We start from the raw sequence: 62,556 nt of genomic DNA, 5'->3' as shown, positions 1-62,556 counted from the left end.
AATAACAGAAACAGACACGTAAAACCTCCACAAAAACAATACATCACCGAATGGTTCATAGCTACATTCAACATACGCACACTAAGTTCGGAAGAAAAGCTGCTAGAATTAGAAGAAGAAATTAGGAAAAGAAAGTGGACAGTGATAAGACTGGTAGAAGTACGACAAAAAGGAGAGCTATCCTGCTATACGCTGACTACACTGCCTTTCTCTCCTCAGGTGCACTTAGGGCCAACCGTAGGGAGCACTCTGTATTCAAAAAGGAACAAGCACAACTCGACATAATAACGTATGTCCCTAAAGTTTTCGTAAAATTTTAGATTTAAAAGTAATATTGGTAGGCAGCATTGGATCAAGTTTCCATTGGAAATCAAAGTTAGTAAACAACTTAAACGATATAAACAATGTCAGTTTTGACAAATACGGTTCATTAAGATGGCATACAAACTTAGTATTTGTCAAAGTATTTATCGTTTAGTTGGACCTGTACCAAAACGCGATATTGTAAGAATTTTTAGTGCTCAAAATATTTCTGTATCGACATTTAAAAGTGCGAAAATGGTATACAATGCCTTAATTTGCCCAAAAGTGGAGGACCAAGAGTTTTAACTTCTGCTCGGGAACAGAGATTAATTCAGAGTATGGAGAACCAATTAGAAAACTCTTTGCGAAATGTTGGCTGAAGATATAATGTCACACGAATGACTGTAAGTAGAACAACATCTAGAAATAATTTAAAACGACATAAAAGAAAAAAGCTCCTAAGTACACACTAGCCCATTTAAAAATATTCCAAAATGTTGCCGGCATGGACGTATAAACACAGATGGACTCAGTTATTTACATAAAAATGTGAAGCCAAAATTATTTGACTAGGTCACATTCTCAGCACCTTCAAATGTTGTCACGTTTTTTTATTAAAATATCTTATTCACGTATCGCTGAAAATATTACTATATTTATTTTATACTCTACAGGTGCTATCAAACCAAAATAATAATTTATTACTTATATTAATATATTAAATTGTAATTAAAACATCAAGCGTGCACATAGTGTGCATATCATTTAATAATAGCGTATAAAAGATATCAACCAGTTATTTTATATGTAGAAGCACTGAAAACTATTTATTAATGGCAACGGTGTTTACATTTCTCTGTCTTGTGGCTCTACGTCAAACTTCAAATTCTGTTCCATGTCACGTCCATGTTTGTTTACTTTTTACCCAAGATGAAGAAAAGTTGTTTTTCGATATTTTTGCTGTATTTTAAGTGATATTTGTAAATAGTGAAATAAACATATTATAATAATGGTGCTACAGTATTGCATTTGCAAAAAAACGAAATATTTACATCCCAATGTCTCTCATTTATTTTGTAAGTACTGTTTTTTTACATTATTTAAGATGAGGAACTCATCTGAGGATGTTTGTTTACATTTTAAAATATGTCTTTCATAGGCGTACCATTGGGTTTATTCATATTCATTAATGTATTGAACAATATATTAGTTCATGAAATTAGTATAGACATTTTTAAATTGTAAGTAGACATCATCTGATTAAAAAGATCTGTTTAGTAGCTTTTTAATTTAATATTTCTCATGAATTCAAATAAATTAGTGAAATGTAAATACAAATGTAAAATGTTACAAATAAATGTAAAACTCATTTATTTTTTTATGTAGTTTTCCAAATAATACTGATTAATGATAAAACTTACTCTAAACTTCAACAGAGAAAACAGTAGAAAAACCTTTCAAAAGCATCCTTTTTGGTTATTAAAACTTGTAAGGAAGCTGAAAAATATTTCAGATTTTTTAATAAAACTATAAATATCTACAACTGACGAGTTAAAAACCTTATGAATATTTTGATTAATAAAACCATACAAAATGTCCCAAAATCAATTTATGAGCATTTTGGTGACCATATGTATGATGAAGATGCAATCGATGGTCACTTTATGCAACTTTTAAAATTGGTTCTTGAGAAATATTTTAAAATTGGAATTCATCATGAAACGAGGACTACTTTAGATGCTAACACCGTGCGCATAAAAAGCGTTCTTACTAAGACTGTTTTATTTCGCAATCAATAAATTTACTTCTATACCAACGTCTTCTATTATGTCTATTTACCATTTTTATTTTAATATTTCTGTTCGCTAAATAGCTTTCCAATAATTTATACATTTTTATGCCTACTTTTTAATAAGTAGGTATATTTGCAAATAATTTTATGTCAAATGCCAGCAAGAGCATTGGAATGATCAATAAATATTTTTGTATCACAAACCCTTACTACGAGGAATCTATTCATATTGTATTAAAACAAATTTGTCACAATTTGAAAAAATATGTTTTAATACATTATCAATACATATAGGTATGTACTTAAATTTGACAAATGTATATTTTTTAATTGTTTTTTTTTTATCGTAGGATTATTTGATACCTATTAAAAAATTAACTTGAGCTCAACTATATTTTATTGTAATAATTTTAAAGCAAATAAAATTGTATTTTATTTTTTCTATAAAAATGTGTTTTTATACATTATTACTACTTCCAATTATTAACGTCTGAATAATTATCCCCGCGAGTAAAAATTCAAGCACGCTTATGCTCATTGAGGAAGTATCACAGTCTATCGATACCCGTTTTACTCCCCTTTACCCTCTTGTTCAGGAATATAGAAGCTTCAAAACAGTGTGTGTTTAAGGTATCTTATTGCTGTGTCCATCTATGTTTATACGTCCATGGTTGCCGGGCATTGAGACGTATTCATTTTCCTGGTAAAATTCTCAATATTGATGACGAAAAGTATCTTAGTTTATCCAATTCCGAAATGAAGGGCAACGACGGATTTTATACACGCAATGTACAAGATGCACCGGACGAAATTAGGTTTAAGACAAATGAAATTTGCCGATAACATTTTGGTATAGTGTGCCATCTCAGAAACTGGTGTTTCACAGCCGTTTGTTGGCGTGTTCGCGGTGAAGCTCTCAATGCTGACAATTACGTTCACAGGTATCTTACAAAGCTTGTTCAATTTATAAATACTCATAGCCCCAATGATGAAATCATATTTTGATTCTGCAAACTCTCAGCTCAAACTATAAATTTTGTTCCCAAGCGCGACAAACCTCCAAATGTGCCTCAGATGAGGCCTATAGAAGAGTTTTGGGCTATGTTGAGTCGAATGGTGTATAATAATGGCTGGAAAGCCCAAAATAAGGCGAAGAATTTTGCAAAAATTTCGTGAGATCGACAGTCCAGAGGCTTATTGCACATGCAATACCAAATTTACTTACCACTGAAGATCACATACCTTGTTCTGTAAAAATACATTATAAAATTAAATATGTAGACTTAATTACCTGTATTTAGTTAATAAAATAAACTTAATTTACAATTAGAAAATGCATATTTGTTTTTTCCAAAAACTTTAGGGATATGCGTTAGTTGAATGATGCAATAAATGGAGATTAACTCTAAAACCTACAAAACACAATTATTTATATTCAGAAATCTTAAATGTTCCCGCCCAGTACTGGAACAGAAAAACCACACACTGCACAACGGAGAAAAGCTTGATTTCAGACAGTCAGACAAAGACGTTCAGTTGGAACGCTGACCTACGAAACACCCTAAACATTGTAAAAACAGAGTCACACTTCTAACAGCACTAAGTGGCAAATTTGGAAACACCAGTCATGTTATTCTCCAGCAGACGTATAAAACATTCGTAAGACCAATTATTGAATACAAAGCGAAAATCTACACTCTATAAGCAAGAGACAGCTTAATGAAGTCATGGCCACCGAAAAAAAATTCCGAATCATCGGTAAAAACCGTGACTATTCATCAGCGTTAATCCATCAACTAGCAAACATAGACTTTATCTATTATAGAATACTCAACTTAAGCAAGAGATACGTTCTCTCATCGATTCCTGCCTATTAAGCTTCATCATCTGTAGGATTCAGCACTGGTAGTTGACTTCCCTATACCAGTCATGTTATTCTCCAGCAGACGTATAAAACATTCGTAAGACCAATTATTAAATACAAAGCGAAAATCTACACTCTATAAGCAAGAGACAGCTTAATCAAGTCATGGCCACCGAAAAAAAATTCCGAATCATCGGTAAAAACCGTGACTATTCATCAGCGTTAATCCATCAACTAGCAAACATAGACTTTATCTATTATAGAATACTCAACTTAAGCAAGAGATACGTTCTCTCATCGATTCCTGCCTATTAAGCTTCATCATCTGTAGGATTCAGCACTGGTAGTTGACTTCCCTATTTACAGATCATGATTGTGCTGGATACCTTCAAAGGGTTAGAAAAGTCTTCCTGTTGAAGGCAGGCATTGACAGTTTCGGCTAGCAGAGGGAATATGACTTTTGGAAGTTGTTTGAGGCATCTCCTCTGTATTCCGTTTGTGTCAAGAGCTGTGTGTTTGCCTATGCTATACAGACTTCTGCTATATTGTCCTGATCTTAATTTTTTATTCAAAACGTCATTAATAACTGTTTTTATGGCGTTTCACTTCACTCTTGAAGCTCCTCTAATTTTATGCTTAGCTACGAAGGTATCTAGTTTTAAACAGTTGAATTGTTAAGCTTCCTTATGCCTGTATTGGGTTATACTTTTCTCTTGAACATTTTTGTGATCACTATAAATATCACCTCCTGAATATCTTTTACGCTTTTATTACAGCTACGAAAACACCTATTTATAATAACATAATCAATCTATTTATAATAACATAATCAATCTGGACTCGATTCACATTTTAGTTAAACTTTTCAATAGCATTTATACATCAGGAAAAATACCACAAGAATGGCTTTTATCCACCTTTGTTACTATACCAAAAAAGATAAATGCCAAACAATGCAGTGATTACCGTACAATCAGTCTGATGAGCCATGTACTGAAAATATTTCTGAAAATTATACACTCTAGAGTACACAGAAAACTGGAAATGGACATCAATAATACCCAGTTTGGATTCCGAAATGGACTTGGAACAAGAGAGGCGTTGTTTGCACTGAACGTTATGTCTCAAAGATATCTTGACATAAATCAAGATGTATTCATGTGTTTCATAGATTACAACAAGGCCTTTGATAAAGTGCGGCATGATCACCTAATCAGACTCATGACAGAAAAGAATTTAGATAAACGAAATATCCGACTAATAGCAAATATGTACTACAATCAGAAAGCAGTAGTGAGAGTAGAGAATAATACCACTGAAGAAATTGAAATAAAGCGAGGTGTGAGACAAGGGTGTATACTGTCACCAACCCTGTTTAATCTCTATTCCGAAGACGTAATGAATAGAACACTCTCTGAGCAATCCGTAGGTATTAAAATAAATGGTGTTAGATTAAACAATCTGAGATTTGCCGACGACACCGTTCTGATCGCAGAAACACTTGAAGAGCTACAGACATTGGTGAATAGGATAGCAGACTGCAGCGAAGAATATGGACTATCTTTGAACATAAAGAAAACTAAATTTATGGTAATATCGAAATCAACACAAAATGTCCAAAATTAATATTTACACAATGAAATTATCGATCGAGTTAGCAAATATAAATATTTAGGCACTTTTATAAATGAAGACAACGATAGCTCAGCAGAAATCAAAATAAGAATAGAAAAAGCCAGATCCATATTCACTAAAATGAAGAGAGTGTTCTGCGGAAGAGATTTGAGACTTGAAATGAAACTTCGCCTGATGAGATGTTACGTACTTTCTGTGCTGTTCTACGGAATGGAGTCATGGACGTTAAAAAAGATTGATACCAAAAAATTATAGGCATTTGAACTGTGGATGTATCCTATCTGACCGAGAGAGTCACAAATCTCGAGGTCTTGAGAAGAATGAATAAAGAAAAGGAAGTCATATTTACGATCAAAAAACGAAAACTGCAATACTTGGGACACATTACAAGAGGCGAAAGATATGAACTGCTTCGAATAATTATGCAAGGGAAAATAGCAGGAAAAAGGTCCATAGGAAAGAGATGAAACTCCTGGCTAAAGAATCCACGGGAATGGTATAGCTGTAGCAGCAACGAAGTGTTTCGGTCAGCAGTTTCGAAAATACGTATAGCCCTGATGATCGCCAACCTTCGGAACGAAGATGGCACTTGAAGAAGAAGAATCAATCTGGTCGTTTACAATTTTGTCAATATTAGATATCTATGTAAATATACGCCTAGAAGGTAATGTAAAAAGGTACTCATTATAACAAAAAAGTTATTTACTTTTTAATTCTATACAACTCACTATCTGTGATCGGTCGCTCCATCTTGTTTATTTTTATTAGTATTACAATGCCCAAAATCATTTTCTAGCTGGCTTAATGAGAACCGAAAATATAACTTAAGTGACAGGTCAATTTTTTATTCCCGAAACATTTAATTTTCAATGTTTAACCACACTATGATTTTTTTCAAAGGATTGGTAATACTTTTTTATGAATAAAATTAGAATTGATTTAGGTTCGATTGTAAACAAACTGAAGTAAAATTATTTAAAAAATATACCTTTAATACCACTTTATATTTAATATACACACCTGTACAACTAGGAATGATCCTTTAATAGGAAAAATAGGCTTATGCAATACTCTTAGTTGAAACTGTAAAGATCCAAGATCGTCAGTGAACCGGAAGCTGTCCAATAGAGTCGTTAATACATTAACAATTTCTTCATCTACGTAAGATATAGCTCCTTGTCCAATTTGGTGTTTTCCGTTTAGAACAAAATTTACGATACCTGTACAAGTTAAATTCAAATTAATATTAAGCTGAGAACCTTAAAAAGTACAAATTAATTAATTATTGTATGAAAACGCCTATAAGAGGCTTTATTTAAAGTTGTCGCCAAATATAATGAATCAAGGGCCCGCATTTTTGATACTTCGAGTAAGCCCACCGGTAGATACAATTGAGGACCTTGCTGCAAGAAAGGGACAGCGGAAGTAACGTTTGGGAAAATAGAAAAAATGTTTTATAAAAAATTACCCATGTATTAATTACAATAAAGCAGGTTAGTTAAAAGATAATTACATTGGTACACCTGCCAACTTTTTCCTTTATTTATATAAACTTCTTTTTGCATATAAAATGCAAAAAAATTTGGAGCTGCCTCTTGCACCAAAATTAAAAAAAAATATTATCCATTGTAGTTATTATTGGAAAATAAAAAAAAAGTTACTGCAAAATCTGTTTATTATTATTAAAAATCAGAAAAAACAAACGTTTTTTCTTTTATATTTAAACAGAAAATCAGTCTATTCGTCTGCTTGGTCGTCGTCATCCGTGCCTAAAATATGTGGGAATCATGTTTATCATTACCAACGTCATCACATTTAAGGGATTGGTAAAACTCCATTTCGTTGGCTGGAACGTAGTTGGTAGCTAATGCATTACGTCTTGCCCTTTGCCTCTTGCCGTACTTGGCCTTTTTTACGGGTATTGATGACTTATACACCATCAAGTTAGTTTTAACTGAAAGATTATTTTTATTGTCCCTCAAAACGTAGTACGACTCAAAAATAGGAATACCAGTTGTAACAGATACATTAACTATCTGCTGTTGCTGTATCCAAAAATCCAGTGTTGAGAAATCTTAAACCTCTGTTTCTGAAAATTCATTATAACTTATTTAAAATGATTCTTAAAATGACTGCTAAAGTTAAAGATCATATCTTGATGAACCATAATGTGTATAAAATATTTGGATGTCTGTTGAATAAACTGACAGTATTGTGTAGGAGAGAAAATCTTTTTTTCGTAAAAACTTTTCTATAACATCAAAACAACGGTCACACGGTAGGAAACTGTGCCCTGGTTCAGGAAAACGATGTTGAATATTCTCCAAAGACGTTGTTCTAACAAGAAGATGCAGAAACTGTAGTATCGTTGAATTTTTATTTTGAGCTGCAGCATTATCGGAAAAGAGGTATAGTTGCCCGACATTTTTTGGAAGGGTATTTTTTATATAGTGATAAAGAAAAGAAACAACTTTATTCGGTGATTTTCTATCGGTTGTTTCATCGTAAATGTAAAAATGAGCTTTGCCAGTTTTACCCGAATGTATGCAAAAATTGTAAAACATAGTTGACGTTTGTAGAAGGCTTCGCCGGCCGGAATTTTCGGCAGAGGAAGATTCTGCTGAAAACCAAATGTTAAAATTTTTATGTCGTTATTTCGTTGGCTCAGTTTAGTCTTTTCGCACTCCAGAAGAACCACGTCCCTCTACTTCTGAACTACAAGGAAGTTTACTACTACTCCGACCGTTTGAGGATTCTGAAGAGTCTTATAGGCCTTCAGATGATTAAGATGTGATGAAAAATGCTCTTTCTGATAATAACAGTTCTGACGATTACTTTAGTTACAACAGTTTGGCAAGCGATGCAGGCGTACAAGAAACAGTTAATCCTGTCAAATGGGGACCATTTACAGACACCTCTAAATTTTCAGTTCTTCGGACAAACCGGTTTGAAAGTTAACAATTTAGATTTATCTCAACCTTACGCTATCTACAAACAGTTTATTACTAATCCAATCATTGACATCATAGTAGAGAAAACTAACAGATATGCATATCAGATTATTTAATCGAAGCCACTGCGACCACGGTATCTGTTGAAAACTTGGACAGATACTAACAAAGTAGAAATGAAAAAATTTCCAGCTATCTTGCTAATAATGGGGATTAATCAGCTATCAAAAATGCGCCTCTATTAGTCAAATGATGAAATATACGCTAATAAGCGAATAAAAGAAATTATGAATTGCAACAGATTCGACCAGTTATTGAAATGCTTGCATTTTTGTAATAATAACGATCCACGAGCTGGCCAAGACAGACTCTCGAAAATAAAAGATGTTGTAAATCGTATTTGTCAACAGTTTAAGGAGACACTTGTTCCCGACCAGAAAGTTGTGATTGATGATAGCATGATACCTTGGATAGGCAGGTTGGTGTTCCGTCAATACTTACCAGCAAAAACACACAAATACAGAGTTAAACTCTATAAAATATGTACGACTGAAGGTTATACGTACGATTTGCGTATCTATGCAGAAAAAAATGATGCACTATAGCAATGAACACGCAGGGGCATACATACGCAAACGATGTAGAAGTAACCATAGGCTAGGGAAATATGAAGGAAATGCGAGAAAAAGCAGAAAACGATGTTCTAATTGCTACAAAACGCTTAAAGATGAGAAAGGTAGGAAAGTGGCATCGGCAAAAGCAAGTAAGATACTTACATTTTGCGAAGACTGCAATGGACAGCCGGCATTATGTATTCCGTGCTTTAAGAAAATCCACGAATAGGCTAAGTAATCTGTATCAATAATATTAAAAAAAAATAATAATAATAAAAAATAATAAATCTATTTTTTATTTTTTGCGATTTGTTACCACAGTCACGGTAAGATGTAATATTAAAATGTGTTTTATTGCCTAAACATTATGTTATCTAATACCTTTATTTAAAAATAAATTATGTTTTGTAATGTAAATTTAAGGTTAGTCACTAGTATTTTTCCCTTTACTTATATCATTGTTTTTGGAGAGAAAAACAAGACGGCGTGTCTTAAGGTTTAAGTTAAGTTTTTAAATCATTTTGATACTTGAAATATACTTTTTTAGACTTCAAGTGTTTTTAGTGCTTACAAAATTCTTTTCCGAAAACCACGGTGAATCTAGACATATATATCATTCCTGCAGCCGTCACTGCAGTATTATGTTCCCCAGAATAAACTGTACAATTTTATGGTATAATTTCACTATTTGAGAGAGTGAGTCATCGTTTAAAGGCCCAGAAATGCGGAAAGCTGTTTGGAAATCCAGTGACGTACACTTACTTTTATTTTAACGTTAATTATATTTTATTTTTCAAATATTAGCGTTCGTAATAGGCCACAATATATTTATTTACAAGTTTTTACTGACGTTTCGATCTCTATATCCAAAGACCGCTTTCAGAGATATAAATGATAGTTATATTTATTTTATTTGTTTATTATTATATATTTTTATATTCTTATATTGTTTATTTTTTTTTTCTATCTTTAAAAAACGGAATAGAGATCGAAACGTCAATGTATTAAACATGTAAATAGATATATTGTGGCTTATGTCCAACCTTCTCCCTAAAAATACAGAATGCCACAAACAAGCAGCTATAGAAAAATAAATATATCTGTCATTTGTATGTTTGAAAACGGTCTCTTTATAGAGATCGAAACGTCCGTAAATTAAACATTTGAATAAATATATTGTGGCTTATTCCCAACATCATTTCTAAAAATACAGAACGACAAGCGAAAAGCCATAGAAAATAAATAGTACTATCATTTGTATAATTGAAAACGGTCTCTGGATATAGAGATCGAATCGTCAATAAATAAACATATGAATAAATATTTTGTGGCTCATTCCCTACATTCCCCTAAAAATACAGAATGCCACAAACAAAAAGCTATAAAAAAGAAGTAATTTTGCAGAAAGTTTACTGATGCCAACCGGCTGTCGCAGAAGTTACGCTAAAACGTCTTTTGACGTGACCCGTCCTTAAAGAGTTACACAATGAAATTTTTTTAAAACAAATTTTAAGACAGTTTCCACACCACCCCAGAGGTATGTCTTGTGGCGCGATACTTTTTTTAAATGGGTGTTCGCCAAGAGCCATATTGTCTTATTAAATAAAATGAACAAAACACTTAAACAGTATAAAACAAAACAAAAGAAAATCCTATAAAACAAAATAAAATTCTATAAAAACAAAATAAAAATAATGTTTGATGTGTTTAAACACAAACACTATACACACTTACTATGTTCTTCTCGTTTTTTTTTTGTTTTTGGTTTTTTTTTATGCTGATGTTCTTATTAAACTATTAGAAAATATTATTCGCTGTTTAAACCTGAAGATGCAGTGCTGCTATCGCTGTCATTATCTTCACCACCTGGTGTAATTATAATTGGCTCTAGTAAAACTTTTATATAAGTGTCAAGTTCCCACATACGATGTTCTTCTTTAATTATGTGGCCTATACATTTAGCCCATTTCTCTGGAGTTACATGGAGGATTGCTTGAATTAAAAGTTTCTTAATTTCGTTTAATTTGAACGATTTGTTATTGCGTGCTACTTCTCCTTTCACTTGCTCCCAGATAAGTTCAATGGGATTAAGTTCGCAATGATAAGGTGGTAGACGCAGAACTTTGACACCATAATCTTTTGCAGTTTCATCTACAGCATATTTAAGATATTCAATTTTCCTTAACCGTGCAATGTCAAGGAGCTAAATTTTGAGCATTGATTCTTCGTATGCAATCCCCTTTTCTGTAAGCCATTGTTGAATCCTCTCTTTCAATTTCTTTAATAATCACCTGTTTTTTTCGACTCAAAGAAACCCTGTATCACTTCCTATATGGGTGGCGATTAAACGCCGTCCCTTTTCTGATGGAGCTTTTAATCCTGTATATCAGCCTTCTATAAATGCTTCGCGTTTACTTTTGACATTTAAATCTTGCCAAACTTTTCCAACTGTATGACCTTTTCCAACCTTAGTTAATCCAGGTTTCATCTAAATAACATATTTTGCGAATTTGCTTATTTCTTCTAAATATTTTCTTCTCCGCACAATAATTTTATTTTTTCTAATAGCCATACTTTTTCTGTTGAGTTTTACATATCGAAAGTTCATTTCACGCATGGTCCTGGTTAAGACTCTACGAGATATCTTGGGTAAGGAGTCATCGTTTTCGAGCTCTTGAGAAATATTTTTCAGTGTTGGAATTTCACTCCGAAAATAAAATGAATGAATTTTTCGACGTATAATATTCCTTGTCTCGTCATCCAAAACAATGCTTTTCCTACCTCTAGTTTTACCTTTTTCTTGCTTTTTATTTTCCGATGTATTTTTAAGTACACGATAAATACAGCTAACGGATACTTTTGTTAAACTGCTACAAATGTCGACCGCTTGGCTAACATTTAATTCCATTTTTCTGCCGACAATTCCTTCATAAACGTTTCGTATTATTACCTTCTCTTCGATCGTTAACATTTTCCGTCTCTTTTGAAAACGGTCTCTTTATAGAGATCGAAACGTCCGTAAATTAAACATTTGAATAAATATATTGTGGCTTATTCCCAACATCATTTCTAAAAATACAGAACGACAAGCGAAAAGCCATAGAAAATAAATAGTACTATCATTTGTATAATTGAAAACGGTCTCTGGATATAGGGATCGAATCGTCAATAAATAAACATATGAATAAATATTTTGTGGCTCATTCCCTACATTCCCCTAAAAATACAGAATGCCACAAACAAAAAGCTATAAAAAAGAAGTAATTTTGCAGAAAGTTTACTGATGCCAACCGGCTGTCGCAGAAGTTACGCTAAAACGTCTTTTGACGTGACCCGTCCTTAAAGAGTTACACAATGAAATTTTTTTAAAACAAATTTTAAGACAGTTTCCACACCACCCCAGAGGTATGTCTTGTGGCGCGATACTTTTTTTAAATGGGTGTTCGCCAAGAGCCATATTGTCTTATTAAATAAAATGACCAAAACACTTAAACAGTATAAAACAAAACAAAATAAAATCCTATAAAACAAAATAAAATTCTATAAAAACCAAATAAAAATAATGTTTGATGTGTTTAAACACAAACACTATACACACTTACTATGTTCTTCTCGTTTTTTTTTGTTTTTGGTTTTTTTTTATGCTGATGTTCTTATTAAACTATTAGAAAATATTATTCGCTGTTTAAACCTGAAGATGCAGTGCTGCTATCGCTGTCATTATCTTCACCACCTGGTGTAATTATAATTGGCTCTAGTAAAACTTTTATATAAGTGTCAAGTTCCCACATACGATGTTCTTCTTTAATTATGTGGCCTATACATTTAGCCCATTTCTTTGGAGTTACATGGAGGATTGCTTGAATTAAAAGTTTCTTAATTTTGTTTAATTTGAACGATTTGTTAATGCGTGCTACTTCTCCTTTCACTTGCTCCCAGATAAGTTCAATGGGATTAAGTTCGCAATGATAAGGTGGTAGACGCAGAACTTTGACACCATAATCTTTTGCAGTTTCATCTACAGCATATTTAAGATATTCAATTTTCCTTAACCGTGCAATGTCAAGGAGCTAAATTTTGAGCATTGATTCTTCGTATGCAATCCCCTTTTCTGTAAGCCATTGTTGAATCCTCCCTTTCAATTTCTTTAATAATCACCTGTTTTTTTCGACTCAAAGAAACCCTGTATCACTTCCTATATGGGTGGCGATTAAACGCCGTCCCTTTTCTGATGGAGCTTTTAATCCTGTATATCAGCCTTCTATAAATGCTTCGCGTTTACTTTTGACATTTAAATCTTGCCAAACTTTTCCAACTGTATGACCTTTTCCAACCTTAGTTAATCCAGGTTTCATCCAAATAACATATTTAGCGAATTTGCTTATTTCTTCTAAATATTTTCTTCTCCGCACAATAATTTTATTTTTTCTAATAGCCATACTTTTTCTGTTGAGTTTTACATATCGAAAGTTCATTTCACGCATGGTCCTGGTTAAGACTCTACGAGATATCTTGGGTAAGGAGTCATCGTTTTCGAGCTCTTGAGAAATATTTTTCAGTGTTGGAATTTCACTCCGAAAATAAAATGAATGAATTTTTCGACGTATAATATTCCTTGTCTCGTCATCCAAAACAATGCTTTTCCTACCTCTAGTTTTACCTTTTTCTTGCTTTTTATTTTCCGATGTATTTTTAAGTACACGATAAATACAGCTAACGGATACTTTTGTTAAACTGCTACAAATGTCGACCGCTTGGCTAACATTTAATTCCATTTTTCTGCCGACAATTCCTTCATAATCGTTTCGTATTATTACCTTCTCTTCGATCGTTAACATTTTCCGTCTCTTTTGCGGCATTTCATTTTTGGAATCAACATCAGAATTTTGCAGTCTTCTCTTGGAACAACTCGGTTTTTCGTCCAACTCCAATAAAACTCAAACCAAATAATCACAGAATATAACTAAAAATTTACTATAAAACGACAAACTATAACACTCGTATTATCAATAACACGTTTTAACAATAACACAAACTTATCGCATAAAATACCCTACCCTCAGAAACGCCAATGTAAATAACCTATTGTTGATGGGCACTCGCTCGACAAAAACTAGTCTTACGGCTTTCTGTGGATCTGAATTGAAACGGAATTCCGTCGCTAATTCCAAAGTTGCCAAACGATTGAAAAATATTGTTTTAAAATATCGATTTTTATTTTATAAATTTAAATATGTAACAAAACGGAACATATAAATAAAATTTATTTCATTACAATTTTGTGCTTAATGTTAACTATTAAAAAAATCAGGTTTTTTTGTATTTTTATGACGGTAATAATCGCTGCATGGAAAAATACAGGTTTTGTATGACCATAATTACTACTTGTGAACAAGAATTGGCTACATTGTACGACAACTTCTGGTCAAGTCTACTATAGAGAAGCACAAATAAATATACTACTTTATATAGTCTGTAATTTCTTATGAGGAAACGCAAATTGCAATCGAGAAAACAGGCAGTTTTCGAGGGCCGCTGTGTACATTTAAATTTGAGGATATTCCGCGTTTAAACTATGATATCACTCTTCTAAATTGAGGGTTTCTACTTTAGGTTGAATAAGATATGCACTAGACCGTGACCCACGGGTGAACGTGCATGGCTCTTGGCAGGAAACGGTGTGGCCCACCGGTGAGTGACATTCTCACGAAGGTATTAAAATACCTAAAATAAAAATCGTACTTTAGGTTTATAGTTTTTATCAACAACACTTTCCGGTTCATTCACTTGTGAATAAAGTCCATGCATTTTCTTAACATTGAGATCAGGAGACAAATAAAAACGGGACGTTTTCACTCGGCTGTAGTGTGATTCACGTCGTAAAAAATTTTTTATGTGATTATCTACCATCTGCAGTAAATCTTTTGAAATGCGGTTTTTACTATTTTTATGTTTACCTTGTTTGCTGTTCCGGGGTGTAATGTTAATACTGCGCAAAGTTTTAGCAATACTATCCACTCGTTTTTTGGATATCCCGTGTATTGCTCTGAATGCACTCCTAAAAACTAGTATTTTTTCCATAACCAGCTTAATATAGTACTTGTGAGCACAACTACGCCTCTCTCGCTCACCAGTTTTAGCTCGAGTTCTGGCAACACTGCTTCTTGTTATTAAACCACCCAAGTAGATAGTTTGAATCTGTTTGTCTCCCATTTCATTAAAGTTTACTAAAACTGCTTGCCTCTGTTCTTCGTTCACCTTTTCAAAATATATAAACTTACATTAACAATTAGGTCCTCTTTGCCTAGGTCTCATACTACTACCTTTCCAGTTAACATAATTTTTTCTTTCTGCAATACACTTTTTCTTAATGTTAGGTTTTCAATTAGTTGGATCAACACTGTTTCTATTATTCGCAAACGAAACACTCTGAACCTCGTTTTGAACTGTATTGACTGGAAGCTTGTGTTTTTTACACGCCTCTTTAGAGCAATGGACTTAATTCAACTGAATCATAGAGTGAATACTAAACTTAAACTTCCGTTAATTCCACTCGAGGCCAAGCTAACGGTTACAGCCGAAGCGTCTCAATGTTTGGCGAAAGAAGGGGGCAGCTCCGGAGCTGCATCCTTGCAGCAAACAATTTCTGAGGCAGGTACGTAAACAGTTATAGGTTTACTATTTATAAATGAATCTGCTGATTGCACCGTTTTTTCTATTCCTCAATACCCATTTTATTATATACTTTTTCTGCTAATTTTCTTAAGTTTAAACGTGGCATTCCTTAACTCATAATATTCTTAACCGTTGCCCAAATTAATTTGATTGGGTTCACGTCTGGGTGATACGGGGGTAATCGTAAAGCAGTGTTGCCTTATTTTCGGCCACACCGCTCATCATACTCATCAAATGCGTATGTTACATATCGGTCTTAAACTCGTTGAAATAGCAGGTATTGTGTTGTGTCAACCATTTTAATCATTTCTTTCTTCAAACAATTGGAATTATGCGCTCGATTTATCTGTACATTGTGATAACTATCATTATCATAAACTATTACTGAATTCGGTTAGGAATGTTGGGTATTAACTTCTCTTTTAGCCATTTCTCGTAATTTACCGAATTCATTTCGGAATGATAATCTCCAGATGTGGTCCCGGATTTAAATATCAACAAACTTTTTTTAATAAAACCCATTTCTCCTTCAGTGTAAACTATTATAAGCTTTGGTCTTTAGAAATAACAACATAAACCTTTTGTGGAATCGTCTGTCCAATTTTTCGAGGAAATATGCCCGCTATGTATATGTATGTGTTTTATCTAAGTAAACGATTGGTATATTTTTGCCTTCTGAAATACTTTATCTGTATCAAATATTCTACTCTTGAAGTTTTTATTTCTAATTTTACGAATATTTTGTGTTGTTCTCGATCTAAATTGCATTTTTTTAATGACTCTTCTTAATAAGGTTTCTGTCATATGGATATCTAACTCTTCCATACTTTAAATATTTAACCATTTAACAGTAACACGACACTTTTCTGTTGTATGAAAATCATATATTATTCGGCGAATATCCCAAATTTGATATTCGGCAGATTCGTAATTGTTGATTTGTTAACGAAGTTTTTTGTTCGACTGGAAAATGTACATTTTTTAGTAAGCTGGTTTTTATATACATAGAAAAATTAAAAAAATTTAATGTAAACACATTCAATATATAAAAATCGCTCACTGGATGCAATAGTGGCACACCTCAAATTTTTGCTCTTTTGAGTTTTAATACTTAAAATACCTAGCTTTTGAAGCTCTACCTTCTAAAAATACTGGCATATACATAGCTCTCTCATTCCCCGGTAGATAGCGCAAATGACGTTATTGACTTTCGCGCATTTTTGCCACATCTGAGGAGCAACACCGGCTCAACAGTTTAGTACGTCGACAACCCTCTACAAGTGCACAAGGTGAGAGCGTGCAATAGTGACATATTGATTTAGTTGGGTAAGTTTTAACAATTATCATAATTTTAATGTGACAATAATGGCACTTTTAAAAGTGCCGCTATTGCATGTGTATATTTATATTAATAAAGATTTAGTTGTGAAGCATCTTCAATAATTGTGCCATTAATGCTAATATTTTTAGAGACTTACTGTTTACAAAGTAGAAATTTATAAATTGTGCCACTATTGACAATGAAATTTAAATAACTTTTAGCAAAATTTTAGTAACTTTGTTTTAGTAATTACTATTTAATACATTCATTTTGCATAATATCTTATTTCCTACTGTAAACAAAATCACACCTCAAAGCCAAACAGGGTCGTACTCCAATAAAGTAAAATGTTTCTCTTATTTTAGTGATAACCGCAAGGTATGTTTACTTTTAATGAATATTTTGTTTTTGGATACTAGAAGTTCACTACACACTATAAAACTTATAAAAAATAACATGACCCAGTAAATAACAGTAACCATGTATGTATAACACACCAATATGCTACAATTTGAATTTAATCAAACTGAAAAGTTTCGACCTGTAAAGTGAGACAGTCTCGTTTAAGGCGATAAATCATAGTTAATAGTCTCTTGACAAATATTACAGAAAGCGAATACATACCAACACGTACCTTTGTTATGTTTATACATAGTTGGGAATTTGCTGAATGAATAAACAAGTTTGTTTTTTGAATTTTGTAAGGTTGCATCAGTATTTTTTTTTAGTTAATACATCAAAGATGGATTCTTATTCAAGAGGTGCAAAACTGTTGGACGCTGTAGGTATCAAATTATTGAGATCTGTCGATGCCGACGATAAAAATATTTGGAAGATTGCACCACTCGTTTCAGAGCCAAGTGATGTCGAGAATAAAAATAAAAATTCTTGTGAGAGTGCTATTGAATTTGAACAAGAGACCCTCCACGTTGAAACATTAGAAAACAAGTCATTTGAAAAAACTAGCGATGTTCAATTACAAACTGCTGTAATAATGGAAATAGAAAATATTTTGTTGGAAGAAGTTGAAGGAATAAAAGATTTGCACACATCTAAAAAAGAAAATTGAATAGAAAACCCAATTTTTTCTTTGGTAAATGAAAACCCCTTTCGAAGAAGATGAAGGTGCCGGTTTTTCAGATGACTCTATTGCAGATCCAAACTATGAAGACGACACAAACACATCTTCAAGCAGCGACGAAAATGTACCAATAGGAGTTTTAAAAGAAAAAAATATGGAAGAAGAACCTGAGGCGAAGAAGAAAAGTAGGAAGAGAAAAAGGATGCCTGAAAAGACACTTAATAAAGGTCAACAAATAGCGGCCAGAGAAATTAAACCACCATGTGGAGAACATTGCGGATTTAAGTGTGCGACTAAATTTTCTATGGAAGAAAGAGAACAGCTATTTAGCAAATACTGGGGTTTGAGCAATATTGAGAAACAAAGAGCATTTATTTCGACACTAATGCAAGAAGTTATGAAAACTGAGACCAGCCTAAATAAAAAACGAACAAATAACAATGCATTCTATTTTCTAAAAAATAATCATAAAATTCGAGTATGTAAGATATTTTTTGTATCTACTTTGGGAGTAACAAGCCGTTGCATTAGAAGTGTAATAAGTGGAAGAATAGAAGGCAGTTTCGAAGAAAAAAGAGGAAGATATGGAAAGCAAAAAAATAAGTCTGGCGCCAAAATTGATATTCGTGCCCATATTGAATCAATTCCGAAGATCGAAAGTCACTATACAAGAGCACATTCTGAAAAACAGTATATTGAAGGAGGAAAAACGATTACAGATTTATACCGAGACTATAAGAATTTGTGCCTAGCCGAGAACAAACAATTTGCCAGTCTAAGTACATACAGGGATGTATTTAATTATGAATACAACTTGGCATTCTTTGTTCCTAAGAAGGACCAATGCCAAAAGTGCGTTGCTTTTGAAAATGCGGATGAAGAAGAAAAGAAAGCGATGGAAATTGACTAGTTATCACACCAACACGAAAAAAAATTAAGCAGGGCAGAGAAGCAAGCGGACAAGGATAAAATATCTGAATCTTATAAGGTTGCTTGTTTTGACTTAGAAGCTACATTACCAATTCCAAAAGGTGATGTGTCCACGTTTTATTATAAGTCCAAACTTTCTATGTACAATTTTACAGTTTGCGACCTGGCGAGTAAAGGGCAGGGCTCGGTTTATTGTTTTATGTGGCATGAGGGACAGGGAAAACGTGGACCTAATGAAATAGGGTCATGTCTCTTAAAATATCTGCAACGAAAATCCGAAGAATACGAGGGAAATAATTTGGAAATTGTATTTTATTCAGACAATTGTTCGGGACAGCAGAAAAACAAATTTGTACTAGCAGCTTACTTTTATGCATTAGCCAATTACAGTAAAATAAAATCAATTACTCATAAGTACCTGGTTTCTGGACATACTCAAAATGAGGGAGACAATGTCCACTCCCTCATAGAAAAAAATATAAAAAGGAGTCTTAGATCAGGGCCAATTTCAACACCAGATCAGTACGTAACATTAGTGCAAACGGCAAGGAAAACCGGAGAACCCTTTAAAGTAGTGGAAATGAGTTACGATGACTTTTTTGATATAAAAAATTTAACTTTGCAAACCTCCTTTAATTTTACTAAAGACTCTTTAAATGATACTGTGAAGTTTAGTGAAGCATGCGTGTTTAAAGTTGAAAGAGATAATTTGGATCAATTTTACTATAAGACATTATTCGGTCAGTCTGAATATAGAGCTGTTAGTATTAAACCAAGAAAAAATGTGCGAACAAACAACACTGCCTCTCTGAATTTTAGAAACATAAAATTAGAATGTGCTTACAAAGCGCCTCTAGAGATACCCAAAAGAAAATATGAAGACCTAATCGAATTATTGCGGACCAATGCTATTAAAAAGTGCCATGCACATTTTTACAACAGTCTCAAACCCTGTAAAGAATAATAATAGAATTAAATCCCAATAAAAGCATTTTTTATTTATTTTTATATTCTTCGTCTTCAATTTGTTACTTATTTTAATAACTATTTTAAAGAAAATATAAATAGCAATAATGGCACATTTTCAATAATTTAAATTTTTTTCTTAAAAATAAAAACAAAAAAAATAATTTTTTATCATTTTATATGTAATTTTTTATAAATAACAAGATATGAGAAAAATATTTACAACTGACATAAAAATATTCACGAAAATCTCAATTTACTATTTTTAAATTACAAAACTTTAATTTCCCACAAAGTCTAATTTATTAGATGTGCCATTATTGCATCCAGTGAGCGAAATATTGAAAACCACGTTTCGTTATCAACAAATACAGACACAAATAACAAACAATTACATCTGTACATGTACAATCGTTACTGACAAAGAGTTACGCCACTGAGTGTAAGCCAGAATAAGATTTAAAGCGTAAGTGGGCAAGTCGACTTTTAAGTAAACCAAATCCGGTTTGTGACTTTGTTCTTCGGATTTGGCGTCCACTGTACAACCATTGATAATAAAAGAAAAACCATTAGCATTTTTACTTGAAAAAAAAAACAGAACACCAGCTTGTATACCAAGAGGCTCAAGCAAGCGTACAAAGAAATGTAGAATTAAAAACAAATTGTGAACAGAACAATATAAGTACATTGATACATGCACTCTACCATGAGGTAGAGGTAGTAGAATATCTAAACGGCTATGACTTATGCATGCACAAAGTACAAATTTACTCTTCAACCGTCTTACACTAACCGTTTTAAAAATTGCGTTGTTTGATTTAAGGAAACCAAAATGAATGCACGTGGCAGTGCAATGAACGTGGTCAGTTACTACGTCTTGCATCCTTAACACTAACGGTCTGTTCAAACTTTTTGGCTAAATCCACAATGTATTGCGAATTAATCAACAAAGAAATCGAAGAAAACACTGCAGCGAGTTCTGTCTGATTAGCCTTATATGGTCATACAGTAAAAATCCTATTAAAAGCTAACCAAATCTATAACATAACCAAATCTATTAAAAGTGCGATGATTATCGGAGATGATCAGTTTTGATACAGAGCCGGCATGGGAATGAGAGAAGCCCTATTCAGTTTACTAGTTTTGGTCCAAAAATGCTACGACCAACAGAGGGATATATTTATATGTATCATAGACAAGCATTTGATAGAGTACGATATGATCTACTATCAGAAGTTGTTGTTGAAGATTAAAGAAAGTATACCCAAATGGTCACCGTAAGGAAATATATTGAGATCAAGTTGGAAAAAAAATCATAAATTTATTTTAATACTAGAGTAGAGTGGTGAGCCAGCAATTAAATAATATTGAAGTAGTATAGAGAGATTACCATTAATTATTACACAGGTCAACAAAAAAAAATTATAAAACTTTGCTTACAAATTTATGTGAATCTTATGTATTTTTTGGCGCTAAAATAATTTGAAATTCCGAAAATTCCGAAAAATACCGAAATACATTAAAATCATAGAAAGAGGTTTAAATCTTTGTATGTAGGTATATTTAAAAAACCCTTAGAAGGGCTACATCAAAATAAACACAAACGTTTTCGGAATAATAATTCCATCATCAGGTTAAAAAGCAGGTTAACATGCCTGAGCCACCAAAATATTAGGGTACAACCCTTTACAAAAATTGAAGTTGCCAAAAAATGTACATGTTGTTAAAATTAAATGATGTTTAATATTTTATTAGATTTAACTTCAGGCAAAATATAACCGTGCTTTTCGTGAGTACCAGCGTCCGGAGGGTAGACCTCTTCAAACGGACTGTAACTGTTACCAGCTGAAGTCCGTTTGAAGAGGTCTACCCTCCGGACGCTGGTACTCACGTGAGGCACGGTTATTATGTTGCTTAAAGTTGAATCTAATAAAATATTAAACATCATTTAATTTTAACAATATGCACATTTTTTGGTAACAATTTTTGGTTCAATTTTTGTAAAGGGTTGTACCCTAATATTTTGGTGGCTCAGGCATGTTAACCTGCTTTTTAACCTGATGATGGAATTATTATTCCGAAAACGTTTGTGTTTATTGTGATGTAACCTTTCTAAGGTTTTTTTTTTAAATATACCTACATACAAAGATTTAAACCTCTTTTTGTGATACATGGTATACAGCCAGCTGCAGGAATTTATCTTCCTTGTGGATTTTTTAAAATCATAGATTATTAAAATAATACCTTTTATTTAATTCTTATCTTATAATAGTATAGGTCTGTACAATCATTTCAGAAGTTAATGCTTTTGTATTTATTTTCTCTTTTTTCTGTCAAAACTTCTCAAGCAGCTTTTTCTCCTATGCAAGGCACTCTGTTGTTTCCGATGAAGTGACGAACAATAATCATGTTAGTGTTCCAAAGTCTCTGGTATCGTTTCTCTATAGCCTTGATATCCTGGTGGAACCGTTCGCCTTGTTCTTCAGTGAGATCACCCAGATTTTTAGGAAAGAAGTCAAGCTGGTTATGCAAAAAGTGGATTTTGACGCTGATTAGACATCCCAAACCTTTAAACTTATCTAACAAAAATTAGCTACTATACACTTGTAGGTAGGGTCTTTCACATTACCTAAAAACTTGTTACAACTTTTTTGAATGCAATCCAAGCATATTTTTCCTTACTAGTCATTTTGGTATCAAAGGTGGAGTCGAACATCATTTTACGAATATCTGCTCCAACAAAACAACTTTCAATTTGGCTTCTGATAAATGGGGAACTTTTATATTCAAGTACTTAAAACACTCTCCATTTTTAGGCAGGGCTTTTTTAGATCTACCAAAGTTATGTACAAAATGTTCTTCTCGCTAGGTGTTAAAACATTTCTTATGGGCCATTGTTTTGTGGACATCACTTTCTCTACTCATTCATTCACAAATAAAACATGGAAACTTTGTAAATTCCTTTTGCTGACGAATTAACATACAAGCAACTTATAAATCTCCACAGATCATCCAATTGCGAGCTGAATAGCTGATTTTCTGTAAAATTGTGTCAAGATATTCATATAGACTGAATGAGCAATAGTAATTGAGGGAAGTGTTCCCATTGTGTAAGAGTACAGCTTTTAAACTTGTTCTTGAAGAGTCTATAAATAGCCTCCAATCTTCTTTATTATACTCAACACCAAACTCATTTATTAGACCACCAATATCATCATGACAGTAGACCAAATTCCCTTTCTGCCTAAAAAACTGAGCAACCTGTTGATTCCTGTACCTGTACTTGTAAATAGATGCACCAGAAAACAAATTCTTTTCTTTTAATCTTGAGCCAAGCAATTTTGATTTTTCCTTTGTTAAAACCAAATCTATTAAGTCATATAACTTAGTAAATTTTCTAAAGGACATTGAAATTCATTACCACTTCCTCGACCATTTTTATTAAATTCTGATTCACTAGTATCTAAAATGTCATCAATACGTAGAGCATAACATACATTGTAAGAATCCCAACCTTGTCTTGGTCACCCATTTTGATATCAAGATATGCAAAATTAACCTTTTTTTACAAAGTAAGTAATGTTTCCCTGATGTTTTTTAATAAAAAAGTCACCACATATATGTAACAAAATGTATTTGGACAGTTTTTATAACCGCGTCTTCTTTCTGCTTAGAGTGCCGTCTCCCTGCGGAGGTTCGCAATCATAATGGCTACTTTTGTTTTTGAACTTGCTGCTTTAAACAAATCAATCGATCTGCATTGATACAAATCACGTAGATTCTTCAACCATGAGTTCGGCCAATAGATCTTCTTCCTTGAATCTTTCCCTGTATTATGAGTCTCAAAATTTCATATTTTGGTCCCCTCATCACGTGGCCTAGGTATTCCAGTTTTCTGGTTTGTATAGTGTTGATTAGTTCTGTTTCTTTACCAACCCTCTCCAGTACTTCTTTATTGGTAATTGTATCAGTCCATGATATTTTTTTAACTCTGCGGTACAAGTACTGATATTTTTCTACTTGTTCTATCACTTTACCATTGATTGTCAATAGGTGATGTATATTTTGTGTTCTTTTTGTAATTAGCATGTACTTCATTTTTTTAGCGTTTATAGTAATTCCCATCTCAGCACTATTCATACGTATTCTTTTGGATAAGATCTTCTATAATCGTTGCTATGATCACAGTGTCGTCTGCATATCGTAACTTGTTAATTAATTTTTCGTTAAAGGTAACTCCCGCTTTGATATTATTGAGCGTGTTTTGGAGTTAAACAAAAGTGGCGAGAAAACACATCCCTGTCTAGCTCCTCTACAGATCTTCATTTCTTCTGAGTGTTGTCCATCAATTTGAACTATGGCACTTTGGTTCCAATATAATGTTTGCACTATATTTATGATTTTATTGTCAATGCGTCTGTTCATAAGCATTGATATTAGTTTTTCATATCTTACCTAGTTATTCTCTTCCACTAGTTTTAACAGTTCTACTGGTATTTCATCTAATCCAGCTGCTTTATTGTCTTTCGAGTTTTTGATAGCATATTTGATTTCATTTATCGTGATCTTCTGTCTCTCTAGAGAATTTAATTCTATTTTCTGCATTTCACCTCTTGGAAAAGTTCTCTAACGTACTCCTCTTCTTCTTCTACGGCACTACAGCCCAAAATGAGCCTTGGCCTCCTTTATTTTTTGCCTCCACCCTGGTCTGTCTGTGGCTGCTCTTCTCCATACACGGACTCCTAAAAGTGCTTGTGCGTCGCTGCTTACTGTGTCTTCCCAGCGCTTTCTTGGCTTTCCAACTGGTCTCTTTCCCTGCATTCTGGCGTTCAGTGCTCGTTTTGGTAGCCTATCCTCTCCCATTCGTATCACATGTCCGGCCCATTGCAATCTTTGTATTCTAATGAAGTCTGACAGGGGTGTTTCCCAACGTACTCCTCCCATGGGCTTAATTTCTCTGGTAAATCTATTAGTAGTACTCCTTTTTTGTCTTTTATGTGTCCTTGCTGTCTATTTCAACCCATTTCAGTCACTTCTTTTATTTTTTTTTGTGCATATTTCTTATAGCATATTTTGTTTCTATTTTTCTATCTCTTTACATTGTTTAATCAAATAGATTTCCTTAGCTGTTTTGATTTTTTCCTTAATTATTCGTTGTATTTCTTTATACTTCTGTAAATATTTTCCTTTATATTTCCTTCTTTCTTCCATCTGTAATAATATTTCTTCTGTTATCCACTGTTGTTGAGCCTCTGACCTATGTTGTATCAAACTTTCTTGAGCTGGTTTCAGTAATGTGTTTTTTATGTTATACTACTTTTTATTTACATCCATAATTTGTTTGTTGTCAATTAGTATTTTTTGCATGTTAACATTTACATTATTTTTTAATTCGTTTTTTATTTCTTCGTTTTTTAGCATTCTTACATTAATTTTTGGTTGTTTTCTGAGTTCAATTCTTTTTAATTTTATTTTAACGTCAGCAACTAACGGATTGTGGTCTGAGTTAACATCTGCTCCAGGATAAGTATTAACTGAGGTTATAGAGTGACTACCATTATAGAGTAATAACCGCGACTAGCCATGTTTAACCCTTTGCGGCGCATTAGTTTCGCCACGAAACCACCAATTTCATCACACCAATGTGCTCAACTGACCCACTGGATCCACTACGTGACCATAGTAGCAGTGCCATCTATATTTCAATAGATAAACTTAGAAATTAAAATGTTTTAGTTTCATGTATAGTTAGTATTTTTTTGGTATAATGGCGGTAGTGCCACAACACGTAAATCATATGTTTAGAGTTCTTACCATTTTGATTGTTTTTTGCTAGTTATTAGCAAATATATAGAAAGTTATTTATCATATTGACATAGACCTGTACTCACTCTTTAGAATATAATATGTAACCAAAAATGTGTTTTTGTATCATTTTTGGTCACACCAAAGCTACGGTTTCAGAGTGAAACCAGTGGACAACTTCTTCTTCTTCGTGTGCCACTCCTATCGGAGATTGGAAATCATCAAGGCTATCCTGACCTTGTTTACAGCTGACCTGAAGAGTTCATTAGTGGTACACCCAAACCACTCGGTAGATAAACCTGCTAAAAATACTAAGAAAACATCTAAAGTGGCAGAAAAGAAAAATATATCAAAACATCCAGGCCTTATTTGGAATAAACAATTTATTCCAAATACTACTATTCTTTTCAATATAGAACATAGACCATCTGTTGAGAGTACAACAGAATATCCTCAAGAAATTTTTTTGCTCTTGATGAATGAAAATATACTGCAACATTTAGTGTTTCAAACTAATTTGTATGCGACACAAGAAGGTAAACCGTTCAAGCCAACATTTAAACATGAAATTTTACAATCTTTAGCTGTAAATATTCTTATGGGTATCTAGTCATCACCTAGCTACAGAGAGAACTAGTCTTCACAGGATATTTTGAAATATAACTATATTTCGAAGATAATGAGCAGAAACAGGTTTAGTTGGTTACTTGGGCATATACATTTGAATCATAATTCCCTTAAGCCTATTAGAGGAACCTCTAATAACGATAAACTTTATAAAATACGTCCGATTTTAGAAGAGCTACTGGAATCTTTTCAGCAGTACTACAAGCCAGGAGAGCATCAGTCTATCGATGAAAGTATGATTTGTTTCAAGGGCCGTTCCTCTTTGAAGCAGTATATGCCCAAAAAACCTATAAAAAGAGGGTACAAACTTTGGGTACGTGCTGATGCTGTGACTGGTTAAGTTTTCGAGTTTCAAATATACACTGGCAAAGTAGACAACGTAAAGGTGGAAACTGGTTTAGGTGAACGTGTTGTGAAAGATCTCACAAAAACTCTTGTTGGCAAGGGAAACAAGGTTTATTTTGACAACTATTTTTCGTCGATATCTCTTTTGAAATATTTATTGGAGAACAATATTTACGCATGTGGTACACTAAGAGCTGATCGTGCAAATTTGTTACAAGATATTGTACACGAAAAACAGAGGGACTGAGGAGGAACAGATTGGCGGCAGAAAGCAGACAGAAGAATGTTTCCAAAGAAACTGTGGCTGCACCAACAGTTGTAAAAGACTACAACAAATATATGGGTGAGGTGAATAAGACGGATATGCTGAAGAGTCTATACGAAATAAATAGAAAAAGTAAGAAATGGTGGCATCGCATTTTTTTTCCATTTACTTGATTTAGCAGTAACTACTGCGTTTATCATATTTAAATGTAGAAGTCCAGGACGTGCATTATCATTGAAAGAATTCCGATTAGCCGTTGTTACAGGTCTTATTGGTACTAATACAGATACCCCAAAAAGAGGACCAAAACATGCAGTAAATAGTTTTAAAAAATATGTACCTATTGAAGTTAGATACGATAGAGTGGCTCATTTGCCTCTTCATGGAACATTAAGAAGATGTGGTTTATGTAGTACTACCGCAAAGGTTCATCGGACTCGTTGGTTTTGTCAAACATGCGATATTGGTCTTTGTTTATCTGACAATAAAAATTGTTTCCAAAAATTCCATACCCTTGAATAAGTGACTTTTGTGTCCCAGTGGTTTCACGGTGAAACCATACTTTTTTTGTAATATTTGTTACGATTAAATTTAATTTTTCAGAAAAAGTGTTGATTTAATTATTTAAGTTTCCGAAATTTCTTTTATTTTGGAAAAAATGAGAAAAAAGAACAATGTGGGTCGCAAAGGGTTAAAGCCGTATGAGTCAAACACTGAAAAGTGAGGTTATGTTTATTAGAATAAAGGAACTATACAGCTGTTAATGAAGGCAAATAAGAACAAAAAGTATTGTACAATTTATCAACAGTGCTACCAACCAAGTAACATTAGATTTCTATGCTCGTGAAACAAAATAAAATGTAATTATGCAATTTTAAATATTAAATTGTAAAAGAATGGTGGGTGATACAGCACTTTTAGTATGATTTTCGGACTTAGCATACTACGGACACTTTCGGACAACACACTAAAATACATTAGATAGAGGTAATTTTATAAAAAAAGTTTTTTCACCTTTGGCCTGGTTATTGTATAGTTAGTAATTAGTAGAGATAGAGAAGTATGATAATTATGATTAACTAGAAAATGAATTGTAGATTATGTAGTGTAAGCTAATTAACTATAACATAAATTAAGTAGAGGAAATTTAAGGCAGCATTGGAGGAAATATAATATATAATGTTATCATTTTAACTTAAGGCGAGCAGATAAGTATAATAGTATGAATTAAGTTATTTAAATAAAAAAATAATATCATTGAAGCTTTGAATTATTAATAGCATTGAACAAAATAATGAGTAGTAATTATAATTGCAAATTTTTTAGTAAATATATATCGTTATTACAAAATATTTTTATTATGGTTTTATGTAAATGTTCTCGTAACGAGAACATTTACGTAAAACTTACTCACTAAAAATTGTACAATGGGAATTTACTCTATAAAATATTGCGGTTACCATAACTCCTTAATAAAAATCAAACAAAAATGTCATTTATTTAGATATGCTAAAAAAATTTAAATTTTTATTCTTATAGTTGTAAGTATTGAAATATTCACTTTGTTTACATATAATAATTAATTATTCTAATAAATTTACAGTTTTCTCCAGAAGAAGTCACAAAGTCGTGACGAAATATTGAGACAGAACAAATAGAGTTGTATTTCCTACAGACCGATTGCTGATACTATAAATCAATATATATATATATATATATATATATATATATATATATATATATATATATATATATATATATATATATATATATATATATATATATATATATATATATATATGTTTTGGATGGGTTGGAGTCAATAAAAGGGCTATTGGTTAACTATTTATTATCTCGAGCTTTCAATTGTGTTTACAATTATTATCAAGAGCTGCTAAAAAAGACAGAATATCTTACAAAGTTGAACTAGAAAGAAAAAAAATTTTGTTAACTCACCAAATAAAATTAGTTTGGTAAATAAAAATTGCTGCTAATACATCTCAAAATTAATTAATATAAAAATGTCCTAATCTGATAAATGCTTCTCTGAAAATTTTAATATAATTTTGAAAACATTTTCTTAACACCTAATATATATATATATATATATATATATATATATATATATATATATATATATATATATATATATATATTTATAAAAAAAACTATGATTACAAACTTGACTTCAAAATTACTGTAGAAATATAAAAAAATCCTACTTGGTAAGTTTTTTGTATTATTTAGTTTTTTTTTGTGTGTCATATATGGCACACTATGCATTAAAACAAGATTTAATAAAAATAATTTATATAATAGTTTCCAAGAATACAAACAAAACAAATAAATAATTTTTGTTTAAAAAATCCTAACAAAAAAAAGATTCAATAAGTAAAACTAATAAAAAAATGACGTTTATTAATTTCTAATTATAATAATTATTCAGTGTGAAAGTTGTAAAAACAATTTCTATCTTTGTTTAAGCAAAGAAAAACATTACACTTCTCGCATTTTATGAAGCTTTTTAAACCACAGGGATATTTGCATCTTTGCCTTTCACTACACCATAATGGAAGATGACCATATCCATGTGTTCGTACATCTTGCATTGGAATATCGGTTGCTTGTTTTGTCGGCCTTCTTTTCTTGTTTTGTAAATTTTCCATAACTCCACACGGACGACCCCTTTTTGTAGTAAAACCAGCTTTATTAACTTTGTGTTAAACACTCTGCTATTGCCATTGTGAAATATGCCAGAGCTAAATTATTATGCTCATTGTCACTTCTTCTTCAAAGAATTCATACACTCACAGTCATCAAATCAATAATATGGACAAATACACGCATGTACCATTTTTTGTATCTGAGTTTGATCCCAACATTGAATCCAGAAGATCTACTCCCCCTATATATTTTTTATAGATCGTTACAGCTTTTGGACATGGATCCAATATATGTAATTATTATTTAAATGGCAATAAGCCACAATTAAAGGTTAAAGCACGTTTATTGACGTTTCAATTTCGAATTCGGGAATTGCTCTCAACATACAAATATTAGTAAATTAAACAAATTTTGTTTTTGTTACTTGGTGAAAAATTCTTCTAATTTAATTTTATCTGACTCATTTATATTGACAATTCAGACATACATTATACATTTTAAAGTAGACGACTTTAAAATGATATTGCCAATATTGTTGAGTTGCGTTCCTGGGACGACTTTACTTGCAAGATAGTTCATTCGATTACATGAAATCAATTTTAACTTGAGAATATCCGTCAGAAAAAATCATAGCATGTAATTCGTCTTTAAAAAGACAAACACATGCCATGATGACAGTAAAAATCTCCGTTAGTGATTCCATAGTAAATTAGGAGGAAAAAATCAGGAAAAAAAAACCTCATAATACTATTGTTACGATAATAAATATCATGGCCTATGAAACTGTCACCTAAGCGTTAACCTTCGCCACCTAAGTGTTGCTCCGTTAAGCAACCGCGACCTAAGCGTTAACCTCCGATGGCGCGTCACGAAATGCTACGTACTCTCTACGCTACTTTATATCTTATTACTATTAATAATGAATAAGATAATAATATCTTATTCATTATTATCTATTATATCATCTTCATAGTCTGACTCTGGGGCAAATATAATAGGGGAAATATCATCATCTGATAGCCCTTCGTCCACTATTGTCTGCTATGTCCACTACCACAAGAGTTTCACCATAAAACTTTTTTGGATCCATTATCTAAAATAAAACAAATAACAATAATTCCTAGTTCAGGGCGCATATTGTGCCATATATGAAAGAGAGTTTTACAGGACAGTGCATATTTTAGAATATATGGCACAAGCATATTTTTGATCAAAAAATACCAAAATATAAAGAAATACGTAAAAATACTTACACAAAAACGTTCTTGAAGGTCTGTCCTTGATGTCGCTATTTTGTTTGTACAAAAATATTCAGTAGAAACTTCGGTAATTGAATATCAAATTGCACAATTCTTATGAACAGCTGTCAGACCGCGGCCATTTGCAAATTTTCATTAAAGTTCACTTTGCTGCATTGAAATGAGTTTTATTAAAAATAAAATACATAAAATAATATTCGATCTCTAACGGTTGGGTATAAAACTAAGTATTGTGCCATATATGACCCACTATGCGGTAAGGGGCTAAGTTACATTCTCATAATTTTACAGGAGGAGTATTTAAACATGTAATTAATAATTGTAGCGGAAACTATTGTCGATATTTAAAAATAGTATTATATATAGTTTGCTGTAGTATTCTGAAATTATAATAAGGGTATAAAGATAAAAAAGAATGCACTTAGGATACATATATTACTTCTAAATTATACAACTCCTTATATTTACAATATACGTATACTAAGTTCTCATAAATGTGTTATCTATGTAAAAAACTCGTCAATATTTTCTTATTAGTTTTATTAAGTTATACGTTTCATACAAGTATAAGAGAGTTTTTTAAAAGAAAAATTACCAACTAACACTTCAAAGGTCAAAAGTTGGAAGGAAAGCGACAGGTTGTTAATTGTACCTACATGTGTAGTAACTAAATTCCGAATGTACTCGCACTTAAGTCACTGTACATGTACGTACTTATGAAATATATTCTTTATTAAATACATACCTATAATTGAGCTTTTAGTGAGCACTGTTTCCTCATCTAAATGAACGATCCAATCGTCATTCTGTAGGACATTAACTTTATCCTCTAAGGCATATTGCAAAGCTCTTGCCTTATAAAGAACGCCAGTTAAGGTTTGATATTTATTTGGAACAATAATTTCTCTTATTTTGTTTTTTTCGAGAATACCAATAAAATTATCTGTAACGACTTCAAAACTAAAGTTCACCAAACCAAGTGCTTCACATTTTTTAAAATTTCGTTTAACATTATATTTTACCTACAAATTTGAAATAATATAAATGAGTGTTCCATTTAATAGAAAATAAAAAATTATATATATATATATATATATATATATATATATATATATATATATATATATATATATATATATATATATATATATATATATATATATATATATAGTAATAATGACGGATAACAACAATGATTTACAGAACGTAATACAACTCCTTAATGAACGCTGTCATGAGAACGGACTGAAGATAAATTTAAAGAAAACTAAATTCATGATCATGACTAAATCTGCACATGCAAATATCAAATTGACTATTGAAGATACTGCAATTGAAAGTGTTAATAACTATAAATATTTAGGAACATGGATAACATCAGATGTAGACCAAACCAAAGAAATTAAGACAGGCATTGAAATAGCACGTGTCTCATTCACATTCAAACTTAAAAAGTTTCTTTGTTGTCGGGATATAAGGTTAGAACTATGCCTGAAAATGCTTCGATGTTACGTATTCTCTACTCTTCTTTATGGCTTGGAAGCGTGGACACTAAAACAAGTCCATCTGAATAAGTTGGCCGCCTTTGAATTTTGGTGTTACAGAAGAATCCTACTAATATCATGGATTCAAAAAATGTCAAACGTGGAAGTAGCTAGAATGATAGGAAATGAGGTGGAAATAATATAAACTATCAAAAGACGAAAACTTGAGTACTTAGGACATGTGATGAGAGGGCAAAAATACGCATTATTACAACTTATTAGGCAAGATAAAATCCGAGGAAAGCGAAATGTGGAAAGACGAAGAATTTCCTGGCTTAAAAACTTAAGGGAATGGTTTGAATGCAATAGTGCAGAAGTCCGCATAGCCATGATGATTTCCAACCTTCAATAGAAGATGGAACTTAAAGAAGAATATATATATATATATATATATATATATATATATATATATATATATATAGAAAAGAAATTTAATCTTTGCAGATTAGTTAAATAGTAAACTCTTAAATATTGGGGAAATCTGCAAGAAAGACTCTAATGTGTATCAATTGTTTCGCCGAACGTTTTCGCCAAAGAGAATTAATTTGGCTTCTTCAGGGTTGAAAGAGAATAAATTATAATTAGCTACCATATATTATCTATTAAAACATTATTGATCTTACCGTAACTTAGAATTGTAGAGTTAGAATATTAAAAAACTTAGCTAGTAACATAGTGGTGTTTTTTTGTTACTATGTGCAAAAAAAGTTTTTTGTAAGGTTTGAAATGTATGGTAGCTTTGAACTTGGCACGTAAAGGCTTACCCAAGGTTAATCGAAAAACCCAATGTAACTACATTTAAAAGGAGGTAATTCTTTGAATTTACGGCAATAACTAAATTTTTTATTTTTAGATAGTTTAAAAGTGAGGTTCTGTTTTAGCCAGAACGCAAGCACTGACAACTTCATTGTTCTTATGAATCTTTATGTCGTTAAGGTTCATTGGTAAAAAACGAATGAATTTAAATTCCAGTATAGGGAAATATTATTTGATTTACTTTATTTAATTATATTATATTGTTCATGTATTATTGCATCTTATTGAGATGTATCTAAGAAAAGCAAGGGAATGTTATATATTTTTTTGTGTTAATGAAAATTAATTATAAAGGTATGTTAGTTGTTAATGGATATATCAGTCAAGTTAGTTATCTGTGATATAGTATTGTTCTTGGTATCTGATTTAAGTAACAAGTGGTATATATCGCTTAGATTCTTGATGTCACTCTTAACATTAATGGAGAAATCGTTAAGGAAAATATAAGACATTTCAATGAACTCTCTTTTAGATTTATTGTTCTCACGGTGGAGAATTGTGGTGTTAGTATAGTCCATAAGATGACCAGTGGAATGGACATGTTTGGCTAATGCACAGCGGTCAGGGTGAAGTCGAGAATCACTTTTGTGTAGTGTAATACGTGATTTCAAAAATTGAGATATTTGACCGATGTAGGAATTGTTGCAAGAGAGACATGGAATGTTGTAGACAATATTACTAAGCATATCTATGGGAGTCTTATCTTTTGTCTTAGAATAAAGATTATTAATTGTTAGGGCTGATCTACAGGCCACATTAAGTTTAATGTTATTATTATTATTGCCAAAGCTATTTTCAACACTTTTCAGAATCCTTGTTAACCCCGGAGTGATATCTCTGAAATATGGTAGTGAAAAATATTTGTTTATAGGAGTATTCGAGACTGGGTTCCCACTTAAGACATCAGGATCAACATTGTTAGTCGCGAAGGAAGGTGTAATATCTTCGTCATGGATAGTATCAATACTATCTAATAAAGTATACTAGTAATAAAGTATTTCCCTATACTGGGATTTAAATTCATTCGTTTTTTACCAATGAACCTTAACGACATAAAGATTCATAAGAACAATGAAGTTGTCAGCGCTTGCGTTCTGGCTAAAACAGAACCTCACTTTTAAACTATCTAAAAATCAAAAATTTAGTTATTGCCGACAATTCAAAGAATTACCTCCTTTTAAATGTAGTTACATTGGGTTTTTCGATTAACCTTGGGTAAGCCTTTACGTGTCAAGTTCAAAGCTACCATACATTTTAAACCTTACAAAAAACTTTTTTTGCACATAGTAACAAAAAAACACCACTATGTTACTAGCTAAGTTTTTTAATATTCTAACTCTACAATTCTAAGTTACGGTAAGATCAATAATGTTTTAATAGATAATATATGGTAGCTAATTATAATTTATTCTCTTTCAGCCCTGAAGAAGCCAAATTAATTCTCTTTGGCGAAAATGTTCGGCGAAACAATTGATACACATTAGAGTCTTTCTTGCAGATTTCCCCAATATTTAAGAGTTTACTATATATAATATATATATATATATATATATATATATATATATTTAAATTGTTAGTGCATAAAGTGCATTCTCGTGATCTTACTAGTTTTTTACACAATAAAATAAACCTTAATGTTTTTTACTTAAGTTTTTATAATAACTTTTTTATATACATGTATGATTATCACATATTCTTTTGCTGTGCTAATTTTGTTAATTTGCAAACTATACCTAGTTCCAATTAATTGTTTTATACAACTTTAACTCTAAATGTCCAGTTTCGTAAGCTTTTTTATATTTTTAACATCATTGACTGCTACATGTCTTTGTAAGATGAACTGATGATGCTTTCTGAGCAGAAAGCGAAACGTCTTCAATAAATAGATGAAGTAACCACCTTCTTTGTCTTTTATTTCTCCACTTTGACCGAAAAACCCACCACTCTTCGAGTGTACCTTAGTTTATATATATATATATATATATATATATATATATATATATATATATATATATATATATACATGTATATATACATAAACATATGTCACGGTTAACGTCCGAAGTCCAGATAATATCGAGATTCACCAGTCTAGTTCGTAAATATCTGAAATAAACGATCTTCAGCCTTCAATCGGACAAGAAATTTAAGTATTCAATATGTCCAAAACTGGTTTTACGAGAATTTTGATAAAATTATTTTCACAAAAAGGGATGACAACAGTGCTTATTTATCTCGTAAAAAATATTATTTAATTTATTATCAAGTGAAAGAAGCAAAACCAAAAGCTAAAAAAACAGCGTTGTCATATCGACGTTTGGCCAAATACGAAGCAAGCAGGTAAGGAGAAATTTTTATATTACGTAAAAAAAATTATTTAATATTCTGTATGAAGCACATTTAAGTATTGGTCATGAAGGAAGAACAAGAATGTTAATTTTCTTAAATGATAAATACAAAAATATAACACAAGAAGTAGTAACACATTTTTTTTTAATTTTGCATAGCTTGTCAGCAAAAACTCAGTTAAAAAAAAAGAGACCTTGTTGAAAAACTAATGATAACTAAAATTATAATATTTTCTGAAATGGATAGTCTGTGTCAAGTTGATTTGATCGACGTGCAATCCAAAGCTGATGGACCATTTCGTTTCATCTTTGTATATCAGGATCACCTTAAGGGATTGTAATGCGCAATATATAGCTTCTCCTCTCAAAATGTCAACCTCACCTGCCCGTGTAATGATCTCGATTCTGATTATCCGGTGCATCCTGCTTTACAATAAACGAGGCTCTGGCGTCCGAGTGATTGCCGGTATAATTAATCCCCCAGTTACTGACCAACGGCTTCGGGTGGACAAGCTGGTAAGTGGTAGGGCACTCTTTTGTCTCGGAATTGAGAAATTGATTCCGAAGGTGGAAGAACTATAAAACTATAAATTAGTCAACGGCATAAGGATGCAGAAAGCAAATGAGAACTACTGCATTAAAGGCATTTTGGCACTCCTAGTTTTAACTATCATGACTGTAAATAATTTAAGTCAAAACATTAATGATTATTGATCTCGGAACCCAAGATCCGGCAAGAGAGGACCATCTCAAGACTGCAGTGCCTCTCAGGTCGTTAATATGCGAAATCCTTGCAAAATAGCCATATGGAACGTCAGAAGCATGTTTGAGTCAGGTAAAATATATAATGCCATAAAAGAAATGAAAAGAATGCAAATCAGCATCCTAGGAATAAGTGAAATGCGATGGCCGGGATCAGGAGTATGTGACGTAGATGGATATCAGGTGTACCATGCCGGAAATACCGATAATAATCACTATAATGGAGTTGCAATCGTAGTAGCAAAACACTTAGCTCAATCAGTATTAACTTATATCCCCATATCTGACAGAGTAATGATAGTGAAATTTAATTCAAAGCCGTTCATTACCAATGTAATTCAGGTCTATGCCCCATCATCCAGTGATGAAGATAAATTAGAAGCATTTTACAAAGATCTTACTGATGCTCTAGATCTTGTCAAAGCAGCAGAAAATACCATAGTCCTCGGAGATTTTAACGCTAAAGTCGGCAAAGGACGCTGTTTGAACAGTGTGGGGGATTATGGATTGAGAAACAGAAACGAACGTGGAGATCGACTTGTCCAGTTCTGTCAAGAACACGATTTCATTATATCAAATACTCACTTAAAACTACCACCGAGAAAACTCTACACCTGGAAGTCAAATACAGAATCAGTGGACAAAATTATTAGGAACCAAATCGACTTCATTCTAATAAAAAATCGATTTAGAAACTGCATCAAATCAGTTAAAACTTATCCAGGTGCTGACATTGGGTCTGATAACAATTCCATAGTAGCTCTAACCCAATTTAAATTAAAAAAGGTGATCAAAAAGAAGTCTCGCAAAAATATTGATACAGCCCAATTGCAAGACTAAAAAGTTAAGGAATCAGTTCAAAGACAACTGAACAAAAATTTAATTTGGGAATATATTGGTGAAAATGTCGATGAGGGCTTAAATAAAATCGTAACAACAGTAAAAGAAATCTGTGTGAGAAATTTACAACGCAGGTCAAAGATAAAAAAAGCAGGCTTGAATGACAGATGACATATTGGATTTGATGGAACAACGACGACTAGCGAAAAACAACGAAGCACTTTATAACAGCATACAAAAAGAAATTCGACGTAAAATACGAGAAGCAAAGAGTCAAGATCTAGCCAAACAGTGTCATGACATTGAAGAACTTGAAAACAGATACGACACGTTTAACATGTATAAAAAAGTGAAAGAAGCGGCTGGTATCTTCAATAAGAAACAAACTGCATTGCTACAGGATGAACATGGTAAAGTAATATTTGAAGTAGAGGACAAACTTAAAGAATGGGAAAATTACGTCAGGAACCTATTCGAAGAAGATAGGAGTAGTTCACCTACCGATATTACTACCTGCGACGGATGCCTAATAACACGCTCTGAGGTTATAAAAGCCATACAATCATCAAAAGATAGCAGAGCGACTGGTTCTGACGAAATTCCAACTGAAATATACAAGCTTATAAATGATAGCACTGTTTTAGAGGCTATAACTTCGTTTTTCAATACCATTTATACCAGCGAACAACTACCTAATGGTTGGTCTAATTCACTGTTTATAGCTCTACCTAAGAAGAAAACAGCAAAAACCTGTGCTGATTATAGACCCATCAGTTTATTAAACCACTTATTAAAATTTTTTCTGGAGGTCGTGAATACATAGAATACCTGGATGACACACAGTTTGGTTTCCGTAACGGGTTTGGAACGAGAGAGGCACTGTTTGGAATGAACGTACTTACTCAAAGATGTCGAGATATATCTGTAGACATCTACTGTTGTTTTATTGACTTCCAAAAGGCATTTGATCGTGTTATGCACTCTATATTGATCGAAGCTCTAAAAGACATTGGCTTGGATGGCAGAGATGTTCGAATAATTGTAAATTTATATTGGAATCAAACAACATCAGATTTAGTAGATGGTGTGGAATCACAGGCTTTTAATATTAAAAAAGGGAGTACGGCAGGGATGCCTCTTGTCACCCCTGCTATTCAACGTTTACTCCGAAAGAATTTTCAAAAAAGCACTTTCTGAACAACAAGAAGGAATACTTGTGAACGGTAAAGTCATCAATAATTTGCGATATGCGGACGATACAGTACTCCTAGCTTCTAGTCAAGAAGATCTGCAAACACTACTTGATAGTGTCGTTGAGAGTTGTAGGGAGGCAGGTCTGGATCTGAACATACGGAAAACCAAAATACTCTATAATATAAAACCGTCTATATATATATGTGAATAATACCAAACTTGAGCAAGTTGATAAAATCGTTTACCTAGGACAGCATATAAATTGTAACGTAGAAAGTCACGGCGAAATTAGATCTAGGATAGAGCACTCTAGAGCGGCTTTTAGAAGGATGTCCAAGGTGTTATGTAACAGAGACCTAAAATTGGCATTGAGGATCCGCCTACTTCGCTGCTACGTGTTCTCGGTCTTACTTTATGGTGTTAAGTCCTGAACTGTGATTGAAATTGATCTAAATCGCCTTGAGGATTTCGAAATAAGGTGCTATAAAAGAATTTTAAAAGTTTCCTGGGTGGAGAAGATTCGAAACTCCACAATACTAGAACGTCTCAGCAAGACTACTGAGATCATAAAAAGCATCAAGCAGAGAAAGCTGGAGTATTTCGGACATGTAATGAGAGGTTCCAAATATAGGTTGCTAGAAAATATCATGCAAGGAAAATAGCAGGCAAACGCAGTCCAGGACGAAGACGAACCTCATGGTTAAAGAACTTGCGAGATTGGTATACTGTTGATACAAGCATGTTATTTAGGGTGGCAGTGGATAAAATTAAGATAGGTATGATGGTAACCAACGTTCTGAAAGGACATGGTACATGAAGAAGAAGATCACCTTACAAAATTCGTGCAATTAAGATCTTTAACTTCAAAGAAGGTAGATGAAGTAGCTACACATTTGGTAGAAATTTTCTGTATTTTGGAGCACCTTGAATACTCCAATCGGATAATGGCCGTGAGTTCGATAACATAGTAATAAATTAACTGAAAAATATGTGGCCGTATTTAATATAGTCAGTCGCAAGGAAGCGTCAAAAGGGCTAATCGTGACATTCAGGATATGTTAATAACGTGGATGTCAACAAATAATACATCTTAATGGTCTGAAGAGCTTAAATTTATTAAATTATTGAAAAACAGGGCTTTTGATGAATAGATGAATACAATAGATGAAGTAAATAGTGCAGAAGGTGGCAATAATAATAGCAAAGCTGCTGGAACAAATTTATCGGACTCTCATAACAATGATAACAGAACTACTAGAGGTATATTGTAAAGCTATGGGTAGTAAATAATTATTGTTATTAAGTATTCGTTTTTTTATTATTTACGGGTACAACTTTTATAACCAGTTCAAACATTCCAAATAAAAATGACAAATTTTAGATCTTCTGTAAACATTATTTCTCCAGTTATTACAGAAGTTGCAGACAAATATGAAGTACCAAACGAAAACAACTTTACTAAAATATCTATAAATATTATTCCTCCAGTTACGACAGAAATCGATGAAACAAACGAAGTTCAAAACGAAAACAACAATTTAAAACAGTCTAATTTTTTGTGGTGTTTTTGAGTTTGAATGTTCGAACGGTTGCGTATGTGTGGTGCAATATGTTTGTTCATACAGACTGTATTACGGACTAAGTTTTTACGGACTGCAAAAATTAGTGATACTGATTACCTGTCTTCGATGTAGATATAAGATGAGCTGATGCAAGAAATGACAGTTGAAGATAACATGTATTACAAAATAGGGACAGGAAAGGGCACATTATCACAGTTATTTGCAAGAAATCAGTTCAGTGTATGTCCAGCTTCCCTCATTGCTACCGAAAAAATTTTAGTTGTTGAAAAATCTCTTCGTGAGATTGCAGCGACTTTATCTCTATGTGATGGTCAAGGATACAAAAGATGCTCGTGCAAAACCAACTGTGCTTCAAAAAAAGTGCTACTGTAAGGCAGCTAATATTTTATTCAACTCTAAGTGTCACGGAAATTTTTCAGGTTTGAATAAATAGCAGGTATTTTTTTTACAATTGGTAACGTTGTATTATTTTTTAACACATATTTCAATTTCGTACGACATTTATATTACATTTTGGTTAAAGTCAAGATAAACCGGTTAATGTCGAGATTAACCATTTTCGAAGTTTAACCGTAACATATACTCCCTGCTCAATTTATTAGACTCACCATAAAAAATTCAGTTTTTTTGAGTTCAATCGCACTGAAAGTATGTCACTTGGACAGTAAGGTGTTAAATGGGTTGCATAAATATTTAGTACATACTTACGTAGAAAATGGTATAAATTTTTCTTAGAATCGTCAAACATTTACAGATGACAGTAAAATGTGTTCAAAGTGTGGAGTAACTAATTGTTTTACATTTTGAGTTTTTTAATTAAAACATAAACTTGTGCTCAGTTTATTTAAAATTTGCACCATGGTTTGTTTTTTAACCAGGAGGAGTAAACTAAAAAGACAGATTCACACCCAAGAGTCAAGAAGGAGACCGAAAAGTCACCAAATACACCTTCTTTTTTGGTTGATTTATTAGACATTGCGGTAATCCAGTAATCAGTATTGGACAACCTCACACTTCGATTCTAACCTAACTTTGTTTTAAACAATGTTTATGTTTGAATCATTTTTTCCAATTTACTTCCAATACATTTTTTTTGTTTTTCTAATTACAATAAAAAATGTTGGATTGTTATGAAGAAGTTGAAGAATTTTTTATCACACTGTAGAAGAAAATCGTCCGGAACCTATACGAAAGTGATATATTCGTGATAAAATTAGATCTAAAATCCAATGGAATTTTACAATATTTATTATTGATCGTACTGTTCCAGGCTGCTTATATTCCTTAATTATTCTGTAAATAATTGAATTTGCAACACCTAAAATTAGCACATTACTTTAGTAAGTCTTGATTTGAACAATAACTATTCTGTGAAACTAACTTTTGCTACCTTGGCTGTTACTTTCATTTCAGGATTATCAATTTTTATTTGTTTGTACATGTTTGTAATGCATTGTTTTTCATTTGATGATAAATGTCCCAAATCTACTCGGCATTCTTTAGGTGGAGAAGGATAATTACCACTAGTACTTGGCATTGAATCCATATTGTTATAACACTAAGTAACACTAGTACGTCGCTAAATAATTCTGAAAAGACCTGTTTTTATATAAATGCAAACAAAAAATCTAAAAATTAAAGGAATAACGCAGAAAATACAAAAAAATTGTCGATATAAAATTTGAATTTCATATGTCATTAGTCTCAAAATGTCAATTTAGTGAAGTAAACTTGCCTGCAACTGGACCAATTATAAACAAGCATTACGGTGCGGCAAATTCAAATTAATCCTTCTGGTTTAAAAACAAACCATAGTAAGTATTGACATTATTACATAATAGTGTTATTTTTGAGTTTGGTTAATTCTTAATTATAAAACAAGACGATTAATCTTGGATTGGAATTTTTAGATAGGTGAATCTAAAGATCTTTGTGTTGAGAAAATCTTGTCCATTACTATTACTTTTACTAATACAATTTAACATCCCACCTCAGCAATGATAGGGTCGGTGATTAGTGGCAAAGGTATGGGACGTTTGTATGTCGCAGAAGGAACCATGAGACAAGACCAATATAAACGGGTTTTGCAGACAAGATTGGTTCCACGAGTGAACGAATGATTTGGTAACAGCCATAAGATATGTATGCAGCATGGAGCACCTTGCCATAGGGCTAGAAGTATTAAAAGTTTTTTGTTAGAACCATGGCTCGGCAACTCACCAGACATGAACCCCATTGGAAATGTCTGGGAGTGCCTAAAAAGAGAGTTACCTAAGAAAATAATTACCAGCAAGGTTTAGTTGACAGAAAGAATTATTTTCCGTTGGAATCACACCGAAAATTTAATGCCTACCAGAGTGGCTGTACTGCTTAAAGCCAATGGTGGCTTAACAAAATATTAATGTTATAGTAAAATATTGTAATAATTTACGTTGTTGTTGTTCAATAAATATGCAAAATGGTTACTACTATCGTTTGTGTTATGTTTCGTACTTATGACTAACATAGTTATAATTCTAATTGATTATAAAACACAGAAGACTAGAATAAAACACAAAAAAGTTAGAATTTACTAAGTGAGTGTAATAAATTCAGCAGGGACATAATATGAAGTAACAAGAAGTCGGGAGACCTTTCGATAGTGAAATAGGTGAACCAAAAATTCAAAGCCTCTTTGTATGTAACAGGAACATGTAACATTGACATGTAACTAAACTGTACAGTTACACTAAAACAGACGTGGACTGGATTAAATTCAATTCGTGCTGCCAAATTTGGCTGCATGTAGACTGTTTAAAATATGAATCCATGTGATATATATATATATAGTAAAAAGCAGAAGAAGTAAGTTCACAATTTAACTCCAAGGGGTGAATTCAATATAAATAAGTATTGTTTTTTTTTTCAAACATTTATGTTGTCTTAAAGAAACTATGACAATGTTAAGTTGTTGCCAATATGTTTTGTAAAAGAATTGTATTTTTATTTCGTTTAAATAAACAATTTCTTCTCTTCTACATAGCTTGCCTTTTTTGTTCACCACATCACCCTGATTTACCTTATACTGAATTTAAAAAATTTAAAATGTGTTAAATTAAATTCAATGCTATAAGTTAGAGGATGGATTCATGTTTGTAATTCATTTTAACTTACCAGATCGGGATAACTTCCTCTTGTAACAACACGAAAACACAAAAACGGTGCTAATAGTGGAGGTCCATTTAACGTTTCCTTGTCTGGAAATTGATTAAAATACAACAGACCCATTGCATTAAGTAACATTTGAGGGACACTTAACAGAGATATACAACTTAATATGTACAGAACTATCGATTGGACATAACCATACTTTTTCCATGGATCGATGTTGGTAATTGGTAGCTCCGTAATAATAAAATAGAACGCAAAAAGTACAAAAAAGGCACAGCAATGAAGGCTGGGTTTAATTTTTGACGTTAATGTTGTCATAGTTTACACTTTTAAACACTGTTGAACACTAAATTTTATTAAATAACGTTGATGTACTATGTACTTTTTTGACAATGCTTATTAAAAGTTAGTAGTAAAGCATCTAGTTATTTTTTATCTACCTTTAGTACCTTTGTGAAACACTATCTTATTTTTTTTTTCGCTATGTTCCTTACGAGTCTTACTCATTGCGTATTGCAAAAGTTTTAGCATTTCAGTGAGTTTCATGAAGATAAAAATATTTTGGCATTCAATTTATTTTAGAATTATCGTATAGGTACATTTGAAGGTAAAATTAGTTCAGTTTAAACAGACATATTCATAAAACCAAATTTTGTGGATAAGGTTATCCTAGAAATATATATTTTTATCTCAGGGACGGCTCCTATCGAATATCCTTCTTAACAAAGTCAAAGTTTTTCCTAAAAAACTATTGTAAGTTTGTAATTATTTCTTTTAATGGAATTTATATTTAGGTATTCTTATTTTTTCTTAAATTTAAGAACGTCCAAAATAATAAAATTAATTCTTCTCTCCTCGTAGATAGCCCAGGGAACTAAATTTTTTTCGTGACACTGAACCTGCCAGGCAAAGAACAGTTGTTTTAGAGTAAGATGGACCTTTATAACAAAAACCTATAAATATGTTTCATGCAGTCGATTCTTTAGACTTAATTAATTATTAACAAATTAATGTTAAAAGCGGTAAAGTTTCTCTTTTTTCGTCAATCAGCAAAAAGTGAAGCATTTGAAACAAATTTGAGAGTAATAAGCTTATATATCATAAAAACCTTTAAAATACCGTTTTTTGAATGAGCTTAGAAAGTTGCAAAATAAGTGAAAAATTTCGGTTTTTATAAATGTTAATAACTTATAGTTATAATAAGCTTATAGTCTGTAGATTACATGGAATATTGTGTGTTTACCGATAGGTCTAATAGTTTAAAAGTTATTTAATTTGTTTATTTCAAATTAAATTTTTTGCAAAAATATTAGTCAGAAGACTGTATAGTTATGTTAATTATACGGGTAGGTTCTAAAAGAAGAAGATTCATTATATTATTATCATTTAAAAAAAAAAGATAAATAAAAACAATTTTAAATATTGCAAAATAATTTTGCAACATGTCGATTTTTCCCTTATAAACAATTAGAATAACTTTTAAACCATTGCCTACAAAAAAATATTTTTTAATATTTAGACAGCCTAAATTTTTTGACAATATTAAAACAAAAAAAGTTGTCCTAGTACAATTTGGAAAGAAGTTATTTTTTTTAATTGATAGCAGATATGTTTATAGTAATTAAGAGAGTTTATTAGCGTCATTTGCATAAACATAGTGTAGTATTTTTATTAATTTAATTTATTGTCTTTATTTAGTATCAAAGGCTCTACATTTATAACACTTACAATTAAATATAAAATACAGTTAATCGAGAATCCCCACGAATTCGGGCGGCGACCCTCTCGAAAAGTCAGGTTGGCAAACAGGTTTTTCAGCTGAGCGGCGAACTTACTAGAATAGAATAGAATTAGAAATAATATGTTTACAGCTTTATGAGTCATCGTAACATTGCCCCCCTCTTAAAAGATGGTTCCTCCTGGAACCTTGTCGGGATTGGAACTGGAACGGTATGCTGGTATCGGTAACTGGATCCTGTTTTACAACTTCCAGTTGTATAAAAATGACAAGGGACGGTTTTCTCTCCGCACCAGTAACTATGCGGATTGCAACAGACTAACACCTGGACTTCGGTGTCTTTAAAGATCTCCTCCACTATACTTCGGATAACCCTCCAATCTAATTGGCGGCACTCTAACTTTGGCATGGCTAACTTTTGCACGTCGCACTCTAGTACGTGCTCTCTCAATTGAAATAAGGCTTCCCATACATCTCGGTAGGTAGGTTGGTCACGGGCAGTGTCTTTTGTTACCAGGCAGAAAGGGTAACGTGATGCATCTTGGAGTTTCAAGACTTTCCCGGGAGCTGGCACTTGGCATTGAAGTTCTGCAACTCGACCGAACTTCCTTCGCAAGACCGATGCCAACCCTGGTGCGTCTTTGATACTGGCCGGGATGGTAAGGGCCAGTGAGTAGTCATCGGGAAGTGCGAGTAGATATTGCCTTTCTTCAGTGGTAACACTGTCTCGCTTTACCGGTACCTCCATAGGCACCCATAAATCCTCAAACGTGAGGTCAGACACATCTTGGACTTGGTTTACTTCCACTTCTTCATCTACGTCCGTCATGGTTATCTTCGAAAGACGTCAGCCGGTTTTAATTTACTATCATCGGCTTTCCCCTCGGAATCTTGCTTATTCGGTAGATGACATCGTTGATCTTTTCCATAATGAGGTATGCACCTTCCCAAACTGCTGCAACTTGGGAGAACAACCTTTTCGCCTCTTGGGATTATAGAGCCAGACGTTGTCGTTCTTCATAAAGCAACCCTTTTTGGCTTGTGTATCATACCGTTTCTTCATTCGGTCACTAGCGATCTGAAGGTGGGAACGGACCAAGGCGTGTACATCGTCCATTCTTCTTCGTAGTTCGATCACATAATATTCACCTGCTACATCCTCTCCAGGTCGACACCCAAACTCTAGACCACAAGGTAGTCGCATCTTGCGTCCGAATAGGACTCTGGTTGGTGTCTGACCTGTTGATGCGTCAACAGCAGATCTGTAGGCCATTGTGAAGAACGGAAGATATTGGCCCCAGTCTCGCTGATGATTGGACACCATCTTTGTCAAATACTTGCCAACTTTCCTATTCACTCGTTCTACCATAACATCCGACTGTCAAAATGCCTTTGAGACCTTGAAAAAGCACTTAATCACAGCACCAATTTTAGGGTATCCACTGCCAAAAGCAGAGTTTATCTTAGATACAGATGCAAGTAATGTGGGAATTAGAGGAGTGCTATCTAAGATTCAAGAAGGACAGGAACGAGTCCTTGGATATTTTAGTAAAGTTCTTTCAAAATCTGAGCGAAATTATTGCGTCACGAGAAGAGAACTTCTAGCAGTAGTGAAATCAGTAGAGCACTTCTATCAATACCTCTATGGAAGGAAGTTTTTAATCCGAACCGACCATGCCGCCCTTAAGTGGTTGATGTAAAAACCTACTGTTACTGTCTACGTTACTGTAAAAACTAAGGCTTCCAGGAAACTGGAAGGGTGTGTAGCCTTAAGGGAGTTCGAAAAATCCGACTAATTAGTAACTACACAGGTGCGCGGACTCAAGGATCCCAAAGGGACCGACCAAAGCTCGAATATGGCGCACACTACCAATCGGATACACCCTGTATAATCAGCAATCACTATTCGCCAAATCAGAGTACGTGCTCTAAAAAGAGCCCGTATTTCTAATCCAGCGAATATGGATTCGCAGCTCTACCAACGAGGAGGTTTGTACTAGGATGGTTTTATGTGGTAAGGATGAAACACGACGTTCACACAAATGCAAACATAACTGAAGAGCCGCTCGAAGAGATTTGGAAGACTCTGTCGCACACTACTTTAGCCAATTACGTCTGGCGAACGACGGCCAAGCAAAACCACAATTGCAGAGACTTCTATATATATATAGAAGGCTCTGCAATTGTGGTTTTGCTTAGAAGCTTTTTCTTCTTTATGTGCCGTCTTCTACCAAAGATTGGCGACCATTAAACGATAGGTTTTTTCTGTTTTGTGCCGCATGTATTATGTTCGCAGCTTCTGGTATTTGAAACCATTCTCTCAAGTTTCTCAGCCAGGATTTCTTCTTTCTGCCCAAACCTCTTCTACCTTCAATCTTGCCTTCTACAATAAGCTGTAGCAGACTGTACTTATCATTACGGAACACATGGGTATGACGCTTTCCTCCTTTTAAAAGTCGTTAACAATTCCACCTCTTTACCCATTCGTCTTAATACCTCTGTGTTGGTAACTCTGTCTGTCCAAGGAATTCTCAGTATGCGTCGATACAGCCACATTTCTAGAGTTGCTAACTTCTTTATATTTGCTGCTGTTAACATCCACCCTTCAACTCCGTAAAGTAGCGTAGAGAGTACGTACCATTTCGTTGCGCGCCATCGGAGGTTAACGCTTAGGTGGCGGTTGCTTAAGATCTTTCTCATTTTGATGAATTTGGATCTTGCTATTTCAATTCGGATCTTAATCTCTCCGTCTGCGTCCCAATTATCATTTACTGTATATCCCAGATATTTAAATCGGTGTACTATTTTAATACGTTCGGCATCAATATTCAGGTCGATATGTTGAATGTTCTTTTTACTGATCACCATAAATTTAGTTTTCTTTCTATTGATCTTCAGTCCAAATTGGTTGCCAGTTGTATTTACTCTATTTAGCATCATCTGTAAATCTTCGATGTTATCGGACCGTATAACAGCAATAGAAGCAGAAGGGGAAAATACAAATGTTTTAACAAATGCAGAAGTGTCAAACTCACCCATTTCAAGTACGTCTATATTAGACTCTTTCGATAGCGATGAATCGATATTAGATAAGACATATAAAGTTTCGTCAGCCGGATAAGATTCAGATTATAAATCTGAATATGACGATAGTTCATCTAACTCTCCTGAATATAATTATTACAATATAGCAGACGAAGAAATACAGGAAATAGTACCGCAATAGCAAGCAAGTTCTTGGGAAAATATTCGTGTAAACACGAGCGATTTTGATTTTTTACAAGAATCAGATGTTATAAACATAGACCACCTACCGGCCACAATTAAACCCATTGATATATTCAGACATTTTGTTACCGACGATCTCTTGAAACTAATTGTTAATGAAACAAATGCATTTGCAAATGATCATATTAAGAAGGGATTCAGAAACAAATCTAGAATTAGATTGTGGACAGAGACAAATAGTTATGAAATGTTATACTTTTTTGGTGTCATTCTAATTATGGGATTAAATTCAGTGTCTAGTATTTACCAATACTACTCCAAAGATCCTGCTTATCGCAACGGTTTTATTGTTACGAAGATGAAAAGGAAAAGATTCCTTTTATTGTTCAAATTTATTCATTTTAATAGGAATTAACTTGCCGATTGTAACGAGTCCGTCACTTCAATCACTCTTCAATCATTTTAAATAAACTTTTTAAATCCATATCCTCTTAATATATCTCTTAATTTTTAAATTTTAAGTTGGTATTAAACAGCGACACCAAGCGGAGATTTTGACAACTATAGCTTAGCTAACTCAAAATGAGTGCCCATTGCGCACTTCTGCTCTGACTGTTGAAGAGTAAGCACTTGGGTTTAATAATAGGGGCCAGAGATGCCTTAGAAGGTTTTTTTTTTGTTAGAATATTAAAGTTTTTTTGGAAGAAGTAGCAGAACGTTTTGATTTGGGTTTTTTTTGAGTGTCCTGTATGGTTTTTAGCCACCCTGAGCCGATAAGTGTATCCGGTGTATAAAAAATATAAAAACCATCCGCCATGTTGATTTCTCTATATGTTCTGGATTTTCCTTTTGATTTTTCTCACATCATTTCATTAAGAAACATTCTGGATCTAAATATATTAATGATATAAAATCATATGTATTTTAATTTTACTTCCCGGTCTTAAAAACATAATTATCTATATTTAAAAATTACCTATTATTTATTAAGAGTATCCGCTTTAAAAAAGTTTATTTAAAATGATTAAAGAGTGATTGAAGTGACGGACTCGTTATAATCGGCAAGTTCATTCCTATTAAAATGAATGAATTTTAACAATAAAAGGAATCTGTCTCTTTTCATCTTCTTAACAATAAAATCGTTGCGATAAGCAGGATCTTTGGAGTAGTATTGGTAAATACTAGACACTAAATTTAATCCCATAATTAGAATGACACCAAAAAAGTATAACATTTCATAACTATTTATCTCTGTCCACAATCTAATTCTAGACTTGCATCTGAATCCCTTCTGAATATGATCATTTGCAAATGCATTAGTTTCATTAACAATTAGTTCCAAGAGATATTTTGTTTCGGTAACAAAATGTCTAAATATATCAATGGGTTTAATTGTGGCCGGTAGGTGGTGTATGTTTATAACATCTGATTCTTGTAAAAAATCAAAATCGCTCGTGTTTACACGAATTTTGCCCAAGAACTTGCTTGCTGTTGCGGTACTATTTCCTGCATTTCTTCGTCTGCTATATTGTAATTATCATATTCAGGAGAGTCAGATGAACTATCGTCATATTCAGATTTATTATCTGAATCTTAACCGGCTGACGAAACTTCATATTTCTTATCTAATATCGAATCATTGCTATCTAAAGAGTCTAATATAGACGTATTTGAAATGGGTGAGTTTGACAGTTCTGCATTTGTTAAAACATTTGTATCTTTCCCTTTTGCTTCTATTACTGTTATACTGGCAGATAACATCAAAGATTTACAGATGATGCTTAATAGAGTAAATACAACTGGCAACCAATTTAGAATTAGAAAACTAAATTTATGGTGATCAGTAAAAAGAACATTCAACATATCGACCTGAATATTGAAGCTGAACGTATTGAAATAGTCCACCCTTTTAAATATCTGGGATACACAGTAAATTGTAAGTGGGACCCAGACGTAGAGATTAAGATCCGAATTGAAATAGCAAGATTCAAATTCATCAAAATGAGAAAGATCTTAAGCAACCCCCACCTAAGCGTTAACCTCCAATGGCGCGCCACGAAATGGTACGTACTCTCTACGCTACTTTACGGAGTTGAAGGGTGGACGTTAACAGCAGCAAATACAAAGAAGGTAGCGGCTCTAGAAATGTGGCTGTATTGACGCATACTGAGAATACCTTGGACAGACAGAATGACCAACACGGAGGTATTAAGACGAATGGGTAAAGAGGTGAAATTGTTAACGAGTGTTAAAAGGAGGAAAGCGTCATACCTGGGCCATGTGTTTCGTAATGATAAGTACAGTCTGCTAGGTAAGATTGAAGGTAGAAGAGGTTTATGCAGAAAGAAGAAATCCTGGCTGATAAACTTGAGAGAATGGTTTCAAATACCAGAAGCTGCGAACATAATACATGCGGCACAAAACAGAGAAACCTATCGTTTAATGGTCGCTAACCTTTTTTAGAAGACGGCACATAAAGAAGAAAAAGCTTCTATTGCATCAACTGACGTTTTCGTACCTTCTTCTGGATACATTTTTTTTTGTGTTCTGTTCATTACCATTTTTGTAGCAAGATGCTGACGTACCTGGTTTAGAATAATTTTCTTGCTGGGTATTCGACATTTCAAAACTTTGTTCAACTTTTTTATGTTTTTCGGTGAGCACCGTTAAATTTAATCTTCTTTTTGTTCGATTACTCATTTTAATAACGATTTACTTTAAATTGGCACTTATTTTACTCAATAATACACAAATACGATGTACAAATACATCAATTAAACATTTTAGGTTAGAATTTGCACGTGTACTTAGGGTAAGTCCGGGAGAGATGGACCACCGGGAGAGATGGACCAGTCCATTATTTCCGAACTGTGACGCTCGAGCGCTACCATCGTTTGTTGTGAGTATGTTCCATTTACAGTGAAGACATGCTGTTAGTTGTGTGGTGTTGTTGTTTATATTTGTCGAGAAAAACGTCATTGTCTGTTTTGGTAAGTCCAAAAGTTTTTTAACGTAGTAACATAGTTTTAGTTTTCAGTTTAGGTTTACGTGATATCGACGTAGGATTCTTGTAGCGGTGTCAATAAACATGTAGGTAGTAACCTAACCTAAAAAGCCCGCCATGTACGTTAAAAATGCGAATTATAAGGTCGTCCATCTCACACGGACTTTTGGGAGAGATGGACCAGTACGTTTTGGTAGAGATGGGCCACGTATTTCAATACGGGAGAAATGGACCAGTACCAACGTTTTTAAATGTTACTTTTATTAAAACGACTTATAGTGTAATTACTAACTAAGTAGCTGGTATTTTTCTGTTTCAGAAAGCTGACAACTAACTATGCAAGAAATGATACCGTTAGAGGGGCGTGGACGGAAGATGCATTAATACAAGCGGTTAATACAAGCAGTTAATACTAGCGGTTAATGCGGTGAAAAATAAAGAAATGGAAAATAAAAAAAGCTGCTAAAGCTTATCAAATTCCTAAGACCAGTCTTAAAAGAAGGATTAAAAAACAAAAGTTTACGAAGGACAGCTCAGGGTTATCCTCCATTTTAGAAAGAGTAAATGAACAGAAGATTGTAGGCCACATAAAAAAGTTACAAGCTCATGGGTTTACTCCTTGCAGGACTTCAATGAGAAGGATGGCGTTTAAACTTGCTGAAGAGCTAAAACTACCTCACAAATTCAACAAGGAAACTAGAAAAACTGGTTATGATTGGCTAAACTCTTTTCTTTTAAGAAATCCTACTCTTACTATTAGAAAATCAGAAGATGTATCTGTATCCCGAGCTAAGGGAATGAACACGACGTGTGTGGAAGAGTTCTTTAAGTTACTCGAAAATTGTTCGAATAATTCCATTCGAACATGTAAAACTATTTATAAATATTTTTAATTTAGTATTTAACTCCACTTTTGACAAAAATGCACCCACTGTAAAAATGTCATAAATGTCAAACGATTGTCAAACAATTTGTCCTAGTAATATAGTTTTCTTGTGGACTTAAAACTCTTCAAAAAAAAGACTCTCCGAAAAATCAGGCACCTCGCCTACCCTCAGAGCGAATTTAGACGTGGACGAAACAACATCTCTGTTTGGCAGAAGTCCTAAAAATCCGTCTAGGATTTAATCCCCAAAAAGTATACAGTGCTCTCCAAATCGGTCAACGATTTGTCCCGCTGTTGGTATAACAGCAATCGATTAAAATCACAGATATATACATATTGATTATACATATTGATTATACAGTAGTGCCCGTTTTTGTATACACTAGAAGTGTTAGAAGTTTATTTTCGCATGGTTCTCTGGGTGGTCTTTGACATATGTTTACCACATCTCCGCATCTTTTGATCCAGGATCTTCGTGATAACGACTTGGATAGACAATAGTGCACATACACTTTCGAAAGACTTATTAACTAGTTAGTAGTATTAAGTAGTGGGAATTTTGTTTAGTTCTTTATGTATTTGTACTGATTTTATTTATGCTATTTGTTTTTCTTTATTTTTCTCTTTAATAAATCGTTTTGTACCTTTGCATAGCTTTTTGAACCATTAGTGTTTAAGACATTCTTATATTACAGGTAAGAGCCCTCATATTTTGTAACCAACAATCTATGTTATACTCTCTATCTCATTTTAGGACATTCTTCATGTTTGTCCTATTGTGTAGATACTAATTTTATCTACAAAAGTTTTATTTTAGAAAACAATTTGGTTGAAAAGCCTGGGCACATTTTTAACATAGACGAAACCGGGCTTCAACTGAACAACAAGCCAAAAATGTTGTTGCCATTAAAGGTCCCAAAAATGTAACTTCCATTACGTCAGGGGAAAAGGTTGAAACCGTTTGTGTTTGCGTTTGCGCTAAAGGTACATTTCTTCCCCATACTGCATAATGAAGGGAAAGAACTTGAAAGTTAAGTTCATAGACGGAATGCCTCCTGGCTCAGTTGTAAAAATGTCACAAAAATCTTCTTATGTCACTAGTGAAATTTTTCTGCACTGGTTAAAAAGTCATTTCCAACCTAGAAAACCAAACTTCTCTTACTTGATGGCCACATTTCACACACCAGTTGCTTGGAAGTCCTAGTGTACACGGAGCAAGAAGGAATCACTTAAGTCCTACTTTTATAGTGCTTGTAATTATTTCATTACAAACAATCCATCCAGAAAGATAAATCGTCTGCAGTTTGGAAAACTTCTCAACTCTGCATGGACCAAAGCTGCAGGTGCACAAAACGGTGTGAGTGGATTTCAATCTGGTGGCATAGTCACTCTAGATATGTCTGTAATACCAGCCTACGTCTACCTAGAGCCCGATTCCTCCGGTGCAGTGCCCATTGTCCAAGTATTGGCGCACACTCTCGCTAGTGCACCAACCGGCGAGGTTGACCCTGTTGCCTCCAATGCAGAACTTATCGGCCAACACGTCAATGCTGTAACTAGTATGCCAACAAGTGACACTGTTGATTCTTCTGTCTTCTGTACAGTACCAAGAACTCAATTTGATCTTGCTAGTATCCCCAGTACTTCTAGTAGCCTTACACCGTCAAAAATGACTCCTTCTAAAATTCTAGAACATATATCACTTGTCCCTTCTCTCACGCAGAAAGTAACCGTTAAGAGATGTTTGACGACTATTTCAAAAGTATTAAATTCAGCTCAAAACATTGCTGTTGTAAAAAGGAAGGCAGTTGAGCAAACAATGAAAGATAAACAAAAAAAGAAAAAGAATCAAGATCAACTAAGAAAAAAAATTAATCAAAAAAGAAGTTTCTCAAGCCAAAAAAGGAACCATCTGGCAAAGTGACACAGTTTGAAAGTTCAGACTCAGAAAGCTATGATTCTGCAGATCTTGTCCAAGATGACGGTTTGTCAGTAGAAGAATGGGATGAAGATAAATGTGTCAGATGTGGAGAGGCTTACAATTATACTACAAAAAAAGTAGACTGGGTGAAGTGAGTACAATGTTCTCGTTGGTTTCATGAAGGTGGCTCTGGATTTAAAGTAAAATGTGTCTTTTGCGGTACCACGGAAATACTGTCACAAAAAGGGAAGTTTTCCATTAATAGGAAGATTGTGGTCAAGAAAACAAAATATTAGACTTGTTTGTTTTTTTTATTTGGTTATTCTAACATTTATTATTATGTAAAATATACATATTTTTTACTTTATACTTGGTTTATAGTCATTTATCCTACTTTTTACCCCTGATTCATCTCTCCCAAACTACTGGTTCATCTCACATAGACACGTTTGGATAAGATGGACAATGCAAAGTTTTGGAAAAAATGCAATGTAGCCTTTATTAATATTATTCAATTAGAAAGTAAACTCTTAAGGGTATAAAACTAAATTCTTTACCAAAGGCTTAAATAATAATGTTAATAAGTTGACAAATGTAATTTTAGCGAGGTTCCAAAGAAATGTGGTCCAACTGTCCCGGACTTACTCTATACATATACTCGGGTATGGGCAACGCAGTAAACTAAAACGCTTTTACTTCTGTTCGATACATGCATTTGGGTATATGTATCATTTTAATACCAAAGCGTTATCAAGAATATCTAATATAGTAAATCGATACTTAAACGACCAATATTGGTTACAAATTGACAATTTTTTTGATTTCGCACATTGGTAATAGCTTATATTGAGCAGTGATGCATAAAAAGATCATGCAAAGATTAGCACCCGGGTGTATGTAACGCTCTAAACGTGTTAATCCGACGCAACTCGAATAGAACCATCTAAAAAACGAATGGCCAAATGCCAGAGGTGCTTTAGTTTTGTTATAAATAATTAAATTTATTTATACTCCAGTCGTCGGTGACCAAAATTCCACTTGCACCTCTGAAAAGCATACGAACAAGCTGAATTTTTCTGAGAGTGTTAATTTTGGGATCCTAAAAAATATGGAAGAAAGTTTACTATTCCTACCCACCGTCTTCCTCCTAAAACCACTCATATTCATATATAGGAAAAGATCGGAAAAAATTGAAGAAGAATCGAAGAAAAAAAAAATGTAAAATTGAGCCGTAGAAAAAAATACTTTAACCCTCTGTTAGGCACGTGGTAAACTGAGACACGGTTAGTCACGCGGTCTACGATCATAGACCATTTTATTTATATTATTAAACATAGTTTCATAGTTTCAATATTAATACTGCATTAGGTATATTTGTTGAATTATTGTTAATGATACTGACCAGTTTTATAACAAAAGGTTTACTTATTTCTATACTAGACAATAAAAAGACTACTCCATACATTTTAAAATTTGTATTAACCATTAAAATTATTTTGCTTTAATAAGAACTTTAGTGTAAATTTGACAACAGAAGAATTGTTGTACCTAACAATATTTAGAACAAAATCACAAAAATAAAAGTACTGTTAAAAAATTGTATGACTTAAAGACTACAGAAAACATCATATTTTTAGTCAGTAAAACAGTCTTTGCAGATTTCTTTTATGTGGTTTTTGCATGCAAACGCTCCTCACTTCACACATGACTTTCTAGAAGATTTGTTCAAATTTTGAACATAAACATGGCAACATCCGACATAGTTCTGTGGTCGCACAGGGGGTTGAGGGGGATTATTTTCTATGCCCAGCAAATATTGTGCTCACTTCCTCATTTCTCTTGGCAACCGAGGAATTGTTGATCTAACTTCAATTTGTGGTCGGATTCCCAAGCACACTTTTTAAGAAAATCACTGCGTTTTATTTTCTGTTTGGGATTATTAGCCTTATACACGCAGAGGGTGTTCGTGTCAGATATATTCAATAAATTGTAAAACACAATCATTGGCCAACGGCGTGTATTTCTTGCGACGTTATAATTCTGACACAATTGATCTACCATATTCACGATTTTGATGTTGTTATAATCAGTGATCATTACTGGCTTTCTATCATCTCCAGTATCTTTATTTATAGCATCATCATTGTGCATGAAGAATATCAATACCACCGACTTACTTTTCTTTGGGATATATCCACAGTACAATAAGCTTGGAAACCACAAAGAGATGACTTAACTTCTTGATTTTTCTAGGGCAAAAACTCTTGAGGAACCTCTAGTCTCTTTTTTCTTACAGTATCCAAATATATGAGTTTTTTCTTCAATAATATGTTGACCAATGATAAACTGCTAAACTAGTTGTCTGCCCTAATATTACGACTGGTACCTGCACTGGGCTCTACCAATCGAAGAGTTATTTCGTTACTGGTATTTACAAATTTCTATGGACCTTCTGAGATCATACGTAGGTTTCCAAATTCAATGTGTAAAAAGTTTTTGCGTCTAACAAAGCAAATTTTTTAATGCCATATTTGGCTGGCTTCATTGGGATGTACTGCTTAAACGCACAACTTCCCCTAAATGCTAATAATTGTTCATCTACTGTAAGATATTCACTAGGAATGAAGTTATTTTGGAAATTCACCAAAAATATTTCCAGAACTTCTATAATGAGTGCAAGTTTATCAATTTCTCTTCGCTCTGTTCTTGTCTCCACATCATCGAACCGTAGACATCTTATGAGAAATCGAAACCTTTTCTCGCTCATTGCCAGGTAGCATGACTCAACTCCGGATCCTTGAGATTTATCCCATATTTAATGTAAATTTTTTCTGGAAGTTCTCAGAGTACCAGTCAAGAACAATATACCAATACATGCACGAATTTCAGTTTCATTAGCTTGTCTACAATCTTGATTTCTTTGATAATAATTGTTCCGTATCTTTTCAATAAAAATATATGTCGAGACAGTTATTACTCTAATAACTGTTTCATACAAAAATAACTTTAGGCAATAAGTTTCAGTTTCCACAGTGGGTGCGTTTCCTTTTATACCAGGCATAAGTTTGATGAGATTCTGAGAATGGGTACGAACTTGTAAATTGGATATATTCTTTTTCCATTTAGTCACCCTGTCTTTTCCTATGTAAAAATTTAAAGGACGTGCCTTATCAGAGCCGGCTGACGTTCCTTCATCTTGGTCCAATTTCTCTTGCTCCGATTTTCTAATTCAGAGTCTGTTTCGTGATCACTCTTTTCAACAAAATTCACATTCACATCGAGATCATCTTCGGACTCACTTCTTCAGCCTTCTTCTTCCCCACTTGATATCTCCTCAAAACAATCGAGACCAAACTTCCAGGTCGTTGCTTCGTTTTACCCGTCTTCTTCTATTATCAGACATAGTATTATCTAAAATATATGACAGTAACTACAAGTGTACCAAATGGTAATAAATAAAAGTTACCTTGAATTTTGAAAACAATAGAATCAAATTTTGTAAATTTTTTAATGTTTGTATTTTGAGAACGATTTCCGAAGTGGAAATTGAAACGTCAATAAACGTACTTTAACCTTTAATTGTGGCTTATTCCCATTTAAATAGTGATTACTTTAAAATGCCACAAGAAAATAGCTTCAGAACAATAATAATAGAATCAAATATCTGCAATGTAGCCAGATGTTGTAACGTCAGTGGACACGTAGTCTACAATTGTAGACCAGTACTGTTCTATGCTTGACAAATCAACTGAAGTGCCGAACACAAATAAAACCATAAATTAGAATAAGACACCCGTTAGCAACAGCTACTAAGATGCACGCGCAAGTAAGAGAAAATGACAGAGATATACAAGTGTTTGAAAAGAGGTAGTCTACCATTGTAGACAGTTTTAACCAAAAATGTTTATTAGCACTTTTTGTGTAAAATAAACCGTTCTGTCCAAAATATCGCTTGAAGCAACGCAGCTGCTCTCGCGAAATCAATTTTAAATCAAATTTGTATCAATTTGAAGGTAAAAATTCGATATCTTTTGACCAAAGAGTCTTATCGACAAAAATTAAAAATGGTTTTAAAGGCAAATACGCTACCTTATGCAATTTTTTTGTTTTGTCGCAATTAAAATCAGTTTCTATAAAAGTATTAAATAAAGAAATGTTGCACGATGTTTGCCATTTTTTACGATTCTCACGAGAACATTTATCACTTTTCTATTAACCAATCACTATGGAATTTCCAATATTGAAGCTTAATCTTTAAAACCAGTGTCATTAAAAAATTTCGGTCTAAGTACGTTGTTATAAGTAAAACAATTGGCAACCTTCTATATCTATATGGTCTAGTTTATGTTATAGCAAATTTTAAAAAAATTCAATATTTAAAAAAAAATTAGATTGCAGAATTGTTATGCAACATATCTTAGATCAATTTTAATGAAATTTAAAGGACTGTTTAACTATGTTATAAAGATTTTCTAGACGATATATGAAGATCCTAAGTGTAATCTAAGTGTCTGAAAAACAATAAAAAATAAAAAAAAGCTTGTGTTCCCCTCTTTTATAGTATTTATTGCTATTTTAAAATTTGAAACATTTCTAACTAATAACATCTTATACAAAATTTAATTGTCGCTATTTTAGTATGGTACTACCAATATATTTTAGTACGGTACCACTTTGCTCTTAAATCAACTGTTTTAAAGTTCATTTTTTCTACTATCCGCAGGAAAATTAGAAAAATATCGATGTTTTTGATCATTTTTAAATTATATAATTTTTTTAATAACGTTCTCGATCTATTTGAGAGTGCCACCTCTCACACCCACCTCAAAACAGATCCGCCCTGGTCTATTAACAAGGATATATAAATAATGAAAATAAATAATTTACTAAATAATTTACTATCAAAAATATCAAAAATAATAAAACATAAAATATTTATGTAAACACCAAATACTTTTCCAAACACCTATGTTTTTTTTATATAAAATTGATGTTACAACTTTTATTTAAGATTATCGATATCTAACATATTTTGTATTTCACAAAAACTTTTTCCCTTTGTCTCAGGTAGTATAAAGTACAAAGTTATACATCCTAGAAGACATAAAAAACTAAACAACCACATGCAAATATGAATTCCAAATGTTTTTGTCGCCAAAGGGTAGCAAAATATCATAAAAGAAATTGCTAAGGAGTTTAGAACTAAAGTTAGACCTACACCTTTGGCTCGCAAATCACTTGGAAAAAGTTCGCCTATAATAGCAATAGGTGCAGAGCCAAGACCAATTCCGTAACAGATTATAAACACTATTACACAAGCAACAGGAAACCAGCCAATAATAGTAATTATATTTGCGTTTATATGCTTTAGGTAAAAATAGAAACCCAATAGGAACATAGGAAACACACAACTAAAGGAAGATGTTAGAATAAGGATTCTTCTACCGCACTTTTCTATAAGATAAACTGCAACACAATCTGTTGCCATTTGGAAAACACCCACTATTGCCCCAACAGTATTTCCTGATAAACCCGAACCCGCTTGATTAAATATACTAGCCATAAAAGACAATATTATGAAAATTCCTGAACAGTGCTGTGTAGTACAGACGACCAGGGCAATAAAAAATCCTCGACGTGGTGCAGTTGTCAGAAAAATATCTTTTAAACTTTTTGTATTATGCTCTTTTATTGCAGCGTCAATAATTGTATATTCAATTTCTAGGTCCGTAGTAGTCTTTGTTGGTCTTAGTTTTTCTAAAACATTTAGTGCTTTTAATTTTTTTTCTTGAATGGCTAATGATACCGGAGAATCCTGTATAAATATTTGTATACACACATGCAATATGCATGGCAAAGCACATAATAAAAAATACGTTTTTAATTGGAAGAAATAACCATAAAAATATGCCAAAAACAATCCGGTTTGCATACTAAATCCCATTATACAACCAACTAGCCCTCTATTGTGATTTTCTGATATTTCGCTGTTATAAATAGGCACGATGCATAAGGATGCCCCATCGCAAATACCACAGACGGAAATACAAATATAGTAAATCGTCATATGGTTTGCAAAAGCAGTTGCTGTTAAGCTTATTGTGTAAGTAACCGCTACCAATAGCATAGACTTCTTTCTTCCTAGTACATAAGCCAACCTTGTCATAACTATTATACCTATAGGCATACACAAATGATTTAATGACGTAATGACAGATACTTGTAGTGTGGTAATTGGCGCAGATAATGGATTGATCGTAGTGTCCGGTGACATAAGCTGAGGTAGTCCTGAAGACGACCATATGTGAAAACATCCAATGGTTAAATAAAGCAAATCACCTAAAAATATATCTTTAATTAAAAATTATCTATCCATTTTAAAAAAATTTAAAATACCATTTAGGTACTCTAAAAATTGTTTCTAATATTAACTTTAACACAAACCTTCTCCTAATAATAAAAAATACAAAGAAAAAAAAAAGAATTATCTAATTTGATGCAGTTCAGACGTGAACTAAAACGTCACTTTATGTTCAAATGAACTGTAAAAGTAAAGTCGTATAAAGCATTTTGTATAAAAGAATAATGTAACTGTTCGTATGTAAAATAAATCCGTTGCTTCTTTTTCTCACTAATTTTCTCACCTATTAGATGAGATTTATTATAAAAACCATTATAAGAACATAAAATAACGTTTGATAAACGTCATTTTATGATATTTTATAACTACATGGATCAATTGAACTAAAACTGTAGAGATGAAATCGTATCAAACATTTTGAATTTACACTTAAACAAATTAAAATAAGAGTCTTTCATCGAGATAAAAAGTATTCTATCTCCTAACTTAAACCAACAAATACACTTTCACAAAATTTTATTGCAATCGGTTCAGTAGTTTTTGAATATTAGCTTGGACAAACACCGTGACACAAGATTTTTATATATAATATATATATATATATATATATATATATATATATATATATATTTATATATATATATATATATATATATATATAAATATATATATATATATATATATATATATTTATATATATATATATATATATATATATATATATATATATATATATATATCGAGAAAAGTTGGCTACTTCATCTATTTATTGAAGACGTTTCGCTTTCTGCTTGGAAAGCAATATCAGTTCATCTAAAAAGAACAATATGAAAAACCAAACATCCATAGAGAAGTTATAACATGTGTGTTACCTTAAAAAGACATGTAGCAGTCAGTGATATTAAATTTGTGAAAAAGCTTACGATAATGGAAGATTTAGAGATACAGTTTTATAAACAATTAATTGAAACTAGGTACAGTTTACAAATTAACAAACTTAGCACAGTAAAAGAATATGTGATATATATATATATATATATATATATATATATATATATACATATCTATATATATATATATATATATATATATACATATCTGTATATATATATATATATATATATATATATATATATATATATATAGAAAAGAAAAGAGATTTAATCTTTGCAGATAACTTAAATAGTAAACTCTTAAATATTGGGGAAGTCTGCAAGAAAGACTCTAATGATATCACTTGTTTCGCCGAACGTTTTCGCCAAAGAGAATTAATTTGGCTTCTTCAGGACTGAAAGAGAATAAATTATAATTAGCTACCATATATTATCTATTAAAAACAAACATTATTGATCTTACCGTAACTTAGAATTGTAGAGTTAGAATGTTAAAAAACTTAGCTAGTAACAACATAGTGGTGTTTTTTGTTACTATGTGCAAAAAAAAGTTTTTTTTTAACGTTGGAAATGTATGGTAGCTTTGTACTTAAAACGCAAAGGTTTACCCAAGGTTAATCGAAAAACCCAATGTAACTACATTTAAAAGGAGGTAATTCTTTGAATTGTCTGCAATAACTAAATTTTTTATTGTTAGAAAGTTTAAATGTGAGGGTCTCTTTTATCAGAACGCATGTGCTGACAATTCAAGTAGTTCTTTTAAATCTTTATGTCGTTAAGGTTCATTGGTAAAATCGAATGAAGATAAATCCCAGTATAGGGAAATAATATTTTAGATTTTCTTAATTGAAATTTTTTTTCTATAGTGAACTGGATGTAGGGGTCATAACTATTGAAAGTATCTAATAGTTCATCTACCTTGTCATCTACCTTGTCACTATGACAATGATGAACTATTAGATACTTTCAATAGTTATGACCCCTACATCCAGTTCACTATAAAGAGGAAAGATGGTAATTGGTCCGTCCCCTTTCTCTACATAAGGATGATCAGGGAAAACAACAACATTAAAATAGATTGGTATCAAAAACCGACCCATTCTGGTAAATACCTTAACTACCACTCTTACAATAATAATTCTACGAAAGTCAATTTAATCAAACAGATGAGAAATAGAGTAATAAAACTAT

The 62,556-nt window shown here is 32.7% G+C and overlaps 2 protein-coding genes across 2 annotated transcripts in view; both read right to left on the bottom strand.

The window, feature by feature from the left end:
• Positions 1 to 3,316: 3,316 nt before the first annotated feature.
• Positions 3,317 to 43,893, bottom strand: LOC140446579 (beta-1,4-mannosyltransferase egh-like). Its single transcript, XM_072539144.1, has 4 exons — positions 43,338 to 43,893; positions 31,843 to 32,119; positions 6,615 to 6,814; positions 3,317 to 3,343 (listed from the first exon to the last, which is right to left on the bottom strand). Exons 1-4 carry the CDS (start codon positions 43,650 to 43,652, stop codon positions 3,317 to 3,319), a joined length of 819 nt encoding a protein of 272 aa, XP_072395245.1. The 5' UTR covers positions 43,653 to 43,893.
• Positions 43,894 to 59,017: 15,124 nt separating this feature from the next.
• Positions 59,018 to 62,556, bottom strand: part of LOC140446908 (facilitated trehalose transporter Tret1-like) — an 8,866-nt gene continuing 5,327 nt past the window's right edge. The window contains exon 2 of the mRNA XM_072539497.1: positions 59,018 to 60,450. Coding sequence (XP_072395598.1) covers positions 59,114 to 60,450 — 1,337 coding nt within the window. The 3' untranslated portion in view covers positions 59,018 to 59,113. The remainder of the gene's footprint in view (positions 60,451 to 62,556) is intronic.

The sequence above is a fragment of the Diabrotica undecimpunctata genome, chromosome 7, assembly GCF_040954645.1.
Source record: "Diabrotica undecimpunctata isolate CICGRU chromosome 7, icDiaUnde3, whole genome shotgun sequence".
NCBI lineage: Eukaryota > Metazoa > Arthropoda > Insecta > Coleoptera > Chrysomelidae > Diabrotica > Diabrotica undecimpunctata.
Note: the sequence above shows the minus strand (reverse complement) of the source record. Positions and strands in the feature narration are given on the sequence as shown.

Bases quoted from the DNA above. Each gene is read 5' to 3' on its own strand.
- LOC140446579 (XM_072539144.1), bottom strand. From the start codon at position 43,652: ATGACAACATTAACGTCAAAAATTAAACCCAGCCTTCATTGCTGTGCC. The intron at 6,815-31,842 runs GTATGTATTTAA...TAACTTGTACAG, and splicing joins CACTAAAAGCTCAATTATAG to GTATCGTAAATTTTGTTCTA. The intron at 3,344-6,614 runs GTGTGTATATTA...GTATTTTTACAG, and splicing joins GATCATTCCTAGTTGTACAG to AACAAGGTATGTGATCTTCA.